Consider the following 72089-nt stretch of genomic DNA (forward strand, 5'->3'; position numbering starts at 1 on the left):
CTGCGAACCTGCATTGATAGCTTTCCATTGAGTCTCCTCCCAGATGGTACCCCATGGAGATGGTACCCCCCACCACCCCCGCCCCCCTTCTCTGCTCACCCGATTTCCTTTTCCCGTTCTCCTTTGTGCATTCTATACTCCTCCAGGGCTTCTGGTGTTCTCAGTCCTCAGTTCAGCTCAGAGGGGGATAAAGCCCTCACATGCACTTTCAGCGATTCATACACGAGGACACCCAGGTCTCGTTGAACAATCTCCACCCCCCCCCCCCGTTCCAATTTACAGCCAGTCAAATAATAATCTATTTTTGCCACAAAAGTGGATAACATCACATTTATCCACATTTACTGCATCTGCCATGCATTTGTCCACTCATTCAACTTGTCTAAAGATCTCTGATGAAGAGGTTATGCCTGAAATGTCGGTTCCCCTGCTCCTCAGAAGCTGCCTGGTCTGCTGCGCTTTTCCAGCACCACATGTTTCAACTCCAGCATCTGCAGTCCTCACTTTCTCCTTGTCGAAACTGAAGCATCTCTGCATCCTTCTCACAGTTCACCCTCCCACCCAGCTTTGTGTCATCTGCAAACTTGGAGTGATTATGTTGAGATCCCTCATCTAAATCAGTCATCGATGCTGTGAATAGTTGGGGTCCAAGTACCAATCGCTGAAATACCCCACGATTCATTCCCTGCCATTCTTGAAAAAGATCCATTTGTTCCTCTTCTTTGGTCCCTGTCTGCTAGTGGGCGGCACGGTGGCACAGTGGTTAGCACTGCTGCCTCACAGCGCCTGTAGACCCGGGTTCAATTCCCGACTCAGGCGACTGACTGTGTGGAGTTTGCACGTTCTCCCCGTGTCTGCGTGGGTTTCCTCCGGGTGCTCCGGTTTCCTCCCACAGTCCAAAGATGTGCGGGTCAGGTGAATTGGCCAAGCTAAATTGCCCGTAGTGTTAGGTAAGGGATAAATGTAGAGGTATGGGTGGGTTGCGCTTCGGCGGGTCGGTGTGGACTTGTTGGGCCGAAGGGCCTGTTTCCACACTGTAAGTCTAATCTAATCTAATCTAAACACGTTTCTGTCCAGCTCAGTACAGTCACCCCAGTCCCATGTTCTTTAATTTTAAAAATTAATCTCTTATGAGGGACTCTGTGGAAAACTTTCTGAAAGGGAGGGTGTGTAAAGGGGTGATTGAAAGTGGTCCAGGATCGCGAGGACAGAATGGTTCCTTTCCAGTGCTGAAAGGGGAAAGGAGGGGAAGATGCCCTGGGATGTGGCATCATGCTGAAGGTGGTGGGATTGGCATGGGTGAGCCATTGACCATGCAGCATGGTTGGTATGGAAGGTGAGAGCACAGAGAGAAGGATGGTGGTTCTGGAACATTGAAAATGTCTAAATGCTGAAATGCAAGGAACAGATGGTTGAGGGCACTTGGCACCATGTTGGTAAGTCAGGGCAACTTAAGCAGAAAAACACTGGAAGGTATATATGACGTGCTGAGGTGGCAGGCTGCATCATCTTGACATGATACACAGGATATGGAGAAAGTCAGAGAATGGCATGAGTTCCCTTCTGCAAATGAGCTCTGTCCAGGAAGCTGTGGGAGGCTGTGGACCTGGAGTGAATGTCCATCAACAACCTGTTCTGAGAAACCTAGACAAAGGTCTCTTGGAAGTAAAGGGGAAAGAAGGATGGAATGTGGGAACAATGTAAATGAGATTTTCCGGTTCAGGGGGAGAACAGGAAGTGGTGCCAATCCATTCCTCAATGTTAAAGGTGACAGTAGGCAGGGCCAAGGAATCCACAATGTAGCTGAGACAATGGCTGACGTAGCTCGGACCCATGGCCCAAAGGAACAATGCTCTTTTGGGGGAAGTAAGTGTACAGCTTGAAGGGAATTTGTTTGGTGTGAGATCAAGCAGGAGGCTGGAAGAACACGTCAAGGCAGATTGCGGCAGGAGGTGGAGAAGTCAATGTTTCGGGTATTACCATTCTTCAGGACTGGAGTGGGAGTCGGGGGAGTTGCAGATAAAGAAAGGGGGTGTAGGCATTATGGGTGGTGAGAGGGGCGGTGTGGTGAGGTGGTGCTAAGTGACTACAGATGGGAGGTGCGATCTGTTAGATCGATGTAAGGCATGAATCCGGTTGGTAGCTGGAAGGAGGGATTGGCCTGAGGGAGGGAAGGGAGGAGGCAGGGATCAAAAGTGAGTCTGGGAATGGGTGGGAAGGTTATTGTGTCAATACGGTGTCCTTCGGACTGTAAGCTACCCAGGTGGAAGGTGAGGTGTTGTTCCTTCAATTTGCGATCTGATTCACGGTGGCAATGTGGGAGACCGTGCATTGGCATGTTAGAGAGGGCGTGGGAAGGGGAATTGAAATGAGTGGTGACCGGAAGGTCAGGCTTGCCCCTGAGGGCCTGGTCGAGATGCTCAGCGAAATGTTCCCTTAGTTTACGTTTGGTCTCCCCAATGTAGAGGAGACCACATCTGGAGCACCAGATACAGTAACTAGGTTAGAGGAGAGGCAGGTGAACCTCTATCTCACCTGGAAGGACAGTTTGGGGTCCTTGGATGGATGTGAGTGAGTGGTGTACCAGCAGGTTTTACACAATTTGCAGTTGCATGGTAAAGTAAATCGGGGGTTTGGGTGTGTGGGGTGTGGGACGGGGTGTTGATGGGACGGTGGCGTGAACCATGCAGTGACGAAGAGAATTGTCCCTGTGGAAAGCAGAGAGGGGTGGGAGGGGAAGATGTTTCAGGAGGTGGTGGAAGTGTTTGAGGATGATGCGCTGGATGCGTGGACTGGTAAGGTGGTATGTGAGAACAAGGTTAACCCTGTTTTCATTATGTTTGAATGGGGTGGAGTTGAGAGCAGTGGAGCAGGGAATGGAGGGGTGTGGTGGAGGGCTGTCTGGATGACTTGGAGGTGGGGCTTGGAACGCACATTGTTCAAAAGAGGTGAGAATCTGGGATGCTTGGGAATGGAAGGTGTTATGGACCAGGCCAGACCCCTCAAAACATTTGAGCAAGTTCATAGAGTCACTGAGTCATAGAGATGAACAGCACGGAAACAGACCTTTCAGTCCAACTTGTCCATGCTGACCAGGTATCCCAAACTGACCTACTCCCACCTGCCAGCACCCAGCCCATATCCCTCTAAACCCTTCCTATTCATATACCCATCCAGATGCCTTTCAAATGTTGCAATCAATGGACAATCGACAATAGGTGCAGGAGTAGGCCATTCGGACCTTCAAGTCTGCACCACCATTCTTTATGATCATGGCTGTTCATTCACAGTCAGTATCCTGTTCCTGTCTTATCTCCATATCCCTTGGTTCCATTATCTTTAAGAGGTCGGTCCATCTCTTTCTTGAAAGTATCCAGAGACTTGGCCTCCACTGCCTTCTGGGGCAGAGCATTCCATATATCCACCACTCTCTGGATGAAGACGTTTCTCCCCAACTCTGTTCTGAATGGCCTACTCCTTATTTTTAGACTAACAATCTTAAACGATCGTACTAGCCTCTACCACTTCCTCTGGCATCTTATTCCATACATGTACCAGACTTTGTGTGAACAAGTCCCTTTTATATCTTTCCTCTCTCATCCTAAACCTATGCCCTCTAGTTCAGGACTCCCCCACCCCAGGAAAGAGACTTTGTCTCTTTATCCTATCCATGTCCCTCATGATTTTATAATCTTCTATAAGGTCACCCCTCAGCCTCTGACATTCCAGGGAAAACAGCACCAGCCTATTCAATTTCTCCCTATACCTCAAATTCTCCAGCCCTGACAACATCCTTGTAAATCTTTTCTGAACCCTTTCAAACCCAGCCCCTAACGTTTCTAGATCTTTTAAGCAGGTGTACAGTGGATATTCCAGGAGTGATGCGGCTGGCTCAACCACACAGTTTTAAACAAAACAGAATTTATTTACACATAAACAAAGGAGAACAAAATATAGAATAACATTATGTATCTGAAAATACCATCAACACAATCGCAACTTAATGATGATGGTCTGATTACTTGCAACATCCCATAAACACCCCCTTGGCAAAAAAAATAAGACTAAACACATGTTCTGACAGGAGAAGTGTCCGAGAGAGAGAGGATTAGTGAGGAACTGCTTCTTTGGGTCCAACAGCTTCTCTGGATTCCCAGCTAAAACCTGACCAGCAGCTGTAAACAAGCAGCCGGACTGCTAAACCCAAACCAAACCGAACCCTGCACTGGGAGGAACTGGCCACTCCCCTTTCATTGTACAAGTGTTATTGTTTTAAAAACTTTAAATGTTCTTCAAGTGGATAAACCCAGACATACCGGAACCCCTACATTTACGACCCCTCTGGGAAAACAAAACCAAGGACAACATCACCTTGTTAAAGGAGCAGCTTCATCACAAATGTCTCCTCGTCAGAGCAGATGCAATGGAGACAGAGAAATTGGGAAAATGGGAGAGAGGTTTTGCAGGATACGGAGTGGGAGGAGGTGTAGTCCAGGTAGTTATGGGAGTCTGTGTGTTTGTAGTAAATGCCAATCAATAAACTGTCACCAGAGATAGAACACAGAGGTCAAGGAAGGGAAAGGGGAGCGGGGTGTCTGAGGTGGACCAAGTGAATTTAAAGGCAGGGTGGAAATTATTGGCAAAGTCAATGAACTGCTCCAGTTCAGCCTGTGTGCAGGATGCAGCACTGATGCAGTCATCGATGTCATGGCGGAAGAGTTGGTGCACAGTGCCTGAAGAGGGATTGTTTGACGTAGCTGACAAAGAGGCAAGCACAGCTGGGGACGATCAGAGTGCCCATGGCCACCTTCGAGATTCGGAGGAAATGTGAAGAGTTGAAGGAAAAGTTATTTAAGGTGAAGACCGTTTTTTTTAAGGCGAAGGAGGGTATTGGTAGAGAGGGACTGGATGGGTCTGTTGGAGAGCAAGAAGCTGAGGGCCTGAAGGCCATCCTTGTGGGGAATGGACATGCATAAGGACTGCACATCCATAGAGAAGATATAACGCTCGGGGTTGGGGAACTGGAGGTTACAGAAGAAATGGAGGGCATGCTTGGTGTCACGGATGTAGGTGGGAAGTTCCTGAGCAAAGAGGGAGACGATTAAGTTGAAATAGGAAGAAATAAGTTCAGTGGGGCAGGAGCATGCAGAGATGATGTGTTGGCCGGGGTCATTGGAATTGTGGATCTTGGGGAGCAGGTAGAACCGGGTAGTGCGGAGCATGGGGACGATAAGGTTGGAGGTGGTGGAGGGGAGATCACTGGAGATGATGAGGTCACGGACAGTGTGAGTGATAGTGCCCACATGGTGGGGTCATGGTCAAAGGGGATGTGGTGTCATCGAGCTGGTTTGATGGTGAACTGGGGAATGGTGTGGAGTGCTGTATGTTCAGAAGGTGTGAGGCTGGAATGGGTGAGGGGGTGGAGAAACCAAGGTGGTTGATGTTGTGTTGGCAGTCAGTAATAAAGAGGTCTAGGATGGGTACAAGGCTGGGAGGGAGTATCCAAGTGGAAGAGGAAGTTTGGAGTTGGGAGAAGGGATCATCGAAGGATGGTTGGAAGTCATTGTCAAAGAAGGAAACATGGAGGCAGAGGCAGCAGAAGAAGAGCTCCATTGTAATAACGGATGCAGAATTCATTGAGATGGGGACGGAGGGGCACGGACGTGAGCCCTTCACTGAGGAACAGACCATTCAGCGTCTCAGCTCAATATCGGGAATCGGTGGGGGACGGTGACTATGTGGCAAATCTCCGGGGTGGGGATCTCGAGGAGGCTATATGGGGAAGGGGCAAGGGCAATATGGTGGGTGGGAATTGGAAGTGGTGTGGTGGGTGGGGAGTAGATGTGGGATGGGTGGTCTCAGGAGTGGGATGGGGGATTGGCTATGGGGAGGGGGTGAAAAGAGGGATGAAGTAGAGTGAAGGGAAGAGAGGTGGAGGGGTAGGGTGTATTGTGGAGGGATGCAGCTGAGGAGGGAGTGCTGGTGTAATGCCTGGCTGCAGGTGGGCACGTTTTGCCAAGCATCTCAGCTGGGACGTAAGGGCAAGGCCGACCTCCCAGTCACAGCCCGTTTCAATTCCCCTTCCCACTATCTCCCCAACATGTCCATCCTCAGCCGCCTCCATTGCCACAGTGACTCAGGCCGAAAGTTTGAGGAACAACATCTCACCATCATCTGCCTGGGCAGTCTACAGCCTGAAGGACCCAACATTGAGGTCTCTAATTTCAAATAACCTTCCCACCCATCCCCCGACTAAATTTCCATCCCCACCTCCTTCTTTCCATCCCTCCAACTGACCCCTCCTGCCAGCTACCAACCAGATTCGAGCCCCCCCAACCCCCAACGATCTACCAGGTCGCAAGTATCACCTGCTTTCACCTATCACCATGTCACCACTCTGCCCGTCTCCCCACCCATAACCCTCTCCCTCCACTGTCTTTATCTGCAACTCCCCCTCTTCCCACCTCCAGTCCTGAAGAAGGGTTATACCTCTCCACCTCCTGATGCTGCCTGGCTTGCTGTGCCCTTCCAGCCTCCTGCCTGTCCAATTCGGATTCCAGCAGCTGCAGGTTTTTTTTTGTCTCTGATGGCAGATGGAGACCACCCAAGGGAAGGGATGATACAGCAGAAAGAGCCTGCTGAGGATATCTCTTCAAAGCCATCCCCAGAAACTTAGAGCTGTTGAAGGAATGTCGGGAATGTTCAAGTCGCCTTCAACTCCAGGTTCAAATGAAAGCTGTCACTATGGGCATCTGCACAATGTTGATAATACCCCCCTTTACATCATCAGGCTGAAGTATCCCTTGTTACAGTCCCATTGAGAACCCCTTCCATCCCAGTTTCCATTTATCAATGGGTGGGGGTCATGTTGACACAATCTCACCTTGACTTGGAAGAACGCAGTTCGATCCTTCAGTTTCTCTCCTTCTCGAGCATCCGCTCGGTTTCCACAAGATTCATTGTTAATGATCCTGATAGGTCTTACTCTCTTTCGTCACTGTGTTTTGCAGCACCTAACCCCCATCTCCCAGGCCCTGCACCACATCCCTCGCATTCCCCATTCTTCAGCTCCCATCCCTTACCTACTCCCTCCCTCGGCCTCTCTCAGAAACATGATAGGGTTCCCCTCATCTTCCACCTAACCCGTTCTCAATTTCAGTCAGCCTTCCTCTTTCATTTCCACCACCAATGATGACTTGCCCTTGCCCGACCTTTGCTGCATCAGTCTGCCTCACTGTCAGAGGTCGTCGCCTGTTGAATAATCTCCCATTCAGGGTTACCAAATACATTACCCCTCTCACCAGCTCCTGTCTGAATTTTCGCTGTGTCAGCCCATAGATACACGTGTTTGTACATGAACTGAGAAGCTGTAGTATAAACCCAACTTGTTGGGTGATGTATATCGGATGATTGTAATATTTGTCTTCATAGTTAATGTTTGTTACTGGCCAGTTCACCGAATGCACCGTGTACGTCATCCATAAAAGAATGAAATTGGCAGAAATAGCGAAAAGCAAAACCATTGATTTTCTCCGATTTTTCACCTCTTGGTCACATTTGTTCTCAGCGTTACTCCGGAGTGCCCTGCGGACTCTATTTGCTGCTATAATGTGTTGGATGCTCAGAGCATTGAACAAGAGAATTAAAAACATTGGTAATAAAGGGGTGATAATGGTGTCGATCCATTCATATGCTTTCCACAAGGGGGACGTGTAATAATCAGCAGTTGGAACACAATGCCATGGTATGTTGTCAATTTGAATGGCAGGTTCCATGCAATAGTAAAAGGGAATGCTTCTCACACAGCTAACCACACACACAGTCGCAATAACGATGCTCGCAGTTTTCTCAGTGCAATATTTTGTTTGCAGCTTCTGACAGCAAATTGCGATAAAGCGATCAAACGTGAAGGTGACAGTAAACCAGACAGAACAGTCTACAACGACAATATACGCCACAAAGTTTACAGTGCACACTGGAGTCAGATGCAAGAAGGTAATTGGAAAATATAAGCTATTAATCTTAAGTAAGATCACATTGATGATAACCACCAGTAGATCTGCTGTAGCCATGCTCACCAGGTAGCATGTGCAACATTTGGAGAGACCACACTTTCCTTGAGAGAGGATCACGATTGCTATCAAGTTAACTGTGAAAAGCACAAAGATTAAAATTTCAATCAAAATCATTTCAAAGTACACATTTCAAGGAGAAAATGGGTGGATTAAGAAGACTTTAAAGTAGCCATTTCCTATTTTCAAGCTATATCTCAGTTTGAATTCAAATAATCGTTTATGAATGAATGGCAATATTTGAGGTAAGCATTGTAAAGGAGAGTGAGGTCGCGAGAAAATAAAAAAAAGCAAGAAAAGCACATAGTTTGTATAGATGGAGAGCACAATTCTGCATTAGTGTGTGTTCACACACTTTGAAGCCATTCCCATGCTGTTGACTCATGATATGTAGAATATGGAGTTCATAAGGGAGGGCTGCATGATGGCTCAGTGGTAAGCAATACTACCACACAGTGCCAGGGAATTGGGTTGGATTCCAGCTAGAGGTGACTGTCTGTGTGGAGTTTGGATGTTTTCCCCATGGATGTATGGGTTTCCACCTGCAGTCCAATGATGTTTAGGTTAGGTGCATTGGCCATGTTAGATTGCACCACAGTGTCCAAGGATGTACATGTTATGTGGATGGAAATGCAGGGTTACAGGGATGGGCTGGGTCTGTGTGTGATGCTCTTCAGAGGGTTGGTTCAGACTCGACCCAGCAAATGGCTTCTTCCTGCACTGTGGTGATTCTATGATATTCTCACAGTATTGTTTCATCCAATAACAGAAGCACCTTCAATCCTGCACTTTGTTGATCTTCAAAAGTCAACAAGTCAGTGGGCTGAATCTTGCAGCAAGGAGTGAGAATAAATTGCTTGGATCAGAAATGGGAGCTGATGCTTCTCCTACAGAGCACATGCTGGATCCTGGTTGACCGATTAGTTGTTGGGTAGCAGTAGAGAGCTTCCCGTCTCATTTGATGGGCCTGAGGAAGAAGCAGTCTATACAGAAGACAAACAGGAAGTCTTGGATGAGGGAAGCACAACATGGAAGTGGCGAGAAGTGATTTAAGAAGAACCTTTCTGGTGACAGTTTCCTCCTCTGTTAACATGGCTCACCACCTGCCTCTCCTGCCAACATTCTCTAACCACCCTGTGGCACCCCGTGCTATCCAAACCATTAGGGCAATGTTGGCCATAAGTTCTAACCACAATCTTCAAACTTTGATACTGTCTTTCTGTTGTACCTTGAGATTATGGTTAATACACAGACGATGAGAATTGCTTAATTCTCAAACTAGTGATCATTTGTTCAAATATCTGTGACACAAAATTTGGGCTGTGATCTGATTGCATTTCTTTGGGTAATCCAGAGATCGTTAATAAAAATTGAACTAACTTTTCCCCTGCCTTTCTCTCAGTACTTTTTTACCCTGAGGGCATTGTTTCAGGAAATCCTGTGGAAATTCCCGAATTATTAAGAAAGATTGATTCCCATTCTTGGTTTGTGGTCGGGGTCATAACACAAATGGTTAAGACCCTGTTGAACAGAACGTCAATAGCTGGTATCCAAATCAAAGATGCAATTTAATTTGAGGATTGAGGTTCCTCCATTATCTGACAAGTACTTCATGTCTGGCAACATTTGACCATAACTTCATGTAATCCTGACCAATAAAAAACGCTTTTGTATTTTAGCCTTTGTTGGCTTAATTCCAAAGCAATCTGCCTTTGAAATTTTGTGAACCACTTGGAAGATGTCATGAAGATGTAGAAATGGATGTCTACCACTTGATGAATCCACCACCTGATGGATCACTGTCTATTCCTCATCAGCTAATGTTTGAGGTGGTCTCCATTCCCTCATTAAGGCTTTATTTTTCAAATAATAACACACAGGTATTATCTTCATATCAATTTCTGAGTAGCAGTTTGATACAACTCTTGCAATTCCATTCTTCTTCTTGCATTTCTAATGAAGAAGATGAGCTACAAATCCCAGCCTCTTTTTCTTTCTCTTTCTCATAACTGAACAGGATAAATGCAATTTTTGAAAATGTGACTCAATTTCCAAATCACCTCCATTTTTGTGGACTCCTTTCCTTCGAGTCTAATTTAATGGGCCTGAGATTTAGTCATGACACCATCAGGGAACAATCCAGGATGTTTTGCTTGCAAAATTCCCACCTCTTTTATTTCCACTTCTCCCACCCTTGGTGACGCTAATATTTTTGAACTTGCCAGATTATTTCCTTAAATAAAAGCAATTGCTTCTCTGTAGGAATTTGTTTTCCCGACTCCAACTACCACTTCTCCATTTGCCAAGTCACTCTTTGACCCAACTTTGACCTGGTTTGCAACCTCCAAGCATATCTCCAATTAATATTTTCTCCTTCATCAACCCCTCTGGTAGACAAATGGTATCATTGTCAGTGACTGACTTACTCCAGGGACTCTCAATGTCTTTAATGGTTTACTTCCTTGATTCAAATCATAAGGAGGTACGTCTCCTTTTGAGATCAACTACTCGGAATTTCTAGTTTTCCTCATTAATCTTCAAAACAGAGTTTTCAGGACTGTCCTGATCTATGACTTATTTCTTAGTACAGTCCAAGGAAGCGTGTTAACCTTGTCCCCCTGTGACAGTTTTTCAGCCGACTTCCTTTCCTGATGCCTTCTTATCTGAAGACTCAATCACTTTTGAGATTAGATTAGATTAGATTCCTTACAGTGTGGAAACAAGCCCTTTCAACCAACCAATCCACTCCAACCCTCCGAAGAGTAACCCACCCAGACCCATTTCCATCTGCCGAATGCACTTAACACTATGGGCAATTTAGCATGGCCAATTCACCTGGCCTGCACATCTTTGGACTGTGGGAGGAAACGGGAGCACCTGGAGGAAACCCACGCAGACACGGGGTGAATGTGCAAACTCCACACAGACAGTCGCCCAAGGCTGGAATCTAATCTGGGACCGTGAGGCAGCAGTGCTAACCACTGAGCCACCGTGCCGCCCATTACTGCATCTCATTTCCCATTTAATTTCCAGCAATTAGCTCTGGCGTGTCTGGTCTTATTACTATGAAAGCAGGCTCATTCTTTCACATCACTTATTGGTTTTAACTTTTCTCCCATATTATTTTGATAGCATTCCATTCTTTTTCAAAAATTAGTGCCTCTTAATCAGCAAATTTTCTATTCCTTCAATTGCCTTGATGATTACCACGTGACCATCTACCAGCTGTTCTCATCTATGTGAAATATCATACACATTTGCCGGAATTGCTGATTTGTCATCGGAATGAGTATTTTACAGATGAGCATAAGGTATCAATTTTCAGGAAATCTATTTCTGAATTCTTCCATGATCATACATTTCCTTACATTCTCAAAATCTTGCTCTAGCTTGAATCATCTCGACCATGGTTCCCACAGCATTTCGTTCTCCCTTGCAAATTCCACAGTTGTCTGATTAGGGTTTTTGGCATTGGAAGTTGCAATGGATATGTTCAGACACAAGCTTATAAGCATCTGATTTTGTCATAAGCATTAACAGTTTCATACCCTGCATATTGTTCTTCTGACAATCTGGCGTACACAGTCATAGCCATACTTACCCCTTTGTAACATTAAGGTCTAAACCTCTTTTGGCCACTTTATCAGTCCACCTAACACCTCAAATGAGGGAGAGTGCCTTTTAATTCCATCCTCAGTAAAGGTAGACACTAAACACATATGTTTGGGTTAATTACTATTCTGATTGGAATCACAATCGTTGCTGCTTATTTCTTCCAACTTTATTTAAAGCCCTGTTTTTACAAACACATGTTCTCTAAGTTCCACGCCTCTTGAGAATTCAAGTTTTCGTAAATCACTTTCTCTCTGCTTTTCTCACTGCACTCCATCCAATAAACTCTGATTTCCATTTCCCTCAATTCCAAGTTTTTCATTTCGCTATCTACATTCTACATTCTATTTCTACATTCAATGTATTTAATAAATCCCTCAGTTTATTGTTCATTAAAGATTCTAAATAATTCACTGTTCTCTCTTGCAATTCTTGAAAGCACTTCGCCACATCCAACGGTTTCTTCAAATTCCACATGGTAAACTTTACCACAACACAGGTGCTTTATGTCCAGAACTACTCCATCGTCAATATTTCAACAAAAGAGACACAGATCCCTCTTAAATCCAGTGCAATCAAAGTTCCTGAATGAGCTCTCACTTGGTATCCTGCAGGCTGATGTTATTACAGGAAACGTCAGATCCTTGACAGGAATCTGGCTTGATAGATCATACTTTCAGTTATTTTTGGTTTTGACCAAGTTGTGCCTCACTGAAACATAATTGCACAATGGGAGGATTTTGCTTCATAACAAAAATGGAACATAGAGAACATAGAACATTACAGCGCAGTACAGGCCCTTCAACCCTTGTTGCACCAACTTATGGAACCAATCTGAAGCCCATGTAGCCTACAGTATTACATTTTCATCCGTAAGTTTATCCAATGGCCATTTAAATGCTTTAAAGTTGGTGAATCTACTAATGTTGCAGGCAGTGCATTCTACTCCTCTGACATCTGTCCCATATCTATCACTCCTCAATTTAAAGCTATGTCCTGTTTTGCTAGCCATCACCCTCTGTGGAAAAAGGCTCTCACAGTCCACCCTATCTAACCCTCTGATGATCTTGTATCGCTCAATTAAGTCACCTCTCAACCTTCTTCTCTCGAACGAAAACAGGCTCAAGTCCCTCTGCCTTTCCTTATAAGACCTTCCCTCTTTACCAGGCAACAGCCTAGAAAACCTCCTCTGACCCTTTCCACAACTTCCACATCCTTACTATAATGTGGTGACCAGAACTGTAAACAAAACTCCAAATGCAACGGCACCAGAGTTTTGTACATCTGCAGCATGACCTCATGGCTCTGAAACTCCATCCCCCTAGCAATAAAAGCTAACGCACCGTATGCCTTCTGAAAAACCATATCAACCTGGATGACAACTTTCAGGGATCTATGTACATAGACATAGAGATCTCTCTGCTCATCCTCACTACCAAGAATCTTACCATTAGCCCAGCACTCTGTATTACTGTTGCTCCTTCCAAAAGGAATCACCTCACACTTTTCCGCATTAAACTCCATTTGCCTCCTCTCAGCCCAGCTCTGCAGCTTATCTTTGTCTCTCTGTAACGTGTCATATCCTTCAGCACCATCCACAACTCCACCAAACTTAGTGTCATCCGCAAATTTACTAACCCTTCTTTCCACACCCTCATCTCAGTCATTTATAAAAATGACACACAGCAGTGGACCCAAAACAGATCCTTGCAATACACCACTAGAAACTGAACTCCAGGATGAGTATTTCCCATCAACCACCACACTCTGTCTTCTTTCAGCTAGCCAACTGCTGGTCCAAACTGTTAAATCACTGTCAATCCCAAGCTTCGTATTTTGTGCAATAGTCTCCCATGGGGTACCTTATCAAATGCCTTTCTGAAATCCATATACACCACATCAACCACTTTACCCTCATCCACCTGTTTGGTCACTATTTCAAAGAACTCGATAAGTTTTGTGAAGCACAACTTACCCTTCACAAAACCAATTTATTAAATGTATTAGCAAAACAAATAAAGACAGTATAAACTACCCAAATACTTAGAATAACAATTCAAAGATTTTTAAACACACAGTAAAAATATAATCTCATCTCCTCATTCTTGGCACCGGCTCTGAATTTGCACATGTATATGAAATGTGAATTAGTGACAGGATATGAGACTCTATACAATTATTTAAAAAGAGTATAATCTCATTAATCCCAAATCACTTCTTCATCAACTGAAAAGAAATGGAATCATTTTTATATGGTATGCCAAACGCACCCCTGGTGCAGTCACCCTTATGCCACTCACGCAATATGCACACCAGAACCCCTGTATCTAACACCTTGGTAGGCTTAAGTCACATGTGATTTTGACTTTCAGACTGTCGCTACAGATAGTTTCTTCCTGCATTTATCATACTTCTGAGCTTAAACTCAGCTTTAAACAACCTCTTTAGAGATTTATCCCTACGTTAAGTTTAGGACCATCACTAAGTCTTCCCTCCAAGTCAAGCTTGTTCACGACATATCCTTCTCTTCTCTGTCCACACTGCAATCATATTCCAAGGGTCCGTTGAGTTGGCCATATCTCAGACACCATATGGAGTATTACCTTCCAAACACTGGCTCCCTTTCTCCCTGTTGTCACTCCAACGTTGTTTACATTGAAGAATCACAAGGAACATTTCAGACTGACACAGAGAAAAAGGAAATGCAAAGCGTAAGCAAATGCACGTTAAGAATGAACTTGTTCTGTTACCAGGGCCACTGACAGCTGCAAGAACTGGATAGTAAATGAGATCGATTTGGAAAATTAAAGGATATTCCATTTCTTGCGTGATGCAATAATGCCTGTGTTCCAAGGCCTCTTCTTCAACCACAGGACACTGATTGGGAGAACGGACAGACTTAATCCGAGGAGTCTCGATTTAAACCAGGGATTAGCTCCACTGAGACTGTAATCTATGGAGGACAATCAGTTCCACCCTTCTGAACAACCACGTTTTTTTGCCCCAAGGATTTGTGTGTGAAGTGTGACTTCATTAGAGAAAATTGAAAAACAAAAGCAGTAAATGATGTCATCTTTCTTTGTGATTTCTAATAAAGGGGGATTTAACTTTTTTTTCCACCCTAATACTGGGTTTGAGCTGATTTGCCAATGTCCGAACTGGTGAAAAGGCACAGGCTCATTTTGAATGGGTTGTCACAATAGAATGGTAGTAAATAGAATGCTTCCCGCCTCCTTGTTAGCACTTCAGTGGTTCTTCAAACACTTCATCCACCCTGAAGAAGGTATGTTTTCTATGACACTATCAACTCCACCCCCCCCCCCCCCCCCCAACACCACCCCTGACTTTCCATTCATTCCAGGGCTCCTTGTTGCCACACTTGCTGTCAAGGGCTGTCACTCTCGCCTCCCCTTTGTCCATGTTTGAACCAAGGCTGTACTGAGGTCAGGAGCTGAGTGGCCCTGGCAGATCTCAAACTGAACTCTTCTGTTCCTTGGATGCTGCCTGACCTGCTGCGCTTTTCCAACAACACATTTTCAGCTCTGTGCTAAGAGTTACACTGGAAACCAAAATCATCAGCCAGGCCCACTGTGCGATGCATTTGTACATACTAGAAGCTAAGTACTGGAAGATTCAGGACACTGGTTTATATGAGTTGGGGGGAAGGGAAAGTGAAAGCGACAGGGAATATGGAATTAAATGGAAAGGTAAGCAACAGGACAGCATATGCGCAGGTGGATTTAAACTCGAGGCAGACTGGGAATGCAGCAAAAAGGAAGGAAAACTTAGAACATCTTATGACTTCCAATATCTCTAATGATAAGAAAGTTAGCATTAAGGCACTTTACCTGAATGCTTGTAGCATTCGTAACAAAGCAGATGAACTGATGGCACAGATCATCGTGAATGATTATGACGTGGTAGGCTTCACAGAGACGTGGTTACAGGGGGGTCAGGACTGGCAGTTAAACATCCAAGGATTTTCAACTTATTACAAAGACAGGGAGATGGGCAGAGGGGGCGGGGTTGCCTTGTTAGCTATCAACAAAATTAAATTTATGGCACTGAATGACATAGTGTCGGATGATGTGGAGTCTGTGTGGGTGGAATTGAGGAACCACATAGGCAAAAAAAACATAATGGGAGTTATGTACAGACCTAACAGTGGTCAGGACCAGGGGCACAACATGTACCGGGAAATAGAGAAGGCATGTCAGAAAGGCAAGTTTATGGTGATCATGGGAGACTTCAATATGCAGGTGGACTGGGTAAATAATGTTGCCAGTGGATCATAAGAAAGGGAATTCATGGAATGCCTACAGGATGGCTTTTTGGAACAGCTTGTCATGGAGCCCACAAGGGAGCAGGCTATTCTGAACCTAGTGCTATGTAATGAACCAGACTTTATTTTAAAAAGTCTTAAAGTAAGGGAATACTTAGGAAGCAGCGACCATAATATGGTAGAGTTCAGCCTGCAGTTTGAAAGAGAGAAGGCAAAATCGGATGTAATGTTGTTACAGTTAAATAAAGGTAATTATGAGGGCATGAGAGAGGAACTGTCAAAAATAGACTGGAAGCAGAGGCTAACCGGGAAGACAGTAGAGCAAAAATGGCAGGGGTTTGTGGGTATAATTGAGGACACTGTAGAGAGCTTCATCCTCAAGAAAAGAAAGATTATCCAGGGAGGGATTAGACAGCCATGGCTGCCAAAGGAAGTCAGAAAATGTATTAAAGAAAAAGAGAGATCCTATAAAGTGGCCAAGAGCTGTGGGAAATCAGAAGATTGGAAAGGCTAGAAAAACAAACAGAGGATAACAAAGAGAGAAATAAGGAAGGAGAGGAACAAATATGAAGGTAGGCTAGCCAGTAATATTAGAAATGATAGTAAATGTTTCTTTCAAGACATAAGAAACAAACGACAGGCAAAAGTAGACATTCAAACTGATGCTAGAAGCCTAGTGATGGGAGATAAGGAAATAGCAGAAGAACTTAACAAGTACTTTGCATCAGTCTTCACAGTGGAAGACATGAGTAATATCCCAACAATTAAAAGGGAGTAGGGGGGCTGAGTTGAGTATGGTTGCCATTACAAAAGAGAAAGTGCTACAAAAGCTAAAAGGTCTTAAAATTGATAAATCTCCTGGCCCCGATGGGACACATCTGAGTTCTGAGGGAGGTGGCTGAGGAAAAAGCGGAGGCATTGGTTGAGCTCTTTCAAAATTCACTGGCGTTAGGGAAAGTCCCGGATGATTGGAAGAACGCTGTTGTAACCCCCTTGTTCAAGGATCAAGACAAAAGATGGAAAATTAGAGGCCAATTAGCCTAAACTCGGTTGTTGGTAAAATTCAGGATGAGGTTTCTAAATTCTTGGAAAAGCAGTGTTGGATTAGAACAAGTCAACATGGATTTAGTCAGCGGAGGTCGTGCCTGACAAACCAGTTGGAATTCTTTGAAGAGGTGACAAGTAGGTTAGACAAGGGAAACCCAGTGGATGTGGTCTATCTAGACTTCCAAAAGGCCTTTGATAAGGTGCCATACGGGAGGCTGCTGAGCAAGGTGAAAGCCCGCGGTGTTCAAGGTGAGCTACTGGTATGGATTGAGGATTGGCTGTCTGACAGAAGGCAGAGACTTGGGATAAAGCATTCTTTTTCGGAATGGCAGCCAGTGACAAGTGGTGTCCCGCAGGGTTCAGTTTTGGGGCCGCAGCTGTTCACGTTGTATATTAATGAACTGGATGAAGGGACTGGGGGCATTCTAGCGAAGTTTGCCGATGGTACAAAGTTAAGTGGACAGGCAAGTAGTACTGAGGAGGTGGGAAGGCTGCAGAAGGATCTAGACAGTTTGGAAGAAAGGTCCAGGAAATGGCTGATGGAATTCAATGTGAGCAAATGCGAGGTCTTGCACTTTGGAAAAAAGAATACAAGCATGGACTACTTTCTAAATGGTGAGAAAATTTGTAAAGCCAATGTACAAGGGATCTGGGAGTGCTAGTTGAGGATTCTCTCAAGGTAAACATGCAGGTTGAGTCCGTGATTAAGGAAGCGAATGCAATGTTGTCATTTATCTCAAGAGGGTTGGAATATAAAAGCACCGTTGTGCTACTGAGACTTTATAAAGCTCTGATTAGGCCCCATTTGGAGTACTGTGTCCAGTTTTGGTCACCACACCTCAGGAAGGGCAGATTGGCACTGGAATGTGTCTAGCAGAGATTCACACGGATGATCCCTGGAATGGTAGCTCTATCATACGAGGAACGGCTGAGGATCCTTGGATTGTATTCATTGGCGTTTAGAAGATTAAGGGGAGATCTAATAGAAACTTACAAGATAATACATGGCTTGGAAAGGGTGGACGCTAGGAAATTGTTTCCGTTAGGCGAGGAGACTAGGACCCGTGGACACAGCCTTAGAATTAGAGGGGGTCAATTCAGAACAGAAATCCGGAGACATTTCTTCAGCCAGGGAGTGGTGGGCCTGTGGAATTCATTGCCGCAGAGTGCAGTGGAGGCTGGGACGCTAAATGTCTTCAAGGCAGAGATTGATAAATTCTTGATGTCACAAAGAATTAAGGAGTACGAGGAGAATGCGCGTAAGTGGAGTTGAAATGCCCATCAGCCATGATTGAATGGTGGAGTGGACTCGATGGGCCGAATGGCCTTACTTCCACTCCTATGTCTTATGGTCTTATGAACCTCACTGAGCAGGTTATTGCTGAGCAGAAAGCACTGTTGATGACACCCTCCATCACTTTACTGATGATTGAGAGTAAACAGATGGGTTGCTCATTGGCTGGGATAGATTTGTCCTGCTTTTTGTGGACAGGTCATCACCTGAGCAATTATTCACATTGTCAGGTAGATGCCAGTGCTGTAGCAGCACTGGAACAACTTGGCCAGGGTTCTATAATTTCCTGCTTTCTGCCTCACTCACTTGTTGAATATGGGGTTACATTAGCTCTTTTCCAATTGAAAAGACACTTCTCTGAATCTAATGAGGTTTGGAAAATTTAAACTGATGCATCAACTATCTCACCACCTCCTTCTCTTAAGACCCGGGAATGAAATCTATCATGACCCAGGGGCATGTCAACTCAGTTCCAACAATTTTCTCAGTAATAAGTCCCTGGTAATTACAATTTTCTTGAGTTCATGTCTCACTTTCGATTCCTGATTTACAGCTATTTCCGGGATGCTGTATCCTCTCCCTTGAAAAATAACACAGAATATCTATTCAATTTGTCTGCCATCTCTTTATCCTCTGACATTAATATTCCTGACTCACTTTTTTCTGGAGGATAAGCATCAACATTGCTCACTCTTTCTGCTTTAAATATCGGAAGAAACATTTCCCATCTGTGTTTACACTTTTTCCCAATGTTCTCTTTCTTTCTCCCTCCTGATTAATCTGTTCACAATTCTTTGCTGGTTTTTAATATTCTGCCCTATCTTCTGAGCAGCCACCTGGCTTTGCAGAGTTATGCGTCTTTTCTTTAAGATCTGATTCTGCCTATACCTATGTTCGTCGATCACGGAATGCTGGTCCATCCCTTAGTAATTTTCTTATTTGTTGGAATGCATCTATTCTCATTTTTCTGGAATATCACCTTCAATGTTTGCCATTGCATCTGGACTGATTTATAACTTTCACATAAATTGCCAGCTCATCTTTTCCATGTCTGTCTTTATGCTGTCATAATCGCCCTTGTTGAAGTTTAAAATTGTACTCATGGATCCACACTGCTCTCTCTCAAATTGTGTGTAAAAGTATGGTCTCTGCTACCCAGGGGAACTTCGACTGTTGAGAAATAAAGACTAGTGCTTGACCTGCATCTTCCAAGTATTCAAACACCTGTCTGATTCTTCTGCTAAGATGCAGTATATTTCACTTATCTGTGTTGAACTTCACTTGGCAATGATTTGTCCATCCTACAAATTTATCAATGTGTTGCTCAATCATGTTGCCTTTTTCTTTCAGTATTGACTGTCGCCACATATTGGTGTCACCCATGGATTGAGAAATCAGCATCATAAAGTATAAAGTACAACTTGTTACAGTTAATTGTGAACAGCAATGGTCCTTGCACTGATCCTCATGAAATACCACTTCCGACCTACTCAGCACTTTGGCAAACTGTGCTTTCTCCCAGCATGCTGGTTTTCTGTCTTAAAGACAGTCAGAAAATAATTTTGTCCTTTTTACTCTGGCTTTCTCAATTAATCACATTGACCGATCCGTCATGAGGCACATTATTGAGGGGATTTGACAGATGCAAATTGCTTTACCTTCTTTCCATGTTTTAGTCGTAGAAAGGGAATATATTACATCAAGCAACACTCTTCCTGTTAAATCTACGATAAATATTCATTATTGTATTTTTCAATTCGAGATGCTCTGATTTTTTTTCAGAGGGATTCGATTATCTTTATCACAAAGCTATGACCCTGAGTTCACTAAATGTTTCCTGTTTCCTTCTGGATGGTAGGAATTGCATGTCTATCCACCAGCTCTCTGGCCCTTTGTACTTTGCCAATGAGTTATTAAATGAATGAAACAATACCGTTGCTCCCTCTTCGAAGGGCCTTGCAGATACCCAGGTACAATTCACCCACGGGCAGGATTCCTTCCTCTCATATTTGCTTATTTCATCCAACAAATCCTCATTATGAAACTTTGAAATGAATTTGTTCACCTCCTGATTGTTTAATGGCATTAAACCCTATGTTATTTCCCTGGTAAATATCAAAGCAAAATAATTGTTCAATATTTCTGTCATCTCCTTTGTACTGTTATCCTTTCTATCCCTGTCACAGGATTCTTTTTCAAATGATGTATCTGTACAAAGTTTTACCATTTCTTTTTTAATGTTCATTGATAATTTAATTTTATAGCTAAATGATACCTTAATTATTTTTTCATTTCTGGTTGGTTTTAAAACTAAGTGGTTTGTCCAACTGCATCCCTCCTGGAGTATCTGCGTTGCACCTGCTTAAACAAACTGCAAAGTTAGTGTTTGGGCTACTTTCTTGAAATGTTTTGAGGGGGTCTGGCCTGGTCCATAACATTTCGAACAAGACCATAAGAAACAGGAATAGGAGGAGGCCATTCAGCCTCTTGAGCCTGATGTGCCATTCAATAGGATCACGCCTGCTCTGACATCCCTCCCCTTCACTCTCCCTCCCCATAACCCTTGGTTCCCTGACTGATCAAGAATTTAATAATTGCAGCCTTAAATATCCACAAGGACTCGAGACCCACAGCTCTCTGTGGTAAGGAATTCCAAAGGCCCACAATTCACTGAGAGAAGAGATTCCTCCTCAAAATGCTGCTACAAAGTGCCTAGTCATCTTGGAGTACTTGGTGAATGAGGACATTCAACACCCTGAGAGAATAGAGGTTGTTCTGTTGTTTTGTGCAGAGGAAGTGAGTGATGGCAACGATAAGAGTCGAAGACTACAGTGTTTCCTTATTAGATCATGTGGGAGACTGATTATTTAGTTTTAAGGTTTTTTTTAAAGGCCAATACTTAAAACTAAGACCTGAAATCTTCAAGTACTGTTTCCAATTTGTAGCTGCACAAGTTGAAATATATGCTACAACTGCAAATACTCGTACAACCTCCTTTAGTGAATTAACCAAATGACCTAAAGTCTGTCTACAATATGGCAGTACAGATTGACAACATGTGAGAGATGTTCCAATGCAAACACATCTACCTGAGAGAAAAACAGAAAGTGCTGGAGAAACTCAGCAGGTCTGGCAGCATCTGTTCAGATAAAGCAGTCAATGTTTCGATACCAGTGATCCTTGGGTTGGAGCAAGGAAGAATTGACTGTGTCAAGGACTCTGTAGGGGGGACTTTGAAGAGGTTGAGAAGTAGATTCTGCAAACACTGGACCTGTCCATCAGATATAATGTACCATTTACCTCTTGTGCAGGAGAAGTGAAAGCAGGGAGTGCAGGATCGACACAATGCAGATCAAGGAGATGAGACTGCAAAGGCTTGTGAGGATGGTGATGGGAAGGAGGGAGGTGCTGAAGAAATATTCAATCAACTGCTGGTCCTCTACTTTTTGTCATGTACATAAATGATTTGGGTGTGAGCATAAGAGTACAGTTAGCAAGTTTGCAGATGACATCAAAATTGGAGGTGTAGTGGACAGCGAAGAAGGTTACCTCAGATTACAACAGGATTTTGACCAGATGGGCCAATGGGCTGAGAAGTGGCAGATGCAGTTTAATTCAGATAAATGCAAGGTTCTGCATTTTGGGAAAGCAAATCTTAGCAGGACGAATACACGTTATGGTAAGGTCCTAGGGAGTGTTACTGAACAAAGAGACCTTGGAGTGCAGGTTTATAGCTCCTTGAAAGTGGAGTCGCTGGTTGATAGGATAGTGAAGAAGGCGGTTGGTATGCTTTCTTTTATTGGTTAGAGTATTGAGTACAAGAGTTGGGATGTCATTTTGCGGCTGTACAGGAGATTGGTTGGAATATTGCGTGCAATTATGGTCTCCTTCCTATCGGAAAGATGTTGTGAAAATTGAACAAGTTCAGGAAAAATCTACAAGGATATTGCCAGGGTTGGAGATTTTGAGCTATAGGGAGAGGCTGAACAGGCTGGGGCTGTTTTCCCTGGAGCGTCGGAGGCTGAAGGGTGACCTTATAGAGGTTTACAAAATCATGAGGGACATGTATAGGGTAAATAGGCAATGTCTTTTCCCTGGGTTTGGGGAGTCCAGAACTAGAGGGCATAGGTTTCGGGTGAGAGGGGAAAAATATAAAAGAGACGTAAGGGACAACCTTTTCACACAGAGGGTGGTACGTGTATGGAATGAGCTGCCAGAGGAAGTGGTGGAGGCTGATACAATTGCAACATTTAAAAGGCATTTGGATGGGTATATGAATAGGAAGGGTTTGGGGGGATATGGGCCAGGTGCTGGCAGGTGGGACTAGATTGGGTTGGGGTATCTGGTCGGTATTGACGGGTTGGACCAAAGGGTCTGTTTCTGTGCTGTACATCTCTGTGACTCTATAACTGCACAGCGAGCATCCTCTGCACCAAGGGAAGGGTGTGTTGCCAACATGGCGCTCTCCATGGTGCTAAAGAGGAAGTTTGAAAATGAGGGTATACTTCTGATTGCATTGGTCCCTACTGTAACAAGCGACATAGTTAGAACATTCTGGCAGTAAAATATCATGGTTTGAGATTTCTATTTTAAAAAATCCAAGATTAATAATCTCTGGATGTTTGCCAACCACATGCTGAGACTTGGTGTATAAGAAAATCGGGACTGAAGTTAAGCTTTGTATGGTATAAAATGTTTTTATCAAAGTAAGACGTAAGAAACCAATCAAGGCTTCACAAACAGGCAAACATTGAGGAGATGAACATGAGGGAAGTCGACAAGAACAGAGAGGACAGAAGAGCAAGAACAACTCGGAAAATAACATTGAGGTGCAAAATTAAATTATCGAGGATCATTAACAAAACAGTAAAATTTTGAACAGGTACATCATTTGGAAAAGAATCCTGTGACAGGAATAGAACTGCTAACAGTGCACACAATAGGCGGATGACAGAAATATTGAACAATTATTTTGCTTTGATACTTACCAAGGAAATAACGTTGGTTTTAATTATATTGAACAATCAGGAGTTTAATACATTCATTCAAAGGTTTGAAAATGAAGATTTGTTGGATGAAATAAGCAAATGTGTGAGGAAGGAAACCTGCCCTTGGGTGAATTGCACCTGGGTATTTGCAAGCTTCTTCGAAGAGGGACCAACGGTATTGTTTCATCCATTTAATAACTTATTGGAAAAATGCAGAGTGCCAGAGAGCTGGCAGACAGGTCAGTCAATTCCCATAATCCAGAAGGAAACAGGAAACATTTAGTGAATTCAGGTTCACATCTTTGTGAACAAAACCTGGACCATATCCAGGCTTGGGCTGATCAGTGTCAAGTAACATTCACACCACACAAATGCTAGGCAATGACCATCTCCAGTAAGAGAGAACCAAATGGTTGCTCTTTGACATTCTATGATGTTACCATCACTGAATTCCCTCACTTTCAACATCCTGGTGCATACAATTGAATAGTAACCGAGTAGGACTCACCATATTCATACAGTGGCTACAAGACCAAGTCAGAGGATAGGAATCCCGCAGTGAGTGCACTTCCTGAATCTCCAAAGCCTGTCCCACCATCTCCAAGGCACAAGTCAGGACTGTGATGAAATATTCCCCACTTGCCTGAATGAGGGCAGCTCCAGCAAAATGCAAGAAGCTTGACATCATCCAGGACAAAGCAGCCCACTTGATTGCCATCGCATCCACAAACATCCATTCCATTCCATCCACCAATAACGCTCAGTAGCAGTAACGTGTACTATCTACAAAGTGCACAGCAGAAATTCACCTTTGGCAGCACCTTCCAAACCCACAGCCACTTCTAGCTAAAAGGACAAGGGCAGTAGATACAAGGGAACATCACCCCCTGCGAGATCCCCTCCAAACCACTCACCGTCCTGACTTGGAAACATACTGCTGTTGCTTCAGAGTCACTGGGTAAAAAAGTCCTGGAATTCCCTCCATCAGGGCACTGTGAGTCTACCCACAGCACACGGACTGCAGCGGTTCAAGAAGGCAGCCCACCACCACCATCTCAAGGCGGCAACTAGGGACGGGTCATATTTGCTGTAAATGAATGAAAGAAAAAGTACTGAAGGAGCATCACATTTGACTGAAAACATTGACTCAATTCCCTTCCCTTTCAGATCCATGTGGATATTTTTCCAGCGATTTCTGGTTTCAATTCTTATTTCCAGAATCGACAGAGATTTTATTTGACCATTGACCTTGAGGTGAATGAACAATCCCTGAGCAGTTGTGCGGGCAGTGGGAGGTTTGATCGTGTCGTAGGAAACAGACCTTATTCAGGGTGCATAAAGTGTTTGATGAACCACTGAAGTGCTAACAAGGAGGGTGAAATGATTCTATTTACTACCATTCTATTGTGATGACCTATTCAAAATGAGCCTGTGCCTTTTCATCACCACCAGGTCGGACACTGGAAACTCAGCTCAACCCCAGTATTAGGGTGGAAAATAAAATTACATCCCCCTTTCTTAGAAATCACAAAGAAAGATGACGTTATTTACTGGTTTTGTTTTTCAATTCTCTCTAATGAGGTCTGACTTCACACTCAAATCCTTGGGGGAAAAAAAACGTCGTTGTTTAGAAGGGTGGAACTGATTGTCCTCCATAGATTACAGTCTCAGTGGAGCTAATCCTTGGTTTAAATCGAGACTCCTCGGATTAAGTCTGTCCGTTCTCCCAATCAGTGTCCTGTGGTTGAAGAAGAGGTATTGGAACAGAGGCATTATTGCATCACACAAGAAATGGAATATCCTTTAATTTTCCAAATCGATCTCATTTACTATCCAGTTCTTGCAGCTGTCAGTGGTCCTGGTAAGGCATTCAAAGGAAGCAAAACAAGTTCATTCTTAACGTGCATCTGCTTCTGCTTTGCTTTTCCTTTTTCCCTGTGCCAGTCTGAAATGTCTGTTGTGATTCTTCAATGTCAACAATGTTGGAGTGACAATGGGAAGAAAGGGAGCCAGTGTTTGGAAGGTACCACTCCACATGATGTCTGTGATATGGCCAACTCAACGGACCCTTCTGTCGACATGCCTCCATGGGCAGATTAACCACCTGCTAATGATCAGCTGAGGGAAAGGTCATTTCCTCTCCATTGCACACTTGATCTAGAGTGGCAGAATTGACAGAAGAATCATCAGAGGGGCATGATGTAAGGAAGTGAATTACTTAGAGCTGAAATTCACTTTCTGTAAATGGTTGAGAAATCACTCTGTCCTTCATAACAATTACAACTACATGTGGCTTCCCCTCTCAGGATCAGAGCAAGGATGTGATTTCAGTAGGCAGGATGCAGAAGAGGTTTCTTCGAATGGAGTGATTCAGATCTGAAGAGGGAATGGAGAAGCTGAGGTTATTGTCCTCAGAGCAGAGAAAGTTAAGGAGGGGATTGAGGTATAATTCATTCTGTGGGTCAGAGACAGCATAGATAGGGAGAAAGCCTTCTCATTGGAGATGGATCAATAACCAGTTTTAAGGCAAGGAACAGGACGTTTGGAGGGGATTTGAGGGCAGTGGGTGTCTGGAACTCACTGTCTGAAATGCTGGTAGAAGCAAAATCCCTCACAACACTAAAGAGCTATTTCAATAAGCACTTTGAACACCACAGCATGCAAGGCTATGGGCCAAGTGCTGGAAATTGGGATTAGAATAGATCGATATTTGATGACCAGCAAGTATACGATTGGCTGAAGGGCCTCTCCATTCTATAAAAAGTCTATAACTCTATGAATAAATGCTGAAACTTTCACCTTCTCCGAGGCTGGTGGCATGCATTTTCAGGGCAGGAATTGAATCCAATGTTGTTGCCTTCTCTAACTTATACCCTTTTATAATAATTCTGTTGTCCAGCTATCGAGATAAATCCCCTTGCAATCAGATAATAGAAGACTAGGAATAGGGGAGCAGTGAGCAGTCTCACTTGTACTGCCCTCTTCTTTGACTCATCAATAGCTGAATTGAAAATGAGTACAAATTGCACAACACCAGCCATCACTGTCTTCATTATTAAAGCGGATGTGGGGAAGAGATTGATAGGACATTGATAAAAGACAAGGCGATACAATTTATAAGAAATGCTCTCTGCAGTGAGCAAATCTGATGACTTTTCCAGAAGGAAAACTGATGGATGAAACATATTGGTGCTCCTCACCTTGTCAACTTGAAAATGGATCTCCAGGTCACTTTCCAGTGCCACTGGTTTTATCTTTATTTGTCCCTTTGAGTTGGAAAAGGATGACTCTGCGTATATGGTCATCTTCTCAATGGCTCTATCCTAAACTAGGGATGATATTGGTCTGGAAAGCAGTGACAATGCACTGCACCAGTTTTCCAATGAGGATAAATGGCCAATGTTGCAGCCAGGAGAGGTAGTTCTCACTGCACTCACCAATATTGCAGGTGACTATCTGGGACAGCAAAAAGTCTGGTCCCATTCATTATTTCATTTCCTTAGCTGCTTCCACTGTGGAACTGTGTCTTGTTTGCTTGCACTGACACCCTGTTTGGAGTCTGATTGTGGTTGTTTCAGATAGAAAGAGAAATCTGGAGATATCAATGACCAGCATAGATCTACCTTTTGCTTTTTCCACCTTGTGCTTGTTCGAATGCTGCCCTTGGAACAGGATGGCAGTGCAGATAGGGAAGGGAAGCATCTGTCATGAACAATGTTGCCTTGGAGGGAAGACTTGGTGTTGGTCCAGAACTTAAAGTTGGGATAAATCTCTGAAGAAGTTGTTGAAAGAAAAATGCAAGAAGAAGCTATCTGTAGCGATAGTCAAAATCACATGTAACTTAAAATTACCAAAGTGTTCGATGCAGGGGCACTGGTGTGTGTATTCTGAGTGGCCATTTGGAGACTGCACCATGGGTGTGTTTGGCATACCATATAAAAACGGTCTGTTTCTTTTCAGTTTATGAAGAAGTGATTTGGGATTAATGAGGTTATACTCTTTTAAAATAACTGCTCAGAGTCTGATATCCTGATACCAAGTTACATTTCATTTCCATGTGCACAGTCAGAGCTGGTCCCCAGAATGAGGAGATGAGATTAAAATTTTTCTGGGTGGTTAAAAATCATTGAACTGCTATATTAAGTATTTGGGTGGTTTATGCTGTCTTTATTTGTTTTGTTAATAAATTTACTTTTTGTTATGAAACAAAATCCTCATATTGTGCAATTATGTTTCACTGAGACACAACTTTGTTAAAACCAAGAATAACTGAATGTATGATCTATCAAGCCAGATTCCTGTCAAGGATCTGACTTATCCTGGAAGAACATCAGCTTGCAGAATAACAAGTGAGAGCTCATTCAGGATTTTTGAATGCACTGGATTTGAGAGGGATCTGTGTCTCTTTTGATTTCTTTGATGAAAGATAAACTGAGGGATTTAATAAAAACATTGAATGTAGAAGCAAAAGCAGGATTTTTTAGGTTTGATTCCCAACAGTGTGGCAACAGGCCCTTCGGCTCAACAAGTCCACACCAACCTTCCAAAGAGTAATCCATGCAGACCCATTTCCCTCACGCTATGGCCAATTCACCTGACCTGCGCATCTTTGGACTGTGGGCGGAAACTAGAGCAGCCAGATGAAATCCACTCAGGCAGTGGGAGAATGTGCAACACTCCACACAGACAGTTACTCAAGGCTGGAATTGAACTTGGGATACTACTGCTGTGAAGCAGCATTGCTCACCACTGTGCCACCCCAAGGCATGTCTTCTGATGATGCCACATTTAGAATTTGTGGAATGGAACTCTGAAATTGCATGTCACAAGTGGAATTAACTAAGAGACAGTTAGAATTTCATCTAAAGCCTGCATTTTGAAAGATATAGAGAAATGAAAAACTTGAAATTGAGGGAAATGGAAATCAAAGGATAATGGATGGAGAGCAGAGAGAAAAGCAGAGAGAAACTGAATTAAGAAAATTTGAATTCGAAAGAGACACGGAAATTAGAGAACATGAGTTTGTAAAAGCAGGGCTTTAAATAAAGTTGGAAGAAATAAGTAGCAATGATTGTGATACCAATCAGAATACTAATTGACCCAAACATATATGCTTAGTAACTAACTTTACTGAGGATGGAGTTAAAAGGCACTCTCCCTCATTTGAGGTGATAGGTGGAGATAAAGTGGCTAAAAGAGGTTTGGACCTTAATGTTACAAAGGGTTTTGATGGGTATAGCTATGACTGTGTACACCAGATTGACAGTAGAGCAATCTGCAGAGTATGAAACGGTTAATGCTTATGACAAAGTCAAATGCTGATAAGCTTTTGACTGAACATATCCATTGAAACATCAGGTGACAAGAAAAAAGCTGAATCAGAAAATTGCGGCATTTGCAAGGGAGAATGAATTGCTGTGGGAAAATTTGCTGATTAAGAGGCCCTAATTTGAGAAAAGAAATGGAAGGCTCTCAAAATAATAAGCGAGAAAAGTTAAACCAAAAAGTGATGTAAAGAAACTAGCCAGCTTTCATAGTAATAAGACCAGACATACCAAAGCTGGAAACATTTGCTTAAGCAGTTTATTATGCTAGAAAGTAAATGGGAAACCAATTACAGGAATAGAAAAGTGAATGAGTCTTCAGACAAGAAGGCATCAGGACAGGGAGTAGGCTGGAAAACTGTCACAGGGGGACAAAGTTAACATGGTTCCTTGGAATGTACTAAGAAAGAAGTCATAGATCAGAACGGTCCTAAAAACTCTTTTGGAAGATTAACGAGTACCGCTGGAAGTTTCTAGTAGCTGACCTCAAAAGGGGAGATACTTCCTTATGTTTTGAATCAAGGAGGTGAAGCAGGAAAGACATTGAAAGTCTCTGGAGCACGTCAGTCCCTGACAATGACACAATTTTTCTTCTAGAGGGGTTGATGAAGGAGAAAATCTTAATTAGAGATATTCTTGGAGTTTAAAGAAACAGGTCCAATATACAAAGTTAGGTCAAAGAGTGACTTGGCAAATGGAGAAGTGGTAATCGGAGTAGGGAAAACAAATTTCTACACAGAAGCAATTGCTTTTATTCAAGGAAATAATCTGGCAAGTTCAAAAATATTAGCATCACCAAGGGTGGGAGAAAGGGAAGTGAAAGAAGAGGGAATATTGTTCCCTAATGTTTGTCATGACTAGGTCTCAGGCCCATTAAGTTAGACTAGAAGGAAAAGAGACCACAAAAAGTGAGATGATTTGGAAATTGAGTTACATTTTCAAAATTTGCGTTCATCCTGTTCAGTTATCAGAAAGAAAGAGAAAGAGGTTGGGATTTGTAGCCCATCTTCTTCAGTAGAAATGCAAGAAGCAGGTTTGGAACTGCAAGAGTTGTATCAAACTGCTACTCAGAAACTGCTTCAAAGTTAATATCTGTGTGTTATTATTTGAAAAGTAAGGCCGTAATGAGGGAATGGAGACCACCTCAAATATCAGCTGATGAGGGATGGACTGTGATCCATGAGGTGGTTGAACCATCAGGTGTAGATATCCATCTTTACAGCTTAATGACATCTTACAAGTAGTTCACAACTTTCCAAAGGCCGATCACATAGGAATTTAGACAACACAGGCTAAAATACAAAAGCATTTTTCTTGGATTACATAAAGTTATGGTCAAGTGTTGCCAGACATGAAGTACTTGTCAGATAATGGAGGAACCTGAACCCTCAAATCAAATTGCATCTTTAATTCGTATACCAGCTATTGAAGTTCCGTATGGCAGGGTCTTAACCAATTGTGTCAGGACCCCGACCACAAACCAGGAATGGGAATCAATCTGTCTTAATAATTCGGGAATTTCCACAGGATTTCCTGAAGCGGTGCCCTCAGGAATAAAACACTAAGAGAATGGCAGGGGCAAAGTTAGTTCAATTTTTTTAACTATCTCTGGATTACCCAAAGAAATGCAATCAGATCACAGCCCAAATTCTGTGTTACAGATATTTGAACAAATGATTACTAGTTTGAGAATTAAGCAATTCTCATCTTCTGTGGATTACCCATAATCTCAAGGTACAACAGAAAGACAGTATCGAAGTTTGAAGATTATGATTAGAACTTATGGCCAACATTGTCCTCCTGATTGGGATAGCACGGGGTGCCACAGGATGGTGGGAGAATGGGGGCGGGAGAGGCAGGTGGTGAGCCATGTTAACAGAGGAGGAAACTGTCACCAGAAAGTTCTTCTCAAATCTCTTCCCGTTACTTCCATGTTGTGCTCCCCTCATCCAAGTCTTCCCGTTTGTCTTCTGTACAGACTGCTTCTTCCTCAGGCCCATCAAATTAGACGGGAAGCTCTCCACTGCTTCCCAACAACTAATCGGTCAACCAGGATCCAGCATGTGCTCTGTAGGAGAACATCAGCTCCCATTTCTGCTCCAAGCAATTTATTCTCACTCCTTGCTGCAAGATTCACCCCATTGACTTGTTGAAATTATAGCTTTTGAAGATCAACAAAGTGGAGGATTGAAGGTGCCATTTGCCGGATCGAGTCTGAACCAACCCTCTGAAGAGCATTACACACAGACCCAGTCTTTCCTTGCAACCTTGCATTTCTATCCACAAAACATGTATTTCCCTGTACACTCTGGTGCTATTTAACATGGCCAATGCACCTAACCTAAACACCATTGGACTGCAGGAGGAAACCCACACATATGTGGGAAAACATCCAACCTCCACGCAGACCTCTAGTTGGAATCCAACCCAGGTCCCCGACACTGTGAAGCAATGGTGCTAACCACGGAACCATCATGCAGCCCTCCATTATGAATGCCACATTGTATAGCTCATAAGTCAATGGCATGGGAATGGATTCAATGTGTGAGATCTCACAAAGTAATGCAGAATTTTATCCTTACAATATGTACAGTGGAAACGATTTTTGATTGAAACTTTAATCTTTGTGCTTCTCACAGTTAACTTGGTGGCAATCGTGATCCTCTCTCAAGGAAGGTGTGGTCTACCAAATGTATCACACGCTACCTGGTGAGCATAGCTACAGCAGATCTATTGGTGGTTATCATCAATGTGATCTTACACAAGATTAATAGCTTGTATTTTTCAATTACCTTCCTGCATCTGACTCCAGTGTGCACTGTAAATTTTGTAGCGTATATTGTCGTTGTAGACTGTTATGTCTGGTTTACTGTCACCTTCACATTTGATCGCTTTATCGCAATTTGCTAACAGAAGCTGCAAACAAAATATTGCACTCAGAAAACCGCGAGCATCGTTATTGCGACTGTGTGCGTGGTTAGCTGTTTGAGAAGCATTCCCTTTTATTATTTCATGGAACCTGCCATTCAAATTGACAACATACCATGGCATTGTGTTCCAACTGCTGATTATTACACGTCCCCCTTGTGGAAAGCATATGAATGGATCGACACCATTATCACTCCTTTATCACTCCTATGTTTTACATTTTCTTGTTCAATGCTCTGAGCATCCAACACATTATAGCAGCAAATAGAGTCCGAAGGGCACTCCGGAGTAACACTGAGAACAAATGTGACCCAGAGGTGAAAAATCGGAGAAAATCAATGATTTTGCTTTTCGTTATGTCTGCCAATTTCATTCTTTTATGGATGACGTACACGGTGCATTCGGTAAACTGGCCAGTAACAAACGTTAACTATGCGGACAAATATTACAGTCACCCGATATACATCACCCAACAAGTTGGGTTTATGCTGCAGCTTCTCAGTTCATGTGCAAACACGTGTATCTATGGGCTGACACAGAGAAAATTCAGACAGGAGCTGGTGAGAGGAGTCATGTATTTGGTAACCCTGAATGGGAGATTATTCAACAGGTGACTAGCTCTGACAGTGAGGCAGACTGATGTATTTATAACTCACTGTTTTATCCAGAGCGTTGCATGACAAACATCAGATTGGATATCTGTGACAAAAACTTGATCAATGATGTGTAAAGCCTAAAATTGATCATTTTTATTAAAATTGCAATAAAAATATATATTCTGTGTGTCAGCGCTTGTGTAAATGAAGTGTTTGAATTGCTGCAGGTCATGCTGGGAGACTGTAGCGAGCTGCTGTGTAAAACAATCCGACAAGCTCCTTTTGAACTCCTCAAAGCAGCATTGCCATTCTGTTAGCAGCAGAGTCTGCCCACTCAAGTGCACAAAAAATCACTACATTGCTGTGTAGAAATGTTTGGGTCCTTGGCTGGTTGAGAGCACGAAGGTATGAAAGGCAAGATTTACATGTCCAGCACCATCTTCATAGAAAGGTGCAGCAGAGAAGGGAGGGACTGTTGGACCAGTTTGAGGAATGGGGAACAGCGTCAGAGAAGGAATCGACACTTCGGAATGCAGCAAAGGTAGGGCAAGGGTAAGTCATCATTGGTGGTGGAAATGAAAGAGGAAGGTGACTGAAAATGGAAACAGGTGGGGTGGAAGATGAGGGGAACCCTATCATGGTTTTGAGAGAGGGAGAGGGAGGGAGTGGGTTACGGATGGGAGCTGAAGAATGGGGAATGCGAGGGCTGTGATGCAGGGCCTGATAACCATGCCTGGGGGATGGGGGTTAGGTGCTGCAAAACGCAGTGACGAAAGAGAGGAAGACCTATCAGGATCATTAACAATGAATCTTGTGGAAACCAAACAGGTGCTAGAGAAGGAGAGAAACTGAAGTATTGAACTGCGTTCTTCCTGGTCAAGGTGAGATTGTGTCAACATGACCCTCACCCATTGATAAATGTAAACTGGGATGGAAGGGGTTCTCAATGGGGCTGTAACAAGGGATACTTCAGCCTGATGATGTAACGGGGGTATCATCAACACTGTGCAGATGCACATTGTGACAGCTTTCATTTGAACCTGGAGTTGAAGGTGACTTCAACATGCCCGACATTCCTTCAACAGCTCTCAGTTTCTGGGGATGGCTTTGAAGAGATATCCTCAGCAGGCCCTTTCTGCTGTGCTATCTCTTCTCTTGGGTGGTCTCCATCTGTCATCAGAGAGAAAAAAAACTTGCAGATGCTGGAATCCTAATTGGACAGGCAGGAGGCTGGAAGGGCACAGCAAGCCAGGCAGCATCAGGAGGTGGAGAGGTATAACCCTTCTTCAGGACTGGAGATAGGAGGAGGGGGAGTTGCAGATAACGACAGTGGAGGGAGAGGGTTATGGGTGGGGAGATGGGCAGAGTGGTGACATGGTGATAGGTGAATGCAAGTGATAGTTACGACCTGGTAGATCGATGGGAGGCATGAATCTGGTTGGTAGCTGGCAGGAGGGGTCAAGGAATGGATGGAAGGAAGGAGGTGGGGATGGAAAAGTAGTCGGGGGATGGGTGGGAAGGTTATTTGAAATTAGAGACCTCAATGTTGGGTCCTTCAGGCTGTAGACTGCCCAGGCAGATGATGGTGCGATGTTGTTCCTCAAACTTTCGGTCTGAGTCACTGTAGCAATGGAGGAGGCTGAGGATGGACATGTTGGAGAGATCGTGAGTAGTGGAATTGAAACGGGCTGTGACTGGGAGGTCGGGCTTGCCCTTACGGTCCCAGCTGAGATGCTTGGCAAAATGTGCCCACCTACTGCCCATCTGCAGCCAGGCAGTACACTAGCTCTCCCTCCTCAGCTGCCTATCTCCACAGTACACCCTACCTCTCCACCTCTCCTCCCTCCACTCTACTTCATCCGTCTTTCCACCCCCTCCCCATAGTAAATCCTCCATCCCACTCCTGCGCACCGCTCCCACACCTAGTCCCCACCCACAACATCACTTCCAACACCACATTGCCCTTGCCCCTACCCCATATAGCCTCCTCGTGACCCCCACCCCGGAGATTTGCCACATAGTCACCAACCCATACCGACTCCCGACCTTGAGCTGTGAGGTGGAATGGTCTGTTCCTCAGTGAAGGGCTCATGTTCGTGCCCCTGCGTCCCCATCTCAATGAATTCCAGGGCTGGAGGATTTGAGGTATAGGGAGAAGTTGAAGAAGCTGGTGCTGTTTTGTCTGGAATGTCGGAGGCTGAGGGGTGACCTTATAGAGGTTTCTAAAATCATGAGGGACATGGATAGGATAAAGAGACAAAGTCTCTTCCCTCGGGTGGGGGAGTCCTGAACTCGAGGGCATAGGTATAGGCTGAGAGGGGAAAGATATATAAGTGACGTAAGAGGGCTACTTTTTCACACAGAGTGTAGTACGTGTATGGAATGACCTGCCAGAGGAAGTGGCAGAGGCTAGTACGATCGTTTAACATCGTTAGTTTAAAAATAAGGGGGAGGCCATTCAGAACAGAATTGGGGAGAAACGTCTTCACCCAGAGAGTGGTGGGTGTATGGAATGCTCTGCACCAGAAGGCAGTGGAGGCCAAGTCTCTGGATACTTTCAAGAAACAGGTGGACATAGCTCTTAAAGATAGTGGAACCAAGGGGTATGGGGATAAGGCAGGAACAGGATACTGATTGTGGATGATCAGCCATGGTCATAATGAATGGTGGTGCAGGCTCGAAGGGCTGAATGGCCTACTCCTGCACCTATTGTCAATTGTCTATTGATTTCAGCATTTAAAAGGCATCTGGATGGGTATATGAATAGGAAGTGTTTAGAGGGATATGGTCCGGGTGCTGGCAGGTGGGAGTAGATCATTTTGGGATATCTGGTCAGCATGGACAAGTTGGACTGAAGGGTCTGTTTCCGTGCTGTTCATCTCTATGACTCTGTGACCCTATGAACGTGTTGAGGGGTCTGGCCTGGTCCATAACACCTTGCATTCCCAAGCATCCCAGATGCTCACCTCTATCGAACAATGTGCGTTACCCCCCCGAGTCATCCAGACAGCCTTCCACCACACCCCTCCATTCCCTGCTCCACTGCTCTAAACCCCACCCCATCCAAACATGATAAAAACAAGGTCTGCCTTGTTCTCACATACCACGTCACCAGTCCACGCTTCCAGCGCATCATCTTCAAACACATCTGCCACCTCCTAGAGAATTTTCCCCTCCCACCCGTCTCTGCCTTCCCCTGGGACAATTCCCTTCGTCACTGCTTCGTTCACGCCACCGTCCCCATCAACACCCCTTCCACCACCACACCCCCCAAACCCCCTATCTGCCTTACCCTGCAACCGTACGTTATGTAAAACCTGCTGGCACACCACCTCCCTCACCTCCATCCAAGGGACCCAAACTGTCCTTCCAGGTGAGATAGAAGTTCACCTGCCTCTCCTCTAACCTTGTTTACTGTATTTGGTGATCCCGATGCAGTCTTCTCTTCATCTTTAACCAGGGCATCTTGCAGTCCGGAGGACACAGCATTGACTCAATAACATTCCCACGAATTCCAAGACTCCCTTTCCATCCCTGCTTCCTCCCTTCCCTCCCTCTGACCAATCCCTCCTTCCAGCTACCAACCGGATTCAAGCCTCACATCGATCTACCAGATCCCACCTCCCACCGAATTCACCTAGCACCACCTCACCACTCTGCCCCTCTCGCCACCCATAATGCCTACACCCCCTCTCTTGATCTGCAACTCTTCCTAACCCCACCTCCAGTCCTGAAGAATGGTAATACCCGAAACATTGACTTCTCCATCTCCTGCCGCTGTCTGGCTTGATGTGTTCTTCCAGTGTCCTGCTCGATCTCAAATCAAACAAATTCCCTTCAAGCTGTACACTCACTTCCCCCAAAAGAGCATTGTTCCTTTGGGTCATGGGTCCGAGCTAATTCAGCCATTGTCTCAGCTACATAGTGGATTCCTTGGCCCTGCCCACTGTCACCTTAAACATTGAGGAATGATTGGCACCACTTCCTGTTCTCCCCCTGAACCGGAAAATCTCATTTACGTTGTTTCCACTTTCCATCATTCTTTCCCCTTTACTTCCAAGATACCTTTGTCTATGTTTCTCAGAACAAGCAGTTGATGGACATTCACTCCAGGTCCACAGCCTCCCACAGCTTCCTGGACAAAGTTCATTTCCAGAAGGGAACTCATGCCATTCTCTGGCTTTCGCCATATCCTGTGTATCATGTCAAGGTGATGCAGCCTGCCAACTCAGCACATCATATATATCTTCCAGTGTTCTTCAGCTGAAGTTGCCCTGACTTACCAACGTGGTGCAAAGTGCCCTCCACCATCTGTTCCTTGCATTTCAGCATTTACACATTTTCAATGCTCCAGAACCACCATCGTTCTCTCTGTGCTCTCACCTTCCATCCCAACCACGCTGCATTGTCAATGGCTCACCCATGCCAATCCCACCACCTTCAGCATGGTGCCACATCCCAGGGCATCTTCCCTTCCTTTCTCCTTTCAGCACTGGAAAGGAACCATAGTGTCCTCGCTGCCTTGGACCAATTTCGATCACCCCTTTTCATACCCTCCCTTTCAGAAAGTTTTCCACAATGTCCCTCACAAGAGATTAATGTCCAAAATTATACAGCATGCGACTGGGGATATTGTACTTAACTGGATATAAACGTGTTTAGCAGACAGGGAAAAAAGAAGAGGAACAAATGGATCTTGTTCAAGAATGGCACGACATGAATGTGGAGACCCCAGCTATTCACAGCATCGAGTACTGATTTAGAGGATGGACCTCAACATAATCACTCCAAGTTTGCACATGACACAGAGCTGGGTGGGAGGGTGAGCTGTGAGGAGGATGCAGAGATGTTTCAGTTTCTACTAGGAGAAAGAGAGGACTACAGATGCTGGAGTTGAAAAGTGTGGTGCTGGAAAAGCACTGCAGACCAGGCAGCTTCTGAGGAGCAGGAGAATAGACATTTCAGGCATAAACACTTCATCAGAAATCTTCAGACAAGTTGAATGAGTGGACAAATGCATGGCAGTATAATGTGGATAAATGTGATGTAATCCACTTTGGTGGCAAAAAATAGATTATTATTTGACTGGCTGTAAATTGGAATGGGGGGGGGGGGGTGATTGTTCAATGAGACCTGGATGTCCTCGTGTATGAATCACTGAAAGCGCATGCGAGGGCTTTATCCCTCTCTGAGCTGTGGGGTGGGAGGGGGTGGTGGGGGCGCTGGAGGGGTGCGGGGATGCATGAAGAATAATGGCAGATAAAATAAAGGAAAATCCTGTTACTTTATAAATATATTGAAGGTGTCGCAAAGCTAGTCCCTTTCTTTTCTAAAAGCAGTTTCTTGGTTCAAGGAGAGCTTGTCCGTGATTTTTTACGTGGGGCAATAGACCAGGCTGGACTGCGATCAGTCTGGTTTGGTACAGAAATGAAAAGCAATTTGAGAGACCTTTTGAAGATGAGACTTCAGGCCAAAGTGGTCATGATTTAGAAGTGACCTTTATAAATAAAAGAGGAGTGGCCAGCTCTCTCAATGAGCTGAGCAGTTTTTAGTTCAGTCTTGAACAGGGAAGTTCAACAGGGAGCTGTGTGGAAGCATTCTCTCTTTTCTGCCCTTCAACTTCAACCAGTAAGCATGTGTTCCATTTATACTGGGTTTTAAAGGGGGTTTGCTCAGTGGGTCTGTTGTGTGTATTCAGAACAGCATCATTCAGTCCAGTTGGATAGGTTGCATTCTGTAGGGGTTCTTTATTCTGTTCTTTGTGTTTCATTGTGTAATTTTGTGAATAAATGTTTTGTCTGTTCTAAAATCTAGTAGTCAACCGAGCTATCTTACTCTGGGTAATTTTTACTGGACACTTACCAAAACAAATTGCAAAGTCAGGTCTAGGGCTGCCTGCTTAAGTATGTTTTGAGTGGTCTGGCCTTGACCATAACAGATTGGGGACTCTTTGTGGGATTTTAAACAGCGAGTGGTCGGTGCTAGTGTCTTTATTTTGGGTGTTGGTTTTTTTGGGTAGACAAAGCTTGGGATAGGAATGGCTCTTTCAGTCGCCAACAGTTTTCTAACTGTGGATGCGGGGACTTTGAAAGTTTTGCAAAATGTGAACTAGGCCATGTTGGAAGAAGTAGCAGAAAAGCTGGAATTGGAGCTGCCTGTTTCTGTGAGGAAAGGGGATAATTACAGCAGCAGCTCACCATTTAAACTTGTTGGAGAAACCATCAGAATCTGTACAGATAGCAAGGATTCAACTGTAAATGAAACAGCCTGGGTTAGAGGCGAGAGATAAGGAAAGGGCAGCAGAAATGAAACCATTTGAGATATGATTAGAAGCAGAAGGGAGGGAAAAAGAGAGAGCAGAGAAAGAAAATGAGAGAGCTTTTTGAACTTCAAACGCTGACACTTAAAAAGGAAAGTCAGCTTAAAAGGCTGGAAGTAAAGGTTGAGGGTAGGCTTAGTGAGGAAGAGAGTGAGAATGAGCAAGCCCTTGGTGGTCAGAAACCTAGTGAGAAACTGTTTAAGTATATTCAAGCATTGCCTACATTTGATGAGAAGGATGTGGAAGCCTTTGTTATCTAATTTGAAAAGGTAGCTTAACAAATGCAGTGGCCAGTGGCAATGTCGGTTTTGTTGATCCAAATGTAACCTGTCCTTTGGGTTTGTGAGGTGTTCTCATTCCTATCAGAGGAGGTATCTGGGGAGTATGAGGAGATTTTAAAAAGCCATTTTAGGTGCATATGAGATTGTACCAGCAGCTTATAGATGTTTCAGGAATCTAAGGAGGGACCCAAGTCAAACCTACACTGAGTTTGAAAGGACCAAAAAGAGTAATTTCAATAGATGGATAGGAGCATTAAAAATTGAGGAAAATTATGATGCCCTTCAAGAGGTAATTATTTTGGAGGAATTAAAAATTCATTGCCTGACGTAGTGTGAAATCATGTGGAAGAGCAGAGCGTTAAAATGACAAGGTTAGCAGCTGAAGTGGCTGATGATTATGAGCTGGTCCATAAAGGGAAAGGTAGATCTCAGTGAAGATCATAAGGATAATTTACTACATGGTAAAAAAGAAACCCTTGAGGAGGACATATAAGTCAAAAGGCTCCAGAATTTTCATTGTAATAAAGTGGGCCACATGAAATCACAGTGTTGGTGGGCAAGGAGAAAGCCAGATGTAGGAAAACCAGACAAGCCTGGAAGTTTTGTTGGACTAGTAACAAAATGCACAAGGGAAGTTAAATGACTGTCTCAGAGTGTACAAGATGATCACAGGTTGACTAAGGAGGAAGGGCCAGATCTGCTTTAAAAATATACATGCAAGGGTAAAGTTTATTCACATAGGTCAAGAGTAGTAGGTAAGGAGGTTACAATATTAAGGGACAGAGGGTTCCCTCAGTCTGTAATGCTGAGGAATGAGGAGGTATACTCCAGAGGGACGATTGCCAGAAAAGGTGCTGGTAACAGGAATTCATGGTGAAACACAAGGTGCGCAGTTATGTAAACTGAGGCTAGAGAGTCCAGAGAAGAGGGGAGAATTTGTGGTCGGAGTACTGGACAAACTCTCAGCTCCAGGAATACAATTTGTCCTTGCTAAAGATATAGCTGCACCGGTAGGCGTGCTGCCTACTTTAGCTGAAAAGCCAGTGAAAATGTAGGCAACTGAAGACCTGGAGAATGTTTATCCAAGAATGTTCCCTGATTGTGTGATGACAAGATCACAGAAGCTCAAACTGAAGCAGGAGAGATCAAAAGGCACAGATAAGGAAGCTGACGTAGTGTTACCTGAAACTTCCTTTGATCAGATAAATGGAACAGAGAAGGAGAAAATAGGCAAACATGCTATCAAATTTAGCTCTGCTAAGCTGATTGAGTTACAGCAGAAAGCTGAGGAGTTAGAACAGTCATGTCAAAAGGCATTTCCAAAGAAAGAAGGTGAATGCACCCCTGTGTGCCAAAACTTAACAAATGATGTCTTAATGAGGAAATTGAGACCATCACACTTTCAGGCAGGTGAGAAATGGGCAGAAATTCATCAAATTGTTTTGCGAGTAGGGTACAGAAAGGAGGTGCTGTGAGTGGTCATGAGCTACCACTTGGAGGTTATTTAGGGGTGAGGAAAACACAGGCTAAAATGCAAAGACATTTTTACTGGGCTGTTGCCAGATGTGTCATCCATGTCAGCTAATCAGAAAACCACAGGCAGGAATAAAACCTGCACCTTTAATATCTATTCTAGCATTTGAAGAACATTTCACAAGAATCTTGATTGATTGTGATGGTCTCCTACCTCAAACAAAAAGTAGGAATAAGTATTTATTAACAATAATGGATGTGTTTAATAGATTTCCAGAGGCAATCTCATTAGACAACATGCGTCACATTTCTGAGAATAATTAAATTGAGCTGGAGAGTTGTCTAGACAACATTTAAAAGTATTACAGCATACAATGAAGCAGGAAGCAGATCAAAAATCACAAATTCACAAGTTTGCAACTGGGGATAAGGTATTGGTGTTATGTCCTGTAAAAGGTGAGCAGTTAAAAGCAAGGTTTCGTGCACTTTATCAAATTGAGAGGAAATTGAGTGAGGTGAACTACTTGATAAGAACTCAGAGTGTGTCATGTGAATATGCTCAAAAGGTATTTTGATAGGGAAGGAAAGCAAGAGGAGAAGGTGTTAATGATTACAGCACAGAGGATTCTGAATTGGACATTTTCCAATCAAATTGGACAATGAGGAAGATGCCAAAAATTGGGATATATTATTGAGTTACCTTACACAAGAAAGTCGAAATGACCTGAAAGAGTTATGACGATCACATCGGGAGATACACGGATATAAACTGGGAAGGACAAACCTAATTTTTAATGATGTCGATATAGGAGGTATTGTTCCGATTAAGCAACATCCTGATCGGCATAACTCTGGAGGTTGGCACAAGTTCAGAAGGAGATAGAGTGCATGCTCCAAGATGGCATAATTAAAGTGAGTTGCAGTGACTGGAGCTCACCCATAGTCATGGTGCCAAAGCCAGATGGTACCCAACAGTTATGTGTGGATTATCACAAAGTCAACGCCATTACAAAGACTGATGTATATCCAATTCCACAGTTGGAGGACTGTGTCAGAAAAGTGGGACAAGCAACTTACATTTCTAAGTTGGACTTGCTCAGAGGGTACTGGCAAATACCTCAGTCAGAGAGAGCAAAGGCAATGTCGGCTTTCGTAACTTCAAATGCAATATATCATTTCAAATTCATTACATTAGGTATGAAAACGCTCCAATCACGTTTCAGAGACTAACCAATAAGGTCATTGCCAGATCACCCAACTGTGTGGTGTATCTTGAGGACCTGGTGATTTTTAATAAGTCATGGAAGGAACATTTACAGCATGGATCGACTTCAGAAGGCAGGCTTGGCGGTAAACCTGGCTAAACGTGAATTTGCCAATGCCCAAGTCACTTTCCTAGGTCATGGCATTGGACAGTGGGAACAGAAATCAGGGAGGAGAACGGAGAGGGCGTTCTGAGTGGCCTGGCAGGCTGAAGAGTAGATAAATCTCCAGCGCTGGACGAAATATATCCCAAGCTGTTGAGTGAGGCAAGGGAGGAAATAGCAAGGGCACTGGCAGCAATTTTCTATTTCTCTCTGGCCACAGGAGAGGTGCTAAAGAACTGGAGGACAGCTAATGGAGTAGGGAGCAAGGGATAAACCAGGAAACTACATACCACTCAGCACAAACCTCTGTGCTGGGGAAATGATTGGAAGCAATACTGAAGGACAGAATTAATCCGCATTTTCAGAGGCAGGGATGATGTGCTGGAAAATAGGATGAGATAGTTAGGTGGTTGTTTCTGATCATTGCAGACTTGATGGGGTGAACGGCCTTTTTCTGTGCTGTAGACCTCACTGACTCTACAACCTGAAGACACTTGTTGGTCTATGAACAGGAGCAGTGTGCTGTAATTAGGGTCATACACCCGATAGAAGAAATGTGTCTCCATGGGGTACCGTCTGGGAGGCGACTCAATGGAAAGCAATCAGCGCAGGTTCGCAGGTGGTAAGTCAACCCCTACGGTTGGTATTTGCTGCAGCCCCCTCCCTCACAGGTTGAGTTACTTCCAACTCCTGTGGTCACAGCCATTTTTGTTTCTATGGTGCACTTTCGGTTTCCAACATGATGGAAGGCTCTGTCCGTGAGTGTCAGCCTCAGGCTAAACAGTCTGGTTTAAAAGCGGGGTGATGACGGTGGTTGATAACATGTCCCTCCTCCCCACAAAGCCGACAGAACACGTTAAATCACCCAGCCTCATGAAGAGCTGGCAGGCATGATTGGCCAAGAGATACCGGCAATGTCTGGATCCTGAAATCCACCAGTGATCTACTCCAGGGATCTAGCTGGGAGAAGCAAAGTTGATTTAATGTTCTCCTTTAGGGCTGGACACCTCAGTGTGAGGAGATCAGGGTGGTCAGAAGCAGAGGCTTAGCCTTTCAGAAACATCCATGTCTCCAGTTGTCCCCATTTGAATGGCCCCTCGGCCCCCAGCTGATGGGTCGCCATGGTTTCCTGATTGGGATATCCACCAACTTTCTCACTGAACAAGGGAGTCAGGTGATCAGGGAAATGGCCATTACTTGACCATTTACAGGCCTCAATAGGCAGCAGGTCAGTAAGGTGACCTATCACCTTTGCAAATGCAACATCATTCACTTCTCTTCAGGGTCAAAAACTTGCCCAGTTATTTCCCCATTCCTCCATTTTCCCTCACCACCTCCAGGGAAGGGACAACTCCCCGTTGAGTGGGATGGCCAGCACTGATACTGTAATGCCACTGCTTGAACTATTTATCATCAAATCCTGGAGCTGCGTAACTTCAAATTGCGCCAACCCACATGGATGTAATCCTTCAATAATACACCAGAGATACCAGAGCGCCTTGTGAACCTGTTTGTTCAAGTGACTGTGAGTAATGCCAGGAGCAGTGCTGTTCCAATTCGGTCATTGGAGAATTGTAAGTGAAATAAAATTGGAATTCCATTCAATGGAGTGCTCAGGCGTTCTGCTTCCAACGCCAACACTGGACTCTTAGAGAAAATGGAACTTCTCCAGATTCTCTGGATCACCTATATTGCCAAATTCGCTTTCTACAGTATTCTGGCCATTCTCGGGTTTCTGGTGAGCTTCAGTGACCGATTTGTAACTTTATTCTCCTGTGTTTCAACATTACCCTGCTTCCCTCCTTCCTGGGGATGTTTAATATGTTACTTTCACATCTTTGCTGTACAGTCACCCCTTTAGTGGCATCATTCTCCCGAGTTCCAGTTTTCTGTAACACTGCCATCTTAACTGTAACTAGACTGTCCATTGACTCATTACTACATGGAATCTGGTTGACATTTTTTCACTGTTGTATGCTGTATAACATTGAGAGGTTGTATGTGTGAGCAAAAATCGGGCAGATGGAGTGTAACATAGAATCCCTACAGTGTGGAAGCAGGTCATTCAGTCCATATTGACCCTTTCAAAGAGCATCAAATGCAGATCCACATCCGATAACCCTGTATTTCGCACAGCTAATCAATCCAGCCTGCATGTTCCCAGACACTATGGGAAATCTACCATGGCCAATCCACCTAACCTGCGTATCTATTGGCTGTGGAAGGAAACTGGAGCACCCGGAGGTAGCCCACACAGACACAGGGACAATGTGCAAACTCCATGCAGACAGTTATACAAAGTTGGAATAAAAGCCAGCTCCCTGGCACTGTGAGGCAGTAGTGATAACCACTCAGCCACTATGCCACCCATTTAAATTGGTAAAATGTGAAGTTGTTCATTTTGGCAGGAAGAATTTTTAAAAAGCAGAGGGGTATTTAAATGGAGAACACGTGCAGAAGTCTGGGATGTGGAGGTATTGAGGTGTGTGAGTCACAAAAAGGCAGGTACAACACAACATCTGGAAAGCTAAAGGATGCAATTATTAATAATGAGAGGAATATTCAGTTCCATAAAGCAACAATGAGATGACATCGCGAATATTCTGTCCAGTTCAGTTCCACTTATTTCAGGAAGCATGTAAGTCCTGTGGGGGCAATACAGGGCACGGTTTAGTGGATTGATCCTTGCAATAAGTGGGTTGTCCTATGAGGATGGTTGGACAGACCGCTCTTGTTTCCCCTGGAGTTTAGAACAGTAAGAGCTGATATGAATGGTGTGTATAAGACCCTGGTTAGTGTTAACAGGGTGGACATGGTAATGATGTTCCTCTTGTGGGGCAGTCCGGAACAAGGGAGCTCTGGTTTAAAATTACGGGTCACCATTTCAAATGCTACTATTATTTAGCTGCCTTTGTATAGTACAATAAATGTTGGATATTGCAACTAAATGCCAAAGTTTTAATTGCCAAGTGTTTCCTTTCTAAACTGGAAAAGGATTGCTTTCATTTCCTGGTTGGTTTTGTCTTACTTTGATAGAATGGTGCCATAAAACACTGTGAGTCAGGAAGTCATGGTGATATGTTCAGGTTTCACTCCATTGATTCACTATATAATCCAGGTTTTCGCTGAGGGGGCCATGCATTGACAGATGAACTCTTGAGCTGGGGAACTCAATGTTGTGTCTTGAATGGTGTAGAAGGCCAAACAAAAAAAGGAAGTGCTGTTCGTTGAATTTGTGTTGAGTTCCGTTGGAACTTTATAGCAGGCCCAGATGGAAATGTTAGCCTGAGAGAGCAAGGTGGTTCATGGAAATGACTAGCAACTGGGAGGTCATGGTCATTGCTACGGACAGAGTGGAGGTGTTCTACAAAGCAGTCAACCCGTCTGCATTTGGTTTCACCTTTGTGAAAGAGACCACATTGAGAGCAGCAAATACAATAGACTCGACTGAGGGAGTACAAGTGAAATGCTTGCTTCACCTGGAAGATGTGTTTGCTTCATTAGAAATGGGAATGAGGTCAGCAGCATATCAGGAGAAATAGTGCAAGGGATAGGGGAGAAATGCAGAGGTCTGTGATTGATGAAGGTCTGGAGATCTTTAAATGATAGTCACCACTTTCTAATGTCACCCTTTTACCCACAGCCTCTACTTCCTGGGCAACAGATGCCAGGAATATGGCATGGATCTGCCAAAAGGAATGGGAATCTTTGTGACAAGGCTAGACTGGGAGAGGCCGGGATTGGAGCAATGGGGAATGAGGGGTGATTTGATCAAACTGGACAAATTCATGTCAGGATTTGATAAAATAAGCAGGCATTTGTCGATGGGATAAGAATGAGGGGACACAGATGCCAGAGAGGGAGTGTGAGAGGAAACTTTATACAGTGAGAGCAGCCAGTAATGAGCAGGAGCTCACTGTCTCTGAAGCTGGTGAAAGTGGAAACAGGAAATGGTTTGGAAAGGACAGTGTATGGGTACCCTGCAGTGCCACATGAACCGAGCGAGGGAATGGTAGAAATTGGATTGTGGTGTAATGACCCAGCATAGACTCAGTGGGCTGAATGGCCTCCTTATGTGTTGTAACTGAATCACTCAGATGTCTGGAAGTGAGGTAATTACACAAAACGTGAACCAAACCTTAGTGTGTGGCCATTCTATGAAAAGTGTTTGGAAACAGCGCAGAGGGCGGAGAGAGGATTTACAAATATAACACTAGAAATGTGTATGTTTACCAATCAGGAAAGGACAAGCAGGCTGTATCTCTGCTCTCCCGGAAAAGGTAGCTGGCATGTGACCTCATAGAGGTCTTTAAAATGACTAGATATTAGCAATACACAGAGAATCTCTGCTCTTGTGAGGAAATGGAGGACGTTGAATAGGAGATCCAACATGAATTCCAATCAGACCCTCACAGAACGTGCCCCCTCCCCGGCAGTGGTGAGAAGGTGGAACGCACTTGCAGAGGGTGTGGTTGAAGCGCATTCAATGGGAATCTCAATGAGCATGTGATGGAGAAGGGAAGGGAATGGTTTCAATGGGAGACTGAGGCAAGGAATAATAGCAGGGAAGGGAAGTGGACCTCAAGTTGTATACATATTCGAGCATGGACAAGAGAAGATGCCAAAAATATCCTAAATAGAAGGTTTATAGAGAGAAATCACCCCCAGGTGAAATATTTTAATACATTATAAAGGCAATACATCATAAATTACATTGCACCTTCCATTAAATCCTGCTCCTGTTATTATAAAGCAGCCAAACATGGACCAAAAGTGGAGTGCCAACACATTAGGAGCAGGACGCCTGATCTGAGTACATCAGTGGGCAGCATGGTGGCCCAGTGGTTAGCACTGTTGCCTCACAGCACCAGGGTACCAGCTTCGATTCCAGCCTTGAGTGACTGTCTGTATGGTGTTTGCATATTCTCCCCATGTCTGCGCAGGGTTCCTCCGGGTGCTCTGTTTTCCTCCCACAGTCCAACAACGTGCAGGTCAGGTGAATTGGCCATGCTAAATTGCCCATAGTGCTCAGTACATTCGTCAGAGGAAACTGGGTCTGGGTGGGTTAGTCTTCAAAGGTCAGTGTGGACTGGTTGGGCCGGAGGGCCTGATCCCACACTGTAGGGAATCTAATCGAATCACATGCTGTACCAATGAAAGGTGAACTTTCATGTTTGGAACACATTGAAGATCCAACATTTACACATATATTGTAATATTGTCTTTTCATCAGTTGGAAGACACCTCATCATGCTACCACAGCCATGCAATGTGGATCTGTGATCTCGGTTTTTCCCTCTGGAACCAGTCTGTCCACATCTGACCACTGTAACACCAGTTCCAATCATTCCTCCTTTAGACTCACTCCCTGTCCTTATCACAGCATTCTCAAAATCTGGCTTCACTGGTCATGTAACTTGGTCAGACCCTTGGTTTAAGACCAATAGCATGGGTAATGGACAAGACCAATAAAAATTGAACAAATGTAATGACCTAATTGACAATTTGTCACAATTTGAGGGATTGCAGTTGGTCTGTTTAATCACTCTCTAAACTCCACCATTAATCTTCAGTCACATTTCCTATATCGCTCTGGGGTTATCTCCTAGATTTAATTCGCTTATCACTGTTTGCCCTGGTCAGTGCTGCTCATTTTCGCTTGTGGGCAGTCTCCTTGCACTCACAATCTCACTGTCTATCCCTTGTCCAAACCCAAGCGTAACCATGATTTGTATTGCCCCTTGGTTCTGACACCAAGTGTGAAATAGACTATTCAGCATAAACAGTCCATGGTGACATTAAAGTCCCATTCCTAATTCTTTCAAAATTTCTTCATCTGAATCTGTCATTGTAACCATCTATTCCTTTCTCCCTCATTTTCTTGTCAACTCCCTTTAATTGCATCTAAATTATTTGTTTGAGCTACTCCCTATGATTACAAGTCCACATTCTCATCACACATTGGCTGAAGATCTTTCTGTTGAACTTCCCAATGGATTTCTTGGTGATCGCCTCATGCTGATGGCCTCAGTAATCACCCTCCAAATGATAGCTCTTCCGACAGCAGTCTTTTCTCCAAGAGTAAAGAGACCAGGCTTGTTCAAACTTCCATGATCAGTGAATGTATGCAGTTCTGATACAAGCTTTCTGAATTCCTGTACCCTTGCAAGGCCTTTACAGTAAATTAGGACAGGTAGACCAACAGACATTACTAAAGAGAGGGATTGTTTGCAAGGGTAAGCAATTCAGAATTGCCCCTGTGAAATGACTCTCCTCCAATCTGGTCAGGTCTAGCTAATACTGGTTGGTTGCTCACCTGAATGTAAGCACCTAGCTCTGAATTGAGCTGATGCTTGTATTGTGTAAGTGATCATGAAATGTTTATGCTTCATCTTGTTCACAGTTAATATAGTGGCAATTGCAATTTTGTCTCGGGGAAAGTGTGGTCTGTCAAAGTGCATCACTCGCTACCTGGTGTCCCTGGCAGTGACGGATCTACTGGTGGTTATTGTCGATGTCATTTTCAATCAGATTGGTGATTCCTATTTCCCAGACAGTTTCCTGAACATTACTCCCATTTGTAGTCTCAGAGGGGTCCTGTGATATGCAGCTTCAGACAGCTTGGTGTGGTTAACAGTCTCCTTCACTTTTGACCGTTTTGTTGCCATTTGTTGCTAGAAACTGAAAAGAAAATATTGCACTGAGAAAACCGCAGCAATCATAATCAGCACAATTTGTGTGCTTAGTTGCTTAAAAAAAATTCCCTGGTACTTTCAGTATGAGCCAAATGAAATAATTGACAATATCATCTGGTACTGCTTCAGGAATAGCTTAGAATATTATGTCTCCTCCATGTGGTCAACCTTTGAGTTGCTTCAATACAGCATAACACCACTTATTCCATTCCTCCTTATTTTGAATCTCAATGCCCTGACTGTCAGGCATATTTTAGCAGCCAATCGAATCCGCAGGGCTCTCTGGAACAAGACGAGCAGTGAGGGAGAGGATGATCCTGAGATGGAGCATCGAAGAAAATCTATCATTCTACTCTTCAGTATTTCAGGCAGCTTTGTCCTGTTGTGGTTGACATACATCGTACGTTCCATTCTTGAACAGATTTCAATCATGTCTTATTACAGGATTAAGGTCGATTCAACAACAGCAGAACAGATTGGAGATGCACTCCGACTACTCAGTTGCTGCACAAACACATGTATTTACGCTGTAACCCAGACTAAATTCAGACAGGAGTTAAACAACGCGTTGCAATATCCATTCCATCTGAGTTGCCACTCATTGATGAAACGTGGGATGGCCTAAAAGACTTGATTTGGAATCTGATGCCAACAGTGTATTGGTCTGCAGCCATCAGAAACTTTGGAACAGAAAAGTCCCAATTTGGATCACTCTGAATGAATTATACATCAGAAATTATTCAGTCTCAAATGCCAGAAATATTCATTCCTCAACACATCTTGAGCATTCTGCGGAGTTCACATCGACTGAGTAAGCTCTCCATTATGGTCCTTGCAATACTGAAATACTCTGTTACCAAGTCAGTATTTGTCCAGCTCCGTATTGAAGGATTGAGTTGAATAATCTTCATCATATGTGCTGGGGGCAACATTTATTTTCAAATCTTTCAAAGCTTTCTTCTCTTCTTTAGCCCTGGGTCTACAGGTTGGCCCATTGACCTGGATCAGCTCTGCAGTACAGTTTCTCTCCAAAAGGAATATAAATCACAATTTGCTGGACCCTTCTACCTCACCTTCATTCTTGCTCTTTTGCTGTGATTCCATAGTGACTAATCGTGGTTGTGGAAAATGGCATATCATTCCCCACAATATTCCAAATCGAATTCAGCATTCCAAGATTGGGATTTGTCCATCTGAATGATAATGGAACTGCCTCCCAGATGCACCTTTGTATCTCATCAGCTACATCAATAAAAGCTTCATGATTGATTTGAAACCATTTTATTAACAAAAATGTAGCTCTTTTCCCTCTTCGTTTCTGCTAAATGTTTAACGTCCTTTCAATGTCCAATCTTGTTTTCTTGTTTCATAATGTTTTATTGAACATTTATCGATGATCCAACATCTCCAAGGAAGAGAAATGAAGGAAAGAAAGGACATTATAAAGAACAGACAGCACGACAGTAGAGAGTAAACCAAGTGAGATTGTCCGTGACCAATTTGAGTTGGACACACAGCTGCATAAAATGTTAGCTTAGCTTACCCACAGTGTGGAAACAGGCCCTTCAGCCCAACAAGTCCACACCGACCCTCCGAAAAGTAACCCACCCAGACCCAATTTCCTCTGACGAATGCACCTAACTCCATGGGTAATTTAGAATTTCCCATTCACCTGACCTGCACTCTTTGGATTGTGGGAGGAAACCAGAGCACCCAGAGGAAACCCACATAAGCACTGGGAGAATGTGCAAACTCCACACAGACAGTCTCCCAAGGCTGGAATTGAATCTGGGTCCCTGGCCCTGTGAGGCAGCAGTGTTTACCACTGAGCCACCATGCTACCAAATGCTGAGAACATATTTGATGGAGCTACATGGCACACTGTTCCAGAGCATTACAATGGAACATCAAAAGAGAATGGCTTTGACTAGAGTAGGATTGGAAGCTGAATATTCTTATTTACAAAGTAGTCAGGGAGAATCGAATAAAGTTGGGAGGGGAGTGGCAGTCTCTATCAAGGGACCAGTTACAGCCTTGGAATGCAAAATGGTACAAAACGTGATCCTTTGGTTAGAAATGAAGGATAGACATTGGAGATATCATAAACACCATTGGGAAAAAAATATCCAGGAAAGGGCATGAAGATGAATTATTGAAAATGTTTCCCAGCAACATATTTTAAAACATGTTTCTTTAATGATATAGAAGGCATTGGTTGAAAAAGTTTCAGAAGTTGATTTAATGGGAGCGTTTTGAGCAGAATGAAATGTTTGAAAATGTTTGCTTTTTTTTTAGTTCGTGATAAGAAGGAAGGGCATGTGACCAATTAGAAGCTCTTTACAAAATCTGACCACACTAGACTGAATGAATCTGAACCTACAGCCCAGGAGACAAATGGTTTCAGAGAGGGGTAGGAGTGTTACAAGAGGTAAAGATTGCACAATAAGATAAAAATAAGTGAGAATGATGGAATGTCAAATCTATGAATAACTGTACCTGTACAGAACAAAATAAATTTTAGAAACTACAACAATCTAAATGAGGAAGACTAGATTAGATTAGATTACTTACAGTGTGGAAACAGGCCCTTCGGCCCAACAAGTCCACACCGACCCGCCGAAACGCCACCCACCCATACCCCTACATTTACCCCTTACTTAACACTACGGGCAATTTAGCATGGCCAATTCACCTGACCCGCACATCTTGGTGACTGTGGGAGGAAACCGGAGCACCCGGAGGAAACCCACGCAGACACGGGGAGAACGTGCAAACTCCAAACAGTCAGTCACCTGAGGCGGGAATTGAACCCAGGTCCCTGGCGCTGTGAGGCAGCAGTGCTAACCACTGTGCCAGGGTCTGATAAGAGCATTAAAATGAAATAGATAATTTATATACAGCAACCAAAGGACAGGGAAAATGACCTTTCATCACCAAGGCATTGAATACAAGAGAGAGGAGGTCATGATGGAACAAAAGCAGAAAGTGCTGGGGGAAGTGCTCCAGTTCTTTCTGTTTTTTGTTCTGGGTTTCCAGTATCCACAGTTCTTTGTTATAATTGTAAAGTTTAACACACTGCCACATCTCTTCCAGGTATGTCCACTTTGAAGAAGTTCTGCTCTCTCATAGGGATTTCTGTTCTAATCTTTTTCCTTTATCATTGTCATTACTTTTAGTGTTGCTCCTGAAGTTTGACAAGTTATTTATCAAACCATGTTTCCAACAGCCACATCATGTTCCTCAATGACAGCCTTCAGTTCAGACGTACCCCACTTGGATTCCAACTCAAGTATCATCCTTCCTGTTTTGAATCCACCCAGGATCACAGGTATCTCTGTGATGTACAATGCTCCTCAGACAGCAGTTCCCATCACATCCTGAGATCCCCACTCAGGGCTGCATGCTGCCATATGCACACTCTCCATCTCTCTCTCTCGATCAGCACTGCCTCTCACTGGCTCAGAGCTGTCCACTCCCCTGGGTCCACTGCATTCTCTGGCTTATTCAACATTCTCACAAGAAACCTTTCCTTTTCCTTTCTGCTAGTAAGGAACATAAGCTGCAGCAAATCAGACATTCCCACAACCCTCTGGAACATTCCTCCCTCCCCTTCCCTCTGACCCCGTCCCCTCCCCCAACCCCACCTCCAGTTGTGTATTTACTATCCCCTCTGACCTTCCACTCTCTGATGCTGAACGTTCTGACCGTGTCCAAAACAGTCACTAATCTCATTTCACTTGGTGATCTCTCTTTACTGCCTCCACGCAGTCTATGTCCATGTGTGCGAATGTCGTGTGTGCCTCAGAGGCTGCTGGTATCTTTAAGATGATAAGCACACTACAACACAGGGCCTGCATCTTCACAAGAATCTTGTCCCTTGGAGGAGGAATTGTGGGGGCAGAAATAAAACTAAGCAGCATGCTGTATGCATCATGTGTGAGCAGGACAGGAATATAGTTCCTGTTCCTCAGACATGGCTTGAAGGCTGTATTACAGGGTGATGCTGACCTGCACACGGATGGCATTGAAATCTAAACCTGAATATTCAAACCTGCAAGGCAGTGAATACAGCTGTTAACAAAACCACACCTGATAAATTGCTTCACTTGTTCTTCATAGCTTTTATTTACAATTTCAAAGGGAATATGCAGGGAATCTGTAAAACCTACACAAAGGGCACAGTGTACTACAGATTAAGGGACAATATCAGCAACAGTGGAATAACTTTCGGTGCAAAAATGAAATCAACTTGAAAACCCTGGAAAATGGAAATGTATACTGTGCATAAGAAAGTGAAATCTTAAACAGAAATCCCAGAATCTTTTCATTTTGTTGCCGAAAGAAACTGTTCCATTGGATAATATCACAAATTCAACAGATACTGTGTGGACCACAGCTATCATTGAACAAACAACATACAGTGCAATAATGTGTCTCACAGTGGGAAGCAACAGAAATTTGAACATCATACTGACCAAAACAGGTCAAAATTGTAAATGCAAATCAGGATTGGGTTTTACCTCTGATTAGAGAAGGCTCACAAATATAAAATGCTACACCTAACTGCATGATGCACAGATTTGTACATGAAACAGAAATTAGTATTTTCTGTACAATCTTTTAAAATAAGAATCAACATTTGGGCACTGATGCTCGTCCACATTCCGAACGTGCAAGCCTCAACTAGATCATTTCCTTTTCTATGATGCTCACCTCCAATCCGTTCATTTTACAAAGCCAATGTAAATGATAGATGCTGCATTGAAGCTGTTACAGTGATCTTAAATCAAAATGCTGTGGAGGCTGGAAATCGGAAACAGAGAATATTGGAATTACTCAGTACTCCTGGCAGCATCTGTGCGCAGTCTTATGGATTAGGCCAGAAACCCTCAAAACATTTCAAGACCCTAACTTTGCTCGTTGTTTTAAGCAGGTGTATAGTACATACTCCAGGTGTGTTGCAGCTCGTCAAACCACTGAGTTTTAAACAAAACAGAATTTATTTACAAGATTACCAAATTAAATACATACAAAAGAGAATAAAATACATAACACCCGCCCAACAGATCATCCCAACTTAATGATGCTGTTCCCAGTCTGATAGGGGCCTTGGTAAGGGAGGGATGGGGGATAGGGAGTGGTTAGAAGGACTGAATGGAGGGAGGGAGAAAGCCCAGTTTGTACTGAGTCTGATAGCGGGCCGCAGGAAGGGATAGCGGTGGGGAGATGGCCCGAATGGTGCGCGGGAGAGCTAAGTTTGTACTGATTCTGATCGTGGGCCTCAGTAAGGGATAGAGAAGGAGGAGAGGGGCCAAATGACAGTTCCCCAATCCGCTGGGACTTTTGCAGAATTTAAAAATTCCTGGAAGATATCTACCTGTGCATCCACTATCACTGTAGCTACTCCCTTTAGTATACAGGGATGCATCTGATCAGGTCAAGAGGACTATCGGACTTTAACACCATTAGTTCTTGCATTTATTTCCTCTCCTCCTTTTGCCCTTGAAAGTTTCATAATTTTGGAATGCAATTTCTGTTTTCTCCTGAAAAGACTGATGCAAGTATTTATTCAACTGCCCTGCCATTTCCTGGTTCCCTGTGGTTATTTCCCTTATTCTCAAAGGGGCCTATGTTTACTTTGGGTGCTTTAGAGATGCTGTTGTTATCTGTTTTTATATTACTTGTATGTTTATCCTTAAAGTTTATCTTCTCCCTTTTTATTGATTGACATTATTTAGTTTTTAAAACTTTCCCAATACTCTGTTTTGTACTAATCACTGCTCCATTGTATGTATTTTCTTTCATTTGATATCCTCCTTAGCTTCCCTGGTTAACCATGGTTGGTTCATCCCTTTCCTAGAATCCTTCTTTCTCACTGTGATAACTTTGTTGTGTGTTGTGAACTAATTTCTTAAATGTCAATCATTGTTCCTCAACCGTCTTTCCTGCTAAACCCGTTTTCTAGTCCACTCCAGCCAGCTCTGCCCTCACTCTTTTGTGATGATCCTCATTTAAGTTTAGCATAATTGTTTTCAACCCAGGTTTCTCCCTCTCAAACTGAATGCTAAATTAACTAAATGATGTGTTATGACTATTGTTTTGACAGGGATCTTTTACTCTGAGATGATTTGTGAAACCTGCCTCATTACAAATCACCAGATCCAACACAGCCTGATCACTGGCTGGATCTACAATATATTGTGTCAGGAAACTGTTCTGAATACACTCTGAGTTCTTCAATTTGTAGATCAATTTGTAGATCCCCAACTGATCCCTAATCACCCCATTCCTTTTTACCACCTTTTTAATTATGCTATCTTGACAGAAGACATTTGGATTCCTGGTAGTTAGCAGTTCATTTTTGTTTTATCGCACTCTTGCTGCTTTTTCCCCCAGGACTCCTCTGTATCGAACCTGATTCTTAATTGTACTATCCATCGAATGCATGTCTTTTCTGCTTCACCTTCCTCTCTGATGAGCGATTACTTGTTCTATGTTCACTGCCTCTGTCGATCTAAGATAAAGATTCCAGAATCTTGGAAAATAAATGTTGGTGCTTTTGTAGATGTGTTTTCTGGGTGCATACCAGCCAGCTATCATGTGCTTTTGCTGAGGTTGAATTCTCTTCCCTCAGATCAGTGACGGGATTCATTTGGCACTCTTGGGTAGACCTAAACATAGATCTTTGAGCACTAATGTTTGATGCAAAGCCTTAAGTAGGAGTGAGGCTGAGCACTGACTGGCCACTTCGCTGCTGCAGGCGCCTGACCTTGAAAAGCATTGTTATTGCGCACAAAGGCAGTATGGACCTCAGCATTTTACCGTATTGACTGCAAAGAAATATGTGATGTTATTATTTGAAAGCATGTACACCACGCGTGATGGCAGACGTTGTATTAATTGTCGAAGTATTTGCATGTGTCACGTTGCTCAGTCATCAATTGGAGCAAGTGAATTCCAACAGCTGCCTGGTAACAAATTAATCCACCTCGCAGGAGATGGGTTGGACACGGCTGAGGGCCCTGTCAACAACAGTGTTGGAGAAGCCTCGGTTCAGGAAGAAGGTGGACATTTCGGAGGCTCCATTGTCAAAACTGGCATTGTCAGAACAGATGCTATGGAGATGGAGGAACTGGGAGAATGGAATAGAGTCTTTACAAGAAGCAGGGTGTGAGGCTGTACAGTCACGGTAACTGTGGGAGTTCATGGTGGATATTGGTGGCCAGCCTATCCCCAGAAATAGAAACTAAGATGTCGAGGGAGGGAAGGAAGGAGTCAGGGATGGTGAAGGTGAAGGTGAGAGCCAGGTGGAAATTGGAAGTGAAATTGATAAAACATTTCCGATTCTGGACAAGAAAGAGAAGCAGCACCAATGATATCATCAGCATATCAGAGAAGGAATTCTGGGAGGGGGTCAGAATAGGTCTTGAACAAGGAATGTTCCACATACCCAAAGAGAGAAACAGGCATAACTGGGGCACATACGGGTAATAACACCTACCCCTCTGGCCTGAAGAAAGTGAGAGGAATTAGAAGAGAAGTTGATGATGAGGATAAACTCAGTCAGGTGAGGGAGGTTGTGTTCGATGAGGACAGTTCAGGCCTTTGCTCCAGGAAGAGGCGGAGACCATCCTGGTGGGGAATGGACATATAAAGGGATTGCATGTCCATGGTGAAGCAGAGGTGGCTGGAGGCCACAAACTGGAAACTTGGAAACTGATGTAGACCATCAGAAGAATCCTGGATGTAGGTGGGAGGTGATTAGGCACGAGACAGACAACCCGAACCAAATCAGCCTTTGTACCTCTCTGTTTACAATACAGTAAGATCTAAACCTTCAAAGACCCTGACATTTGACCCCAATGTTGCTTCACCAGACTGTTTGAATAACCAATCCCAGACACTGAGAAATCAATTCCAGACAACAGTTTGTATCTTAAACAAATGTCTTAGCAATTTATTAACCATATGGAAACTTTAGTAGAGCAAAATTAATCAACAATGTCATTGAATTGGTCAATGCTAGAAGTCCAAAAACAATAGTTTTCACCCGCATTCACACAAAGGACTGACAGATGAAAACAGTTAAGAGATTAACAAAAATAACAAAACTGGCCAGATGACGAAAATGGTTTTCACAATACCTTGTGATTGATGATGGTTTCTTGGTCGGCTTTCCCTGTAGATGTCGATCAGGGTCACCCATGCAGTTTGCTGAGATGAATGCCAGTAATACTTCTAACGAAGTTTTCTATTCTCTGAGCTTCCAAGAGTTGCTGATGGGAGGTTAGGAAGGGAGGTTTCAAATCTTCATGCTGCAGCATCAACTACTAGGCTCCTCCTCCCAGAGACTACAGCCCAAAACCCAACTCCAACTTTGTCCTCTCCCTGACAGCATGACTGTTTCCTCCACAAGATCCCATTCTACTTGAGTATCAGGTCTTTTTCTGATTTGCTGGAACCAATTCCTGGGCATTGACCTCATTAATAGCTAACTTCTACCATAGATAGACAGTCCGGAGGCTGGATGAACACAGCAGGCCAGGCAGCACCAGGAGTTGGAGAAGTGAATGATTCAGGTATAACCCTCCTTCAGGACTAGGGTTGGGTGTAGGGGGGAGGTACAGGTAAAGGGGGTGGCGGGGACAGGGTGGTGAAGTGAGGATGGGTGAAGACATGTAGAAGGTGTGACCTGGTTGGTCAATGGGAGGGATGAATCCAGTTGGTGGCAGGGAGCAGTGGAAGGAAAGGGGAGGAGATGGGAAGGGAGATTATTGGAAATTGAACTCAATGATGAGTCCACTGGGCTATGCGCTGGAAGATGAGGTGTTGATCCTCTAATTTGTGGTTCGGTTCGTTGTGGCAATGGAGGAGGCTGAGGATGTTCATGTCAAAAGAGGAATTAAAATGGGCTGTGACTGAGAGTTCTGGTTGGCTCTGAGGGCCCGGCTGTGATGCTTGGTGAACCGTTCCCTTAGTTTACGTCTGGTCTCCCCAATGTAGAGAAGACCACATCGGGAGCATTGGATACAGTAAACTAGGATGGAGGAGAGGCAGTTGAACCTCTGTCTCAGCTGGAGGGACTGTTTGGGATGGAGGTGAAGGCGGTGGTGTGTCAGTAGGTTTTGCATCTATTCCGGTTGCAGGGGAAGGAACCTGGGGGTTCGGGTGGGGTTGGTGGGGAGAGTGGCACGAACCAAGGACTGTTGAATGGTCCTTGCGGAAGACCGAGAGGGGTGAGGAGGGGAAGATGTTCTTGGTGGTGATGAGCTAGCGTCTTCTCTCATAGAGTCATACAGTCATAGAGCATGGAAACAGACCATTCAGCGCAACCAGTCCATGCCAGAAATAATCCCAAACTAAACTAGCCCCACCTGCCTGCCCCCAGCCTATCTCCCTCCAAACATTTCCTGTTCATCTGCTTATACTTATTCATGTCTCTTTTACATATTGTAATTGTGCCCACAACCACTTCCTAAGGAAGTTCATTCCACACATGAACCATCCACTGTGTAAAACATTTGCCCCTCATGCTTTTTTCAAATCTCTCTCCTCTCACCTTAAAAACATGCTCCCCGGTCTTGAAATTCCCCATCCTAGGGAAAGGTCACCTCCCATTAATCCTGTCTATGCCCCTCATTTATTTTATAAACCTTTACAAGGTCACCGCTCAACCTCCTACACTCAAGTGAAAAAAGTCTCAGCCTATCCAGCCTTCCTTTATAACTCAAACCTTCCACACCCAGCAACATCTTTGTAAATCTCTTCTGAATCCAATCAAGTCAATCAATTTCCTTCTGATAACAGGATGACCAACCCAGTGACAAACCATTGGCATTGCCTTTTGATCAGGAACTAACCTGCAGGCTTGGCCTCACAAATTAAAAGAGAAAAGCTTGTTTGGTATGTTTTCCTTTTAACACAACCTGTTACCCACAGTCCAAAAGTCATCTTGAGCTCATAGTTCCCAGTTCTCAGCTCCAAACCAAACTTGATCAAGAATAAAATAAAAATAATGAAAAATTGAAGAGGGGTCTATCAGAAAGGATTGCACAAAAGGAAAAAAAAATAAATTGAGTCAAATTGGGCAGAGTATGTTCAGTGGGGCAAAAATAGGCAGAAACAATGGGTGTACCTGGGTAGTCCTGTTTGTTGATTTTGGGAAGGAGGTAGAAGCGGGTTGTTCAGAGGACTGCGACCTTGGAAGCAGTAAAGAGAGATCACCAAGTGAAATGAGATTAGTGACTGTTTTGCACACGGTCAGAACGTTCAGCATCAGAGAGTGGAAGGTCAGAGGGGATAGTAAATACACAACTGGAGGTGGGGTTGGGAGAGGGGATGGGGTCAGAGGGAAGGGGAGGGAGGAATGTTCCAGAGGGTTGTGGGAATGTCTGAGTTGCTGCAGCTTATGTTCCGTACTAGCTGAAAGGAAAAGGAAAGGTTTCCTGTGAGAATGTTGAATAAGCCAGAGAATGCAGTGGGCGCAGGGAAATGGACAGCTCTGAGCCAGTGAGAGACAGTGCAGATCGAGAGAGAGAGAAATGGAGAGTGTGCATGTGGCAGCATGCAGCCCTGAGTGGGGATCTCAGGATGTGATGGGAACTGCTGTCTGAGGAGTATTGTACATCACAGAGATACCTGTGATCCTGGGTGGATTCAAAACCGGAAGGATGATACTTGATTTGGAATCCAAGCGGGGTACGTCTGAACTGAAGGCTGTCATTGAGGAACATGATGTGGCTGTTGGAAACACGGTTTGATAAATACCTTGTCAAACTTCAGGAGCAACACTAAAAGTAATGACAGTGATCAAGGAAAAAGATTAGAACAGAAATCCCTGTGAGAGAGAGGAGCAGAACTTCTTCAAAGTGGACATACCTGGAAGAAATGTGGCAGTGTGTTAAACTTTAAAATATAACAAAGAACTGTGGATACTGGAGACCCAGGACAAAAGACAGAAAGAACTGAGCACTTCCCCCAGCATTTTCTGCTTTTGTTCCACCATGATCTCCTCGCTCTTGTATTCAATGCCTTGACGATGAAAGGTCATTGTCCCTGTTCTTTGGTCTCTTTATATCAGTTATCTATTATCCTTGATGACTCCTGTCAGTATATCCTCATATTTTCCTCTCTGTCTTCCTCATTTAGTTCCTAAAATTTCTTTTATTCTGTAGAGTTATTCCTAGATTTGACATTCCACCATTCTAACTGTAACCGTCTTCCTTTACCTTATCATGCAAGGAACTTTCTTGCTCTTGTAGCACCCTTACCCCTCTCTGAAACCATTTGTCTCCTAGTCTCTAGTTTTAGATTCATTCAATCTAGTGTGGTCAGATTTTGCAAAGAACTTCTAATTGGTCCCATGCCCCTCCTTCCTCTCCCTAACTACACAAAACAATAATTTTTAAAATATTTAATTCTGCTTAAAATGCTCCCATTAAATTAACGTCTGAAGCTTTTTCAACCAATGCCTTCTATGTCATGAAAGAAATATGTTTTAAAGTATGTTGCTGGTAAACATTTTCACTAATTTGCCTTCCTACCCTATCCTGGGTATTTTTCCCCATGGTGTTAATGACATCTGCAATGTAGTGACAGTCTATCCTTCATTTCTGACCAAAGGATCAAGTTTTGTACACTTCTTGCATTCCAAGGCTGTAACGGATCCCTTGATAGATACTGCCACTCTCCCAACTTTATTCGATTCTCCATGGCATCTTTGTAAATAAGAATATTCAGCTTTCAATCCTTGTCTAATCAAAGCCATTCTCTTTTGGTGTTCCATTGTAATGTCCGGGAACAGTGTGTCCTTGTAGCGTCACCAAATATACTTGCTATATTTGGTGACATGGTGGATCAGTGGTTAGCACTGCTGCCTCACAGGGCCAGGGACCCAGGTTCAATTCCAGCCTTGGTCTGTGTGGAGTTTGCACATTCTTTCCATGTCTGCGTGGGTTTACTACCACAGTCCACAGAGTACAGGTCAGGTGAATTGGCCATTCTAAATTATCCATAGTGTTAGGTGCATTGGTCAGATGGAACTGGGTGGGTTACTCTACAGAGGGCCGGTGTGGACTTGTTGGGTTGAAGGGCCTGTAGGGAATCTAATATTTTATGCAGCTGTGTGTCCAACTCAAATCGGTCACAGATAATCCCACTTGGTTTACTCTCCACTGTCGTCCTGTCTGTTCTTTATTATGTCCTTTCTTTCCTTCCTTTCTCTTCCTTGGAGATGTTGGATAATTGATAAATGTGCAATAAAACATAATTAAACAAGAAAACAAGATTGGACTTTGAAAGGACATTAAAAATTTAGCAGAAATGAAGATGGAAAAGAGCTGCTTTTTTGTTGATAAAATGGTTTCAAATCAATGATGAAGCTTTTATTGATGGAGCTGATGAGATATGAAGGTGCATCTGGGAGGCAGTTCCGTTGTCATTCAGATGAACAAATCCCAATCTTGGAACACTGAATCCGATTTGGAATGCTATGGGGAATTATATGCCATTTTCCACAGCCACGATTAGTCACAATGCAATCTCAGCAAAGGAGCAAGAATGAAGCTGAGGGAGAAGGGTCCAGTAATGTTGGATTTATATTCCTTTTGGAGAGAAACAGTACTGCAAAGCTGATCCAGGTCAATGGGCCAACCTGTAGACCCAGGGCTAAAGAAGAGAAAAAAGCGGCAAATGAGATTTGAGATTTGAAAATAAATCTTTCAACCGACAAACATGATGAAGATTATTCAACTCAATGCTTCAATACGGAGCTGGACAAATACAGACTTGCGAACAGAGTGTCTCAGTATTGGAAGGACCATCATGGACAGCTTACTCAGTAGGTGTGAACTCTGCTGAATGCTTGAGATGTGGTCCAAGAATTAATATTTCTGGCATTTGAGACTGAATTTTTTTATGAAGCAGAATTCAGTCAGTGATCCAACTTGGGACTTTTCTGTTCCAAAGTTTATGATGGCTGCATACCAATACACTGTTGGCATCAGATTCCAAATCAAGTCTTTTAGGCCATCCCACGTTTCATGAATGAGTGGCAAATCAGATGGAATGGATATTGCAACGCGTTCTTTAACTCCTGTCTGAATTTAGTCTGGGTTACAGCGTAAATGCATGTGTTTGTGCAGCAACTGAGTAGTCGGAGTGCATCTCCAATCTGTTCTGCTGTTGTTGAATCGACCTTAATCCTGTAATAAGACATGATTGAAATCTGTTCAAGAATGGAATGCACGACGTATGTCAACCACAACAGGATAAAGCTGCCTGAAATACTGAAGAGTAGAATGATAGATTTTCTTCGATGCTCCATCTCAGGATCATCCTCTCCCTCACTGCTCGTCTTGTTCCAGAGAGCCCTGCGGACTCGATTGGCTGCTAAAATATGCCTGACAGTCAGGGCATTGAGAGTCAAAATAAGGAGGAATGGAATAAGTGGTGTTATGCTACATTGAAGCAACTCAAAGGTTGACCACATTGAGGAGACATAATATTCTAAGCTATTCCTTAAGCAGTACCAGGTGATATTGTCAATTATTTCATATGGCTCATACTGAAAGTACCAGGGAATGTTTTTTTTAAGCAACTAAGCAGACAAATTGTTCTGATTACGAATGCTGCAGTTTTCTCAGTGCAATATTTTATTTTCAGTTTCTGGCAAGAAATGGCAGCAAAACGGTCAAAAGTGAAGGAGACTGTTAACCACACCGAGCTGTCTGAAGCTGCATATTTCAGGACCCCTCTGAGACTACAAATTGGAGTAATGTTCAAGAAACTGTCTGGGAAATAGGAATCACCAATCTGATCAAACATGACATCGACAATAACCACCAGTGGATCCGTCACTGCCATGGATACCAGGTAGCGAGTGATGCACTTTGACAGACCACACTTTCCCCGAGACATGATTGTAAATGCCACGATATTAACTATGAACAAGATGAAACATAAACATTTCATGATCAGTTACACAATACAAGCATCAGGTCAGTTCAGAGCTAGATGATTACATTCAGATGAAGTGAGAACAAGTGAACATAGAAGCTAGGGCCAGGCATTGGCCTCTACTTCAGCCCAGGGTGAGGATGATGAAAGGACACTAGAAACCTGGGGTGGGGAGCAAACCAACCAGTATTATGGAGACTGGACCAGATTGGAGGAGGGACATTTCACAGGGGCAATTCTGAATTGCTTACCCTTGTTAACACTCCCTCTTGTTAGTAATCTCTACTGGTCTACCTGTCCTAATTTACTGTAAAGGCCTTGCAAGGCCACATGAATTCAGAAAGCTTGTAGCAGAACTGCATGCATGCACTGAACATGGAAGTTTGAACAAGCCTGGTCTCTTTACTCTGAGAGAAAAGACTGCTGTTGGAAGAGCTGTCATTTGGAGGGTGATTACTGAGGCCGTCAGCATGAGGCGATCACCAAGAAATCCATTGGGAAGTTCAACAGAAAGATCTTCAGCCAATGTGTGATGAGAATGTGGACTTGTAATCACAGGGAGTAGCTCAAACAAATAGTTTAGATGCAATTAAAGGGAGTTGACAAGAACATGAGGGAGAAAGGAATAGATGGTTACAACGACAGATTCAGATGAAGATAAATTTGAAAGAAGCAGGAATGGGACTTTAATGTCACCATGGACTGTTTATGCTGAATAGTCTATTTCCCACTTGGTGTCAGAATCGAGGGAGAATAGAAATCATGGTTACGCTTGGGGTTGTACAAGGGATAGACAGTGAGATTGTGAGTGCAAAGAGACTGCCCACAAGAGAAAATGAGCAGCACTGACCAGGGCAAACAGTGATAAGAGAATTAAATCTAGGAGATAACCCCAGTGCGATATAGGAAATGTGACTGAAGATTAATGGTGGAGTTCAGGGAGTGATTAAACAGATCAACTGCAATCCCTCAAATTGTGACAAATGGTCAATTAGGTCTTTACATTTGGTCAATTTTTATTGGTCTTGTACATTACCCATGCTATTGCTCTTAAACCAAGGGTCTGACCAAGTTACATGACCAGTGAAGCCAGATTTTGAGAATGCTGTGATAAGGACAGGGAGTGAGTCTATAAGAGGCATGATTGGAACAGGCAATACAGTGGTCAGATGTGGACAGACTGGTTCCAGTGGGAAAAAGCTAGATCACAGATCCACATTGCATGGCTGTGGTAGCATGATGAGATGTCTTGCAATTGATGAAAAGACAATATTACGATATATGTGCATGTGTAAATGTTGGATTTTCAATGTGTTCCAATCATGAAAATTGACCACTCATTGGGATCTGATGTACTCAGATCAGCATGAAGAGTCATTAGGAATGACCAGAGAGATCCGACAATGTTCTGAACCCAGCTACATGAGGTCGCAGTGGACACCGACCCAGTCTTAGTACAGGCGTTGTGCTCCGACTGTGTTTGCACTCCACTATTGGTCCATGTCTAACTACTTTATAATAACAGGAGCAGTATTTAATGGAAGTTTCAATGTATATCTACGTGCCTTTATAATGTATCAAAATATTTCATCTGGGGGTGATTTCTCTCTATAAACCTTCTATTTAGGATATTTTTGGCAGCTTCTCATCTCCAATATATATACAACCTGAGGTCCACTTCCCTTCCCTGCTATTGTTCCTTGTCTCAGTCTCCCATTGTAACAATTCCCTTCCCTTCTCCATCACATGCTCATTGAGATTCCCATTGAATGCGCTTCAACCACTCCCTGTGCAAGTGCGTTCCACCTTTTCACCACTGCCGGGGAGGGGGCATATTCTGTGAGGGTCTGATTGGAATTCATGTTGGATCTCCTATTCAATGTCCTCCATTTCCTCACAAGAGGAGAGATTCTCTGTTTATTGCTAATATCTAGTCATTTTAAAGACCTCTATGAGGTCACATGCCAGCTACATTTTCCTGGGAGAACAGAGATACAGCCTGCATGTCCTTTCCTGACTGGTAAACATACACATTTCTAGTGTTATATTTGTAAATCCTCTCTCCACTTTCTGCGCTGTTTCCAAACACTTTTTATAGAATGGCCACACACTGAGGTTTGGTTAACGTTTTGTGTGATCGCCTCACTCCCAGACATCTTATTGATGCAGTTAAAGCACTTAAGGAGAACATTCAGCCCACTGAGTCTATGCTGGGTCATTACACCACAATCCAATTTTTCCCTTTCCCCCATTCGTTTCATGTGGCACTGCAGCGTACCCATGCACTGTCCTTTCCAAACCATTTCCTGTTTCTACTTTCACCAGCTTAAGAGATAGTGAGCTCCTGTTCATTACTGGCTGCTCTCACTGCATAAAGTTTCCTCTCATACTCTTTCTCTGGCATCTGTGTCCCTTCATTCTTATCCCATCAGCAAATGCCTGCTTATTTTATCGAATCCTGACATGACCTTGTCCAGTTTGATCAAATCACCCCTCATTCCCCATTGCTCCAATCCCAGCTTCTCCCAGTCTAGTCTTGTCACAAAGATCCCCATCCCTTTTGGCAGATTCATGCCACATTCCTGGCATCTGTTGCTCAGGAAGTAGAGGCTGTGGGTAAAAGGGTGACATTAGAAAGTGGCGACCATCATTTAAAGATCTCCAGACCTTCATCAATCACAGACTTCTGCATTTCTCCCCGATCCTTTGCACTATATCTCCTGATATGCTGCTGAACTCATTCCCATTTCTAATGAAGCAAACACATCTTCCAGGTGAATCAGCATTTCACTTGTACTCCCTCAGTCGAGTCTATGGCATTTGCTGCTCTCAATGTGGTCTCTTTCACAAAGGTGAAACCAAATGCAGACTGGGTGACTGCTTTGGAGAACACCTCCGCTCTGTCCGTAGCAATGACCATAACCTCCCAGTTGCTAGTCATTTCCATGAACCACCTTGATCTCTCAGGCTAACATTTCCATCTGGGCCTGCTATAAAGTTCCAACGAAACTCAACACAAACTCAATGAACAGCATCTCCTTTTCTTGTGAGGCGTTCTACACCGTTCAAGACACAACATTGAGTTCCCCAGCTCAAGAGTTCACCTGTCAATGCATGGCCCCCTCAGCGAAAACCTGGATTATATAGTGAATCAATGGAGTGAAACCTGAACATATCACCATGACTTCCTGACTCAGTGTTTTATGGCACCATTATATCAAAGTAAGACAAAACCAACCAGGAAATGAAAGCAAGCCCTTTGCCAGTTTAGAAAGGAAACAGAGCTCATCCACTTGGTAATTAAAACTTTGGAATTTAGCTGCAATATCCACCATTTATTTTACTATACAAAGGCAGCTTCATAATGGTAGCATTTGAAAGGGTGGCCCGTAATTTTAAACCAGAGCTGCCTTGTTCCGGACTGCCCCACAAGAGGAACATCATTACCATGTCCATCCTGTTAACACTAACCAGGGTCTTATACACACCATTCATATCAGCTCTTACTGTTCTAAACTCCAGGGGAAACAAGAGCAGTCTGTCCAACCATCCTCATAGGTCAACCCACTTATTGCAAGGATCAATCCACTAAACCCTGCCCTGTATTGCCCCCACAGGACTTACATGCATCCTGAAATAAGTGGAACTGAACTGGACAGAATATTCGCGATGTCATCTCATTGTTGCTTTATGGAACTGAATATTCCTCTCATTATTAAGAATTGCATCCTTTAGCTTTCCAGATGTTGTGTTGTACCTGCCTTTTTGTGACTCACACACCTCAATACCTCCACATCCCAGACTTCTGCACGTGTTCTCCATTTAAATACCCCTCTGCTTTTTAAAAGTTCTTCCTGCCAAAGTGAACTCCTTCACATTTTTCCATGTTAAATGGGTGGCATAGTGGCTGAGTGGTTAGCACTGCTACCTCACAGTGCCAGAGAGCTGGCTTTGATTCCAACTTTGTATAACTGTCTGCATGGAGTTTGCACATTGTCCCTGTGTCTGTGTGGGTTACCCCCAGGTGCTCCAGTTTCCTTCCACAGCCAATAAATATGCAGGTTAGGTGGATTGGCCATGGTAGATTTCCCATAGTGTCTAGGAACATGCAGGCTGGATTGATTAGCTGTGGGAAATACAGGGTTATCAGATGTGGGTCTGCATTTGCTGCTCTTTGAAAGGGTCAATATGGACTGAATGACCTGCTTCCACACTGTAGGGATTCTATGTTACACTCCATCTGCCCGATTTTTGCTCACCCACACAACCTATCAATGTTATACAGCATACAACAGTGAAAAAACGTCACACCAGATTCCATGTAGTAATGAGTCAATGGACAGTCTAGTTCTAGTTGAGATGGCAGAGTTACAGAAAACTGGGACTCGGGAGAATGATGCCACTGAAGGGGTGACTGTACAGCAAAGATGTTAAAGTAACATATTAAACATCCCCAGGAAGGAGGGAAGCAGGGTAAGGGTGAAACACAGCAGAATAAAGTTACAAATCGGTCATTGAAGCTCACCAGAAACTCCGAGAGCTGCCAGAATACAGTAGAAAGCGAATTTGGCAATATAGGTGATCCAAAGAATCTGGAGCAGATCCATTTTCTCTGCGAATCCAGTGCTGGCGTTGGAAGCAGAATGCCTGAGCACTCCAGTGAATGGAATTCCAATTTTATTTCGCTCACAATTCTCCAATTACCGAATTGGAACAGCACTGCTCCTGACATTACTCACAGTCATTTGAACAAAGCTCTGGTATCTCTGGTGTGTTATTGAAGGATTGCATCCATGTGGGTTGTAGCAATTTGAAGTTACGCAGCTCCAGGATTTGATAATAAATAGTTTAAGCAGTGGCATTACAGTAACAGTGCTGGCCATCCCACTCAAGGGGGAGTTGTCCCTTCCCTGGAGGTGGTGAGGGAAAATGTTGGAATGGGGAAATAACTGGGCAAGTTGTTGACCCTGAAGAGAAGTGAATGATGTTACGGTTGCAAAGGTGATAGGTCACCTTCCTGAGCTGTTGCCTATTGAGGCCTGTAAATGGTCAAGTCATGGCCGTTTCCCTGATCACCTGACTCCCTTGTTCAGTGAGAAAGTTGGTGAATATCCCCATCAGGAAACCATGGTGACCCGTCAGCTGGGGGTCGAGGGGTCATTCAAATGGGGACAACTGGAGACATGGATGTTTCTGAAAGGCTAAGCCTCTGCTTCTGACCTCCCTGATCTTCTCACACTGAGGTGTCCAGCCCTAAAGGAGAACATTAAATCAACTTTGCTTTTCCCAGCTAGATCCCTGGAGTAGATCACTGGAGGATTTCAGGATCCAGACATTGCCGGTATCTCTTGGCCAATCATGCCTGCCAGCTCTTCATGAGGCTTGGTGATTGGACGTGTTCTGTCGGCTTTGTGGGGAGGAGGGACACGTTATCAATCACCGACATCCCCCCCTTTTAAACCAGGCTGTTTAGCCTGAGGCTGACACTGAGAGTGGAGTACTCACTGTAGCCTTCCATCATGTTGGAAACCGAAAGTGCACCATTGAAACAAAAATGGCTGTGACCACAGTTAGAAGGGGTGGGAAGTAACTCAACCTGTGAGGGAGGAGGCTGCAGCAAATACCAACTGTAGGGGATGACTTGCCACCTGCGAACCTGCACTGATAGCTTTCCATTGAGTCTCCTCCCAGATGGTACCCCATGGAGATGGTACCCCCCACCACCCCCCCCCCCCCTTCTCTGCTCACCCGATTTCCTTTTCCCGTTCTCCTTTGTGCATTCTATACTCCTCCAGGGCTTCTGGTGTTCTCAGTCCTCAGTTCAGCTCAGAGGGGGATAAAGCCCTCACATGCACTTTCAGCGATTCATACACGAGGACACCCAGGTCTCGTTGAACAATCTCCCCCCGTTCCAATTTACAGACAGTCAAATAATAATCTATTTTTGCCACAAAAGTGGATAACATCACATTTATCCACATTATACTGCATCTGCCATGCATTTGTCCACTCATTCAACTTGTCTAAAGATTTCTGATGAAGAGGTTATGCCTGAAATGTCGGTTCCCCTGCTCCTCAGAAGCTGCCTGGTCTGCTGTGCTTTTCCAGCACCACATGTTTCAACTCCAGCATCTGCAGTCCTCACTTTCTCCTTGTCGAAACTGAAGCATCTCTGCATCCTTCTCACAGTTCACTCTCCCACCCAGCTTTGTGTCATCTGCAAACTTGGAGTGATTATGTTGAGATCCCTCATCTAAATCAGTCATCGATGCTGTGAATAGCTGGGGTCCAAGTACCAATCCCTGAAATACCCTATGATTCATTCCCTGCCATTCTTGAAAAAGATCCATTTGTTCCTCTTCTTTGGTCCCTGTCTGCTAAACACGTTTCTGTCCAGCTCAGTACAGTCCCCCCAGTCCCATGTTCTTTAATTTTACGAATTAATCTCTTATGAGGGACTCTGTGGAAAACTTTCTGAAAGGGAGGGTGTGTAAAGGGGTGATTGAAAGTGGTCCAGGATCGCGAGGACAGAATAGTTCCTTTCCAGTGCTGAAAGGGGAAAGGAGGGGAAGATGCCCTGGGATGTGGCTTCATGCTGAAGGTGGTGGGATTGGCATGGGTGAGCCATTGACCATGCAGCATGGTTGGTATGGAAGGTGAGAGCACAGAGAGAACGAAAATGTCTAAATGCTGAAATGCAAGGAACAGATGGTTGAGGGCACTTGGCACCACGTTGGTAAGTCAGGGCAACTTCAGCGGAAAAACACTGGAAGGTATATATGACGTGCTGAGGTGGCAGGCTGCATCATCTTGACATGATACACAGGATATGGAGAAAGTCAGAGAATGGCATGAGTTCCCTTCTGCAAATGAGCTCTGTCCAGGAAGCTGTGGGAGGCTGTGGACCTGGAGTGAATGTCCATCAACAACCTGTTCTGAGAAACCTAGACAAAGGTCTCTTGGAAGTAAAGGGAAAAGAAGGATGGAATGTGGGAACAATGTAAATGAGATTTTCCGGTTCAGGGGGAGAACAGGAAGTGGTGCCAATCCATTCCTCAATGTTAAAGGTGACAGTAGGCAGGGCCAAGGAATCCACAATGTAGCTGAGACAATGGCTGACGTAGCTCGGACCCATGGCCCAAAGGAACAATGCTCTTTTGGGGGAAGTCAGTGTGCAGCTTGAAGGGAATTTGTTTGATGTGAGATCAAGCAGGAGGCTGGAAGAACACGTCAAGGCAGATTGCGGCAGGAGGTGGAGAAGTCAATGTTTCGGGTATTACCATTCTTCAGGACTGGAGTGGGAGTAGGGGGAGTTGCAGATAAAGAAAGGGGGTGTAGGCATTATGGGTGGTGAGAGGGGCGGTGTGGTGAGGTGGTGCTAAGTGACTACAGATGGGAGGTGCGATCTGGTAGATCGATGTGAGGCATGAATCCAGTTGGTAGCTGGAAGGAGGGATTGGCCTGAGGGAGGGAAGGGAGGAGGCAGGGATCAAAAGTGAGTCTGGGAATGGGTGGGAAGGTTATTGTGTCAATGCGGTGTCCTTCGGACTGTAAGCTACCCAGGTGGAAGGTGAGGTGTTGTTCCTTCAATTTGCGATCTGATTCACGGTGGCAATGTGGGAGACCGTGCATTGGCATGTTAGAGAGGGCGTGGGAAGGGGAATTGAAATGAGTGGTGACCGGAAGGTCAGGCTTGCCCCTGAGGGCCTGGTCGAGATGCTCAGCGAAATGTTCCCTTAGTTTACGTTTGGTCTCCCCAATGTAGAGAAGACCACATCTGGAGCACCAGATACAGTAACTAGGTTAGAGGAGAGGCAGGTGAACCTCTATCTCACCTGGAAGGACAGTTTGGGGTCCTTGGATGGAGGTGAGTGAGTGGTGTACCAGCAGGTTTTACACAATTTACAGTTGCATGGTAAAGTAAATGGGGGGTTTGGGGGTGTGGGGTGTGGGACGGGGTGTTGATGGGACAGTGGCATGAACCATGCAGTGACGAAGAGAATTGTCCCTGTGGAAGACAGAGAGGGGTGGGAGGGGAAGATGTTTCAGGAGGTGGTGGAAGTGTTTGAGGATGATGCGCTGGATGCGTGGACTGGTGAGGTGGTATGTGAGAACAAGGTGAACCCTGTTTTTATTATGTTTGAATGGGGTGGGGTTTAGAGCAGTGGAGCAGGGAATGGAGGGGTGTGGTGGAGGGCTGTCTGGATGACTTGGAGGTGGGGCTTGGAACGCACATTGTTCAAAAGAGATGAGCATCTGGGATGCTTGGGAATGGAAGGTGTTATGGACCAGGCCAGACCCCTCAAAACATTTGAGCAAGTTCATAGAGTCACTGAGTCGTAGAGATGAACAGCACGGAAACAGACCTTTCAGTCCAACTTGTCCATGCTGACCAGGTATCCCAAACTGACCTACTCCCACCTGCCAGCACCCAGCCCATATCCCTCTAAACCCTTCCTATTCATATACCCATCCAGATGCCTTTCAAATGTTGCAATCAATGGACAATCGACAATAGGTGCAGGAGTAGGCCATTCGGACCTTCAAGCCTGCACCACCATTCTTTATGATCATGGCTGATCATTCACAGTCAGTATCCTGTTCCTGTCTTATCTCCATATCCCTTGGTTCCATTATCTTTAAGAGGTCGGTCCATCTCTTTCTTGAAAGTATCCAGAGACTTGGCCTCCACTGCCTTCTGGGGCAGAGCATTCCATATATCCACCACTCTCTGGATGAAGACGTTTCTCCCCAACTCTGTTCTGAATGGCCTACTCCTTATTTTTAGACTAACAATCTTAAACGATCGTACTAGCCTCTACCACTTCCTCTGGCAGCTTATTCCATACATGTACCAGACTCTGTGTGAACAAGTCCCTTTTATATCTTTCCTCTCTCATCCTAAACCTATGCCCTCTAGTTCAGGACTCCCCCACCCCAGGGAAGAGACTTTGTCTCTTTATCCTATCCATGTCCCTCATGATTTTATAATCTTCTATAAGGTCACCCCTCAGCCTCTGACATTCCAGGGAAAACAGCACCAGCCTATTCAATTTCTCCCTATACCTCAAATTCTCCAGCCCTGACAACATCCTTGTAAATCTTTTCTGAACCCTTTCAAACCCAGCCCCTAACGTTTCTAGATCTTTTAAGCAGGTGTACAGTGGATATTCCAGGAGTGATGCAGCTGGCTCAACCACTCAGTTTTAAACAAAACAGAATTTATTTACACATAAACAAAGGAGAACAAAATGTAAAATAACATTATGTATCTGAAAATACCATCCACACAATCGCAACTTAATGATGATGGTCTGATTACTTGCAACATCCCATAAACACCCACTTGGCAAAAAAAATAAGACTAAACACATGTTCTGACAGGAGAAGTGTCCGAGAGAGAGAGAGGATTAGTGAGGAACTGCTTCTTTGGGTCCAACAGCTTCTCTGGATTCCCAGCTAAAACCTGACCAGCAGCTGTAAACAAGCAGCCGGACTGCTAAACCCAAACCAAACCGAACCCTGCACTGGGAGGAACTGGCCACTCCCCTTTCATTGTACAAGTGTTATTGTTTTAAAAACTTTAAATGTTCTTCAAGTGGATAAACCCAGACATACCGGAACCCCTGCATTTACGACCCCTGTGGGAAAACAAAACCAAGGACAACATCACCTTGTTAAAGGAGCAGCTTCATCACAAATGTCTCCTCGTCAGAGCAGATGCAATGGAGACAGAGAAATTGGGAAAATGGGAGAGAGGTTTTGCAGGATACGGGGTGGGAGGAGGTGTAGTCCAGGTAGTTATGGGAGTCTGTGTGTTTGTAGTAAATGCCAATCAATAAACTGTCACCAGAG

The sequence above is a fragment of the Hemiscyllium ocellatum genome, chromosome X (genome assembly GCF_020745735.1).
Source record: "Hemiscyllium ocellatum isolate sHemOce1 chromosome X, sHemOce1.pat.X.cur, whole genome shotgun sequence".
NCBI classification, from domain to species: Eukaryota; Metazoa; Chordata; class Chondrichthyes; order Orectolobiformes; family Hemiscylliidae; genus Hemiscyllium; species Hemiscyllium ocellatum.